General features: G+C 45.1%; 2 protein-coding genes across 3 annotated transcripts; both read left to right on the forward strand.

Moving 5' to 3' along the window:
• The first annotated feature begins 21,029 nt into the window (after positions 1-21,029).
• On the forward strand, positions 21,030-25,161 carry LOC139396190 (actin, non-muscle 6.2). The gene is made up of 6 exons (XM_071143321.1): positions 21,030-21,064; positions 21,541-21,667; positions 23,192-23,431; positions 23,692-24,130; positions 24,632-24,813; positions 25,018-25,161. The coding sequence occupies exons 2-6, from the start codon at positions 21,542-21,544 to the stop codon at positions 25,159-25,161; spliced, it is 1,131 nt and encodes a 376-aa protein (XP_070999422.1). The 5' UTR covers positions 21,030-21,064; position 21,541.
• Positions 25,162-33,385: 8,224 nt separating this feature from the next.
• LOC139396191 (actin, non-muscle 6.2) lies at positions 33,386-37,609 on the forward strand. 2 transcript variants are annotated; one of them, XM_071143324.1, is made up of 6 exons: positions 33,386-33,463; positions 33,941-34,067; positions 35,414-35,653; positions 35,910-36,348; positions 36,848-37,029; positions 37,232-37,609. In XM_071143324.1, exons 2-6 carry the CDS (start codon positions 33,942-33,944, stop codon positions 37,373-37,375), a joined length of 1,131 nt encoding a protein of 376 aa, XP_070999425.1. In that variant the 5' UTR covers positions 33,386-33,463; position 33,941; the 3' UTR covers positions 37,376-37,609. The 2 variants fall into 2 exon arrangements, with proteins under 2 accessions (XP_070999425.1, XP_070999423.1); XM_071143322.1 differs by lacking the exons at positions 33,386-33,463; positions 33,941-34,067 and having other exon boundaries at positions 35,417-35,653.
• The last annotated feature ends 34,480 nt before the right edge of the window (positions 37,610-72,089 follow it).

Consider the following 72,089-nt stretch of genomic DNA (forward strand, 5'->3'; position numbering starts at 1 on the left):
TACTAACCCCAGACCACTCTCCACTGACAGTCTACTCCTAACCTCAGACCACTCTCCCCTGACAGTCTCCTACTAACCCCAGACCACTCTCCCCTGACAGTCTACTGCTAACCCATTACCACTCTCCCCTGACAGTCTGCTACTAACCCCAGACCACTCTCCCCTGACAGTCTGCTACTAACCTCAGACCACTCTCCCCTGACAGTCTGCTACTAACCTCAGACCACTCTCCCCTGACAGTCTACTACTAACCCCAGACCACTCTCCCCTGACAGTCTGCTACTAACCCCAGACCCCTCTCCCCTAACAGTCTACTGCTAACCCCAGACCACTCTCCCCTGACAGTCTGCTACTAACCCCAGACCACTCTCCCCTGACAGTCTGCTACTAACCCCAGACCACTCTCCCCTGACAGTCTGCTACTAACCCCAGACCACTCTCCCCTGACAGTCTACTGCTAACCTCAGACCACTCTCCCCTGACAGTCTGCTACTAACACCAGACCACTCTCCCCTGACAGTCTGCTACTAACCCCAGACCACTCTCCCCTGACAGTCTACTGCTAACCCCAGACCACTCTCCCCTGACAGTCTACTGCTAACCCCAGACCACTCTCCCCTGACAGTCTACTACTAACCCATTACAACTCTCCCCTGACAGTCTACTGCTAACCCCAGACCACTCTCCCCTGACAGTCTACTACTAACCTCAGACCACTCTCGCCTGACAGTCTACTGCTAACCCCAGACCACTCTCCCCTGACAGTCTGCTACTAACCCCAGACCACTCTCCCCTGACAGTCTGCTACTAACCTCAGACCACTCTCCCCTGACAGTCTACTACTAGCCTCAGACCACTCTCCCCTGACAGTCTACTGCTAACCCCAGACCGCTCTCCCCTGACAGTCTACTACTAACCCCAGACCACTCTCCCCTGACAGTCTGCTACTAACCCCAGACCACTCTCCCCTGACAGTCTGCTACTAACCTCAGACCACTCTCCCCTGACAGTCTGCTACTAACCCCAGACCACTCTCCCCTGACAGTCTACTACTAACCTCAGACCACTCTCCCCTGACAGTCTACTACTAACCCCAGACCACTCTCCCCTGAGAGTCTACTGCTAACCCATTACCACTCTCCCCTGACAGTCTGCTACTAACCCCAGACCACTCTCCCCTGACAGTCTGCTACTAACCTCAGACCACTCTCCCCTGACAGTCTGCTACTAACCTCAGACCACTCTCCCCTGACAGTCTGCTACTAACCTCAGACCACTCTCCCCTGACAGTCTACTACTAACCCCAGACCACTCTCCCCTGACAGTCTGCTACTAACACCAGACCACTCTCCCCTGACAGTCTGCTACTAACCCCAGACCACTCTCCCCTGACAGTCTACTGCTAACCCCAGACCACTCTCCCCTGACAGTCTGCTACTAACCTCAGACCACTCTCCCCTGACAGTCTGCTACTAACACCAGACCACTCTCCCCTGACAGTCTGCTACTAACCCCAGACCACTCTCCCCTGACAGTCTACTACTAACCTCAGACCACTCTCCCCTGACAGTCTGCTACTAACCCCAGACCACTCTCCCCTGAGAGTCTACTACTAACCTCAGACCACTCTCCCCTGACAGTCTACTACTAACCCCAGACCACTCTCCCCTGACAGTCTACTGCTAACCCATTACCACTCTCCCCTGACAGTCTGCTACTAACCCCAGACCACTCTCCCCTGAAAGTCTGCTACTAACCCCAGACCACTCTCCCCTGACAGTCTGCTACTAACCCCAGACCACTCTCCCCTGACAGTCTGCTACTAACCTCAGACCACTCTCCCCTGACAGTCTGCTACTAACACCAGACCACTCTCCCCTGACAGTCTGCTACTAACCCCAGACCACTCTCCCCTGACAGTCTGCTACTAACCTCAGACCACTCTCCCCTGACAGTCTGCTACTAACCTCAGACCACTCTCCCCTGACAGTCTGCTACTAACCTCAGACCACTCTCCCCTGACAGTCTACTGCTAACCCCAGACCACTCTCCCCTGACAGTCTGCTACTAACCTCAGACCGCTCTCCCCTGACAGTCTGCTACTAACCTCAGACCACTCTCCCCTGACAGTCTGCTACTAACCCCAGACCACTCTCCCCTGACAGTCTGCTACTAACCCCAGACCACTCTCCCCTGACAGTCTACTACTAACCTCAGACCACTCTCCCCTGACAGTCTGCTACTAACCTCAGACCACTCTCCCCTGACAGTCTACTACTAACCTCAGACCACTCTCCCCTGACAGTCTACTACTAACCCCAGACCACTCTCCCCTGACAGTCTGCTGCTAACCCATTACCACTCTCCCCTGACAGTCTGATGCCTAACCAGAAACCCAGAAGACAGAGAAATGACCTGTGACCTTCTCCAGGGCACACAGTACAATCATGACCTGTGACCTTCTCCAGGGCACACATTATGATGAACCTACCTAAGAGCATTATCAACCTCATTCACTAATGTTTCCGGTGCCAAAACGAGTATCTCATTCACTAATGTTTCTGGTGTCATAACGAGTCTCTTATTCACTAATGTTTCTGGTGTCATAACGAGTCTCTCATTCACTAAGGTTTCTGGTGTCATAATGAGTATCTCATTCACTAAGGTTTCTGGTGTCATAATGAGTCTCTCATTCACTAATGTTTCTGGTGTCATAACGAGTCTCTCATTCACTAAGGTTTCTGGTGTCATAATGAGTATCTCATTCACTAAGGTTTCTGGTGTCATAATGAGTATCTCATTCACTAAGGTTTCTGGTGTCATAATGAGTCTCTCATTCACTAATGTTTCTGTTGTCATAACGAGTCTCTCATTCACTAAGGTTTCTGGTGTCATAATGAGTATCTCATTCACTAAGGTTTCTGGTGTCATAATGAGTCTCTCATTCACTAATGTTTCTGGTGTCATAACGAGTCTCTCATTCACTAAGGTTTCTGGTGTCATAATGAGTATCTCATTCACTAAGGTTTCTGGTGTCATAATGAGTATCTCATTCACTAAGGTTTCTGGTGTCATAATGAGTCTCTCATTCACTAATGTTTCTGTTGTCATAACGAGTCTCTCATTCACTAAGGTTTCTGGTGTCATAATGAGTATCTCATTCACTAAGGTTTCTGGTGTCATAATGAGTCTCTCATTCACTAATGTTTCTGGTGCCATAATGAGTATCTCATTCACTAATGTTTCTGGTGTCATAATGAGTCTCTCATTCACTAATGTTTCTGGTGTCATAATGAGTCTCTCATTCACTAAGGTTTCTGGTGCCATAAGGAGTATCTCATTCACTAATGTTTCTGGTGTCATAATGAGTCTCTCATTCACTAATGTTTCTGGTGCCATAATGAGTATCTCATTCACTAATGTTTCTGGTGTTATAACGAGTATCTCATTCACTAAGGTTTCTGGTGTCATAATGAGTATCTCATTCAAAGAAGTGGTGGAAACATGAAATACTGTGTCTGTCAAATGATTGGCACCCTTTATAAAAGGTAAATAATACACAATTCTGAGATACACTACCGTTCAAAAGTTTGGGGTCACTTAGAAATGTCCTTGGATTTTTTTGTACATTAAAATAACATCAAATTGATACAGAGTAGACATTGTTAATGTTGTGAACGACTATTGTAGCTGGAAACGGCTGATTTTTTATGGAATATCTACATAGGCATACAGAGGCCCATTATCAGCAACCATCACTCCTGGCACGTTGTGTTAGCAAATCCAAGTTTATAATTTTAAAATACTAATTGATCATTAGAAAACCCTTTTGCAATTATGTTAGCACAGCTGAAAACTGTTGTTCTCATTAAAGAAGCAATAAAACGGGCCTTCTTTAGACTAGTTGAGTAACTGGAGCATCAGCATTTGTGGGTTTGATTACAAGCTCAAAATGGCCAGAAACAAAGACATTTCTTCTGAAACTTGTCAGTCTATTTTGTTCTGAGAAATGAAGGCTATTCCATGCGAGAAATTGCCAAGAAACTGAAGATCTCGTACAACTCCCTTCACAGAACAGCATAAAATGGCCCTAACCAGAACGGAAAGGGGAGTGGGAGGCCCCGGTGCACAACTGAGCAAGAGGACAAGTACTTTAGAATGTCTAGTTTGAGAAACAGATGCCTCACAAGTCCTCAACTGGCAGCTTCATTAAATAGTACCCGTAAAACACCAGTCTCAACGTCAACAGTGAAGAGGCGACTCCGGGATGCTGGCCTTCTAGGCAGAGTTGCAAAGAAAAAGCCATATCTCAGACTGGCCAAGAAAAATAAAAGATTAAGATGGGCAAAAGAACAGACACTGGACAGATGAACTCTGCCTAGAAGGAACCATTTCAGATTTCAGTATAACTTTTGCATGACTGATGCCTTGAGTGAGAGGTCTAATGCTTTAATATTTATTTTCCTTTATTTTTTTATTTTTCCAAGTCAGTTAAGAACAAATTCTTATTTTCAATGACGGCCTAGGAACAGTGGGTTAACTGCCTTGTTCAGGGGCAGAACAACAGATTTCTACCTTGTCAGCTCAGGGATTCGATCTTGCAACCTTTCGGTTACTAGTCCAACACTCTAACCACTAGGCTACCTGCCACCCCAATTATATAAATAGGCTATTTTAATTTTGTCTGGCTTGCCATTCCAAATAAAATGTCATATTTTTTGTTTAAATCATTTTAAAAGCAGGTTGCTAGGTGTAGGCAAAATCATAAGCAAATAGGTAAACTGTGATATGACTAAAGAGTTAATCAGGGTGATTTTTCCATAAATAAACTGGTATTTTCCTGTCCATGGTAGCCAATAGATCTTATCTATTTTTGCTAACTTTCTATTAAAACTTATTGGAGTGAGATCATTTATTTCAGGATATGTATACCGAGTATGTACACATCCCAGTCAGACCATTTAATTGGTAAACTACACGGTATTGTAAAAGTTGCATTTTTTTGTGATCCAATATGGATCATAATTTGGTTTTAATCCAGAGAGGTTAGAAAAAGTAGCTAGATCCTCTATGAGGCTGTGGATGGATTCTAATTATATAAGTATCTAGATCCTCTATGAGGCTGTGGAGGGATTCTAATTCTATAAGTATCTAGATCCTCTATGAGGCTGTGGATGGATTCTAATTCTATAAGTATCTAGATCCTCTATGAGGCTGTGGAGGGATTCTAATTCTATAAGTATCTAGATCCTCTATGAGGCTGTGGATGGATTCTAATTATATAAGTATCTAGATCCTCTATGAGGCTGTGGATGGATTCTAATTCTATAAGTATCTAGATCCTCTATGAGGCTGTGGAGGGATTCTAATTCTATAAGTATCTAGATCCTCTATGAGGCTGTGGATGGATTCTAATTATATAAGTATCTAGATCCTCTATGAGGCTGTGGAGGGATTCTAATTCTATAAGTATCTAGATCCTCTATGAGGCTGTGGAGGGATTCTAATTCTATAAGTATCTAGATCCTCTATGAGGCTGTGGAGGGATTCTAATTCTATAAGTATCTAGATCCTCTATGAGGCTGTGGAGGGATTCTAATTCTATAAGTATCTAGATCCTCTATGAGGCTGTGGAGGGATTCTAATTCTATAAGTATCTAGATCCTCTATGAGGCTGTGGAGGGATTCTAATTCTATAAGCATCTAGATCCTCTATGAGGCTGTGGAGGGATTCTAATTATATAAGTATCTAGATCCTCTATGAGGCTGTGGAGGGATTCTAATTCTATAAGCATCTAGATCCTCTATGAGGCTGTGGAGGGATTCTAATTATATAAGTATCTAGATCCTCTATGAGGCTGTGGAGGGATTCTAATTCTATACGCATCTAGATCCTCTATGAGGCTGTGGAGGGATTCTAATTGTGATTTTAAAAGAAAACATGAATCATCAGCCGACAATGAGACCTTTGTTTTTAAACCACGGATTTCTAATCCCTTAATATTATTGTTTGATCTAATTTTAACAGCTAACATTTCGATGGCAATAATAAATAGATATGCTGACAGTGGACAACCTTGTTTTACTCCTTTTGACAGATTAAAACTTTCTGAGAGTTATACATTATTTACTATTTTACACCTAGGGTTACTATACATAACCTTAACCCATTTTATAAGAGATCCTCCAAAATTGAAATATTCCAGGCATTTATATATAAACGTACTTCATCAAAAGCCTTTTCAAAATCAGCTATGAAAACCAGGCCTGGTCTCCCCGATACTTCATAGTATTCTATTGTTTCCAGTACTTGTCTTTAATTATCGCTAATGTATCGTCCATGTAAAAAACCTGTCTGATTAGGATGAATAATATCTGACAAAACCTTTTTAATTCTATGAGCCCAGCATTTTGCTAGAATTTTTTCATCACAACACTGAAGTGTATGAGGCCTCCAATTTTAAAATGGACTGGATCTTTATATATACCACTTTTGACTCTATTGACCTAAATTGTACTGAATTGCATGGACTCTAAAGGCACATTTAAAAGGGTCCCATACAATAAGGGGATCTGCTGTACCTATGTTATGTTAGAAAAAGTCTGTTATAAATTCTTCTGTCCCAGTTAAAAACAAGTTATCATCCAGTAGGCTGTGATTAAATTGGAAATTCTGTAAGAGTAATATATAGCCAATTATGTGATGGTCCGACCGCATTCTGTCCCCTATCAGCACTTTAAACATTTGGTGCCAGAGAGAATGACATAAGAAAGTAGTCAAGACGACTAGCTTGATTAAGCCTCCGCCATGTATATCTCACTAGGTCAGGGTATTTAAGTCTCCATATATCCACTAATTCCAATATATCCATGACATTCATGATTTCCTTAAGTGCCTGAGGGTGATAGTTTGTAGTGTGATTTCCTTTCCGGTCCATAGAGGTATTTAAAACTGTATTAAAATCTCCCACCATAATAATAGTCTAGTGTCGCTTGTAGACTTGATACATTCTAATATATATTTTCAAAGAGGTTTGGATCATCATTATTTGGATCGTAGAGGTTAATAAGACATATCTGTTTATGGTCCAATAACAGATTTAAAATCATTCATATACAGTGGGGCAAAAAAGTATTTAGTCAGCCACCAATTGTGCAAATTCTCCCACTTAAAAAAAAGAGAGAGGCCTGTAATTTTCATCATAGGTACACTTCAACTATGACAGACAAAATGAAAAAACAAATCCAGAAAATCACATTGTAGGATTTTTAATGATTTTCTTTGCAAATTATGGTGGAAAATAAGTATTTGGTCACCTACAAACAAGCAAGATTTCTGGATCTCACAGACCTGTAACTTCTTCTTTAAGAGGCTCCTCTGTCCTCCACCCGTTACTTGTATTAATGGCACCTGTTTGAACTTGTTATCAGTATAAAAGACACCTGTCCACAACCTCAAACAGTCACACTCCAAACTCCACTATGGCCAAGACCAAAGAGTTGTCAAAGGACACCAGAAACAAAATTGTAGACCTGCACCAGGCTGGGAAGACTGAATCTGCAATAGGTAAGCAGCTTGGTTTGAAGAAATCAACTGTGGGAGCAATTATTAGGAAATGGAAGACATACAAGACCACTGATAATCTCCCTTGATCTGGGGCTCCAAGCAAGATCTCACCCCGTGGGGTCAAAATGATCACAAGAGCGGTGAGCAAAAATTCCAGAACCGGCCTCCCGGGTGGCGCAGTGGTTAAGGGGGCTGTACTGCAGCGCTAGCTGTGCCATCAGAGACTCTGGGTTCGCGCCCAGGCTCTGTCGTAACCGGCCGCGACCGGGAGGTCCATGGGGCGACGCACAATTGGCCTAGCGTCGTCCGGGTTAGGGAGGGCTTGGTCGGTAGGGATGTCCTTGTCTCATCGCTCACCAGCGACTCCTGTGGCGGGCCGGGCGCAGTGCGCGCTAACCAAGGTTGCCAGGTACACAGTGTTTCCTCCGGCACATTGGTGCGGCTGGCTTCCGGGTTGGATGCGCGCTGTGTTAAGAAGCAGTTGGGTTGTGTATCGGAGGACGCATGACTTTCAACCTTCGTCTCTTCCGAGCCCGTACGGGAGTTGTAGCGATGAGACAAGATAGTAGCTACTACAACAATTGGACACCACGAAATTGGGTAAAAATAAAATAAAAATATTCCAGAACCACTTGGGGGGACCTAGTGAATGACCTGCAGAGAGCTGGGACCAAAGTAACAAAGCCTGCCATCAGTAACACAGGGACTCAAATCCTGCATGAAACGTGGCTGGGTCTTTCAGCATGACAATGATCCCAAACACACCGCCCGGGCAATGAAGGAGTGGCTTCGTAAGAAGCATTTCAAGGTCCCGGAGTGGCCTAGCCAGTCTCCAGATCTCAACCCCATAGAAAATCTTTGGAGGGAGTTGAAAGTCTGTGTTGCCCAGCAACAGCCCCAAAACATCACTGCATGGAGGAATGGGCCAAAATACCAGCAACAGTGTGTGAAAACCTTGTGAAGACTTACAGAAAACGTTTGACCTCTGTCATTGCCAACAAAGGGTATATAATAAAGTATTGAGATAAACTTTTGTTATTGACCAAATACTTATTTTCCACCATAATTTGCAAATAAATTCATTAAAAATCCTACAATGTGATTTTCTGGATTTCTTTTTTTTCTCTTTTTGTCTGTCATAGTTGAAGTTTACCTATGATGAAAATTACAGGCCTCTCTCATCTTTTTAAGTGGGAGAACTTGCACAATTGGTGGCTGACTAAATACTTTTCACTGTACCTTGCGGATCTGTTTGGACAATTTGCACATTTGGATCAAAGTGACTGTTAATTATCATCCCTTTTGAATTTCTTTGCCCATGGGAGAAATATATTTTGCCCCCCCCAGTCCATTTTCCACAAACCAAAACTTCATCTAAAATTGTTGAATGTGTTTCCTGTAAATAATAGATATTATATTCCTTTTCTTTTAGCCAGGTAAATACTGGTTGTCTTTTCTCATTATCTGCTTATTATTATTTTTACAATTAAAACTGGCTGTACTTATTTCACCAATTACCATAATGAGACACAAGGTTCAATTATATTTATCATAATATATGTTTGTGAAGGTACCATTAAAAAGTAACCCCTGAATGTCTCATAATGATGAGAGACCCCTGGAGGACTGAATGTCTCATAATTATGAGAGACCCCTGTAGTACTGAATGTCTCATAATGATGAGAGACCCCTGGAGGACTGAATGTCTCATAATGATGAGAGACCCCTGTAGGACTGAATGACTCATAATGATGAGAGACCCCTGTAGGACTGAATGTCTCATAATGATGAGAGACCCCTGGAGGACTGAATGTCTCATAATGATGAGAGACCCCTGGAGGACTGAATGTCTCATAATGATGAGAGACCCCTGTAGGACTGAATGTCTCATAATGATGAGAGACCCCTGTAGGACTGAATGTCTCATAATGATGAGAGACCCCTGTAGGACTGAATGTCTCATAATTATGAGAGACCCCTGTAGGACTGAATGTCTCATAATGATGAGAGACCCCTGTAGGACTGAATGTATCATAATGATGAGAGACCCCTGTAGGACTGAATGTCTCATAATGATGAGAGACCCCTGGAGGACTGAATGTATCATAATGATGAGAGACCCCTGTAGGACTGAATGACTCATAATGATGAGAGACCCCTGTAGGACTGAATGTCTCATAATGATGAGAGACCCCTGGAGGACTGAATGACTCATAATGATGAGAGACCCCTGTAGGACTGAATGTCTCATAATGATGAGAGACCCCTGTAGGACTGAATGTCTCATAATGATGAGAGACCCCTGTAGGACTGAATGTCTCATAATGATGAGAGACCCATGTAGGACTGAATGTCTCATAATGATGAGAGACCCCTGGAGGACTGAATGTCTCATAATGATGAGAGACCCCTGTAGGACTGAATGTCTCATAATGATGGGAGACCCCTGGAGGACTGAATGTCTCATAATGATGAGAGACCCCTGTAGGACTGAATGTCTCATAATGATGAGAGACCCCTGGAGGAATGAATGTCTCATAATGATGAGAGACCCCTGGAGGACTGAATGTCTCATAATGATGAGAGACCCCTGGAGGACTGAATGTCTCATAATGATTAGTGACTGAATGTCTCATAATGATAAGAGACCCCTGTAGGACTGAATGTCTCATAATGATGAGAGACCCCTGTAGGACTGAATGTCTCATAATGATGAGAGACCCCTGTAGGACTGAATGTCTCATAATGATGAGAGACCCCTGGAGGACTGAATGTCTCATAATGATGAGAGACCCCTGGAGGACTGAATGTCTCATAATGATTAGTGACCCCTGTAGGACTGAATGTCTCATAATGATGAGAGACCCCTGTAGGACTGAATGTCTCATAATGATGAGAGACCCCTGGAGGACTGAATGTCTCATAATGATGGGAGACCCCTGTAGGACTGAATGTCTCATAATGATTAATGACCCATGTAGGACTGAATGTCTCATAATGATGGGAGACCCCTGTAGGACTGAATGTCTCATAATGATGAGAGACCCATGTAGGACTGAATGTCTCATAATGATGAGAGACCCATGTAGGACTGAATGTCTCATAATGATGAGAGACCCCTGTAGGACTGAATGTCTCATAATGATGAGAGACCCCTGGAGGACTGCATGTCTCATAATGATGAGAGACCCCTGGAGGACTGAATGACTCATAATGATGAGAGACCCCTGGAGGACTGAATGTCTCATAATGATGAGAGACCCCTGTAGGACTAAATGTCTCATAATGATGAGAGACCCCTGTAGGACTGAATGTCTCATAATGATGAGAGACCCCTGGAGGACTGAATGTCTCATAATGATGGGAGACCCCTGTAGGACTGAATGTCTCATAATGATGAGAGACCCCTGTAGGACTGAATGTCTCATAATGATGAGAGACCCCTGGAGGACTGACTGACTCATAATGATGAGAGACCCCTGTAGGACTGAATGTCTCATAATGATTAGTGACCCATGTAGGACTGAATGTCTCATAATGATGAGAGACCCCTGTAGGACTGAATGTCTCATAATGATGAGAGACCCCTGGAGGACTGAATGTCTCATAATGATTAGTGACCCCTGTAGGACTGAATGACTCATAATGATGAGAGACCCCTGTAGGACTGAATGTCTCATAATGATGAGAGACCCCTGGAGGACTGAATGTCTCATAATGATTAATGACCCATGTAGGACTGAATGTCTCATAATGATTAATGACCCATGTAGGACTGAATGTCTCATAATGATGAGAGACCCCTGGAGGACTGAATGTCTCATAATGATGAGAGACCCCTGTAGGACTGAATGTCTCATAATGATTAGTGACCCATGTAGGACTGAATGTCTCATAATGATGAGAGACCCCTGGAGGACTGAATGTCTCATAATGATGGGAGACCCCTGTAGGACTGAATGACTCATAATGATGAGAGACCCCTGGAGGACTGAATGACTCATAATGATGGGAGTCCCCTGGAGGACTGAATGACTCATAATGATGAGAGACCCCTGTAGGACTGAATGTCTCATAATGATGAGAGACCCCTGTAGGACTGAATGTCTCATAATGATGAGAGACCCCTGGAGGACTGAATGTCTCATAATGATGGGAGACCCCTGGAGGACTGAATGTCTCATAATGATTAGTGACCCCTGTAGGACTGAATGTCTCATAATGATGAGAGACCCCTGTAGGACTGAATGTCTCATAATGATGAGAGACCCCTGTAGGACTGAATGTCTCATAATGATGAGAGACCCCTGTAGGACTGAATGTCTCATAATGATTAGTGACCTCTGTAGGACTGAATGTCTCATAATGATGAGAGACCCCTGGAGGACTGAATGTCTCATAATGATGAGAGACCCCTGGAGGACTGAATGTCTCATAATGATGAGAGACCCCTGTAGGACTGAATGTCTCATAATGATGAGAGACCCCTGGAGGACTGAATGTCTCATAATGATTAGTGACCCCTGTAGGACTGAATGTCTCATAATGATGAGAGACCCCTGGAGGACTGAATGTCTCATAATGATTAGTGACCCATGTAGGACTGAATGTCTCATAATGATGAGAGACCCCTGTAGGACTGAATGTCTCATATTTATGAGAGACCCCTGTAGGACTGAATGTCTCATAATGATGAGAGACCCCTGTAGGACTGAATGTCTCATAATGATGAGTGACCCATGTAGGACTGACTGACTCATAATGATGAGAGACCCCTGTAGGACTGAATGTCTCATAATGATGAGAGACCCCTGGAGGACTGACTGACTCATAATGATGAGAGACCCCTGTAGGACTGAATGTCTCATAATGATGGGAGACCCCTGTAGGACTGAATGTCTCATAATGATGAGAGACCCATGTAGGACTGAATGTCTCATAATGATGAGAGACCCATGTAGGACTGAATGTCTCATAATGATGAGAGACCCCTGTAGGACTGAATGTCTCATAATGATGAGAGACCCCTGGAGGACTGAATGTCTCATAATGATGAGAGACCCCTGGAGGACTGAATGACTCATGATGATGAGAGACCCCTGGAGGACTGAATGTCTCATAATGATGAGAGACCCCTGTAGGACTGAATGTCTCATAATGATGAGAGACGCCTGTAGGACTGAATGTCTCATAATGATGAGAGACCCCTGGAGGACTGAATGTCTCATAATGATGGGAGACCCGTGTAGGACTGAATGTCTCATAATGATGAGAGACCCCTGTAGGACTGAATGTCTCATAATGATTAATGACCCCTGTAGGACTGAATGTCTCATAATGATGAGAGACCCCTGGAGGACTGACTGACTCATAATGATGAGAGACCCCTGTAGGACTGAATGTCTCATAATGATTAGTGACCCATGTAGGACTGAATGTCTCATAATGATGAGAGACCCCTGTAGGACTGAATGTCTCATAATGATGAGAGACCCCTGGAGGACTGAATGTCTCATAATGATTAGTGACCCCTGTAGGACTGAATGACTCATAATGATGAGAGACCCCTGTAGGACTGAATGTCTCATAATGATGAGAGACCCCTGTAGGACTGAATGTCTCATAATGATGAGAGACCCCTGTAGGACTGAATGTCTCATAATGATGAGAGACCCCTGTAGGACTGAATGTCTCATAATTATGAGAGACCCCTGTAGGACTGAATGTCTCATAATGATGAGAGACCCCTGTAGGACTGAATGTCTCATAATGATGAGAGACCCCTGTAGGACTGAATGTCTCATAATGATGAGTGACCCATGTAGGACTGAATGACTCATAATGATGAGAGACCCCTGGAGGACTGAATGTCTCATAATGATGAGAGACCCCTGTAGGACTGAATGTCTCATAATGATGAGAGACCCCTGGAGGACTGACTGACTCATAATGATGAGAGACCCCTGTAGGACTGAATGTCTCATAATGATGGGAGACCCCTGTAGGACTGAATGTCTCATAATGATGAGAGACCCATGTGGGACTGAATGTCTCATAATGATGAGAGACCCATGTAGGACTGAATGTCTCATAATGATGAGAGACCCCTGTAGGACTGAATGTCTCATAATGATGAGAGACCCCTGGAGGACTGAATGTCTCATAATGATGAGAGACCCCTGGAGGACTGAATGACTCATAATGATGAGAGACCCCTGGAGGACTGAATGTCTCATAATGATGAGAGACCCCTGTAGGACTGAATGTCTCATAATGATGAGAGACCCCTGTAGGACTGAATGTCTCATAATGATGAGAGACCCCTGGAGGACTGAATGTCTCATAATGATGAGAGACCCCTGGAGGACTGACTGACTCATAATGATGAGAGACCCCTGTAGGACTGAATGTCTCATAATGATTAGTGACCCATGTAGGACTGAATGTCTCATAATGATGAGAGACCCCTGTAGGACTGAATGTCTCATAATGATGAGAGACCCCTGGAGGACTGAATGTCTCATAATGATTAGTGACCCCTGTAGGACTGAATGACTCATAATGATGAGAGACCCCTGTAGGACTGAATGTCTCATAATGATGAGAGACCCCTGGAGGACTGAATGTCTCATAATGATGGGAGACCCCTGTAGGACTGAATGTCTCATAATGATGAATGACCCCTGTAGGACTGAATGTCTCATAATGATGAGAGACCCCTGGAGGACTGAATGTCTCATAATGATGAGAGACCCCTGTAGGACTGAATGTCTCATAATGATTAGTGACCCATGTAGGACTGAATGTCTCATAATGATGAGAGACCCCTGGAGGACTGAATGTCTCATAATGATGGGAGACCCCTGTAGGACTGAATGACTCATAATGATGAGAGACCCCTGGATGACTGAATGACTCATAATGATGGGAGACCCCTGGAGGACTGAATGACTCATAATGATGAGAGACCCCTGTAGGACTGAATGTCTCATAATGATGAGAGACCCCTGTAGGACTGAATGTCTCATAATGATGAGAGACCCCTGTAGGACTGAATGTCTCATAATGATGAGAGACCCCTGTAGGACTGAATGTCTCATAATGATGAGAGACCCCTGGAGGACTGAATGTCTCATAATGATGGGAGACCCCTGGAGGACTGAATGTCTCATAATGATTAGTGACCCCTGTAGGACTGAATGTCTCATAATGATGAGAGACCCCTGTAGGACTGAATGTCTCATAATGATGAGAGACCCCTGTAGGACTGAATGTCTCATAATGATGAGAGACCCCTGGAGGACTGAATGTCTCATAATGATGAGAGACACCTGGAGGACTGAATGTCTCATAATGATGAGAGACCCCTGGAGGACTGAATGTCTCATAATGATGAGAGACCCCTGTAGGACTGAATGTCTCATAATGATGAGAGACCCCTGGAGGACTGAATGTCTCATAATGATGAGAGACCCCTGGAGGACTGAATGTCTCATAATGATTAGTGACCCCTGTAGGACTGAATGTCTCATAATGATGAGAGACCCCTGTAGGACTGAATGTCTCATAATGATGAGAGACCCCTGTAGGACTGAATGTCTCATAATGATGAGAGACCCCTGGAGGACTGAATGTCTCATAATGATGAGAGACCCATGTAGGACTGACTGACTCATAATGATGAGAGACCCCTGTAGGACTGAATGTCTCATAATGATTAGTGACCCATGTAGGACTGAATGTCTCATAATGATGAGAGACCCCTGTAGGACTGAATGTCTCATAATGATGAGAGACCCCTGGAGGACTGAATGTCTCATAATGATGAGAGACCCCTGTAGGACTGAATGTCTCATAATGATGAGAGACCCCTGTAGGACTGAATGTCTCATAATGATGAGAGACCCCTGGAGGACTGACTGACTCATAATGATGAGAGACCCCTGTAGGACTGAATGTCTCATAATGATGGGAGACCCCTGTAGGACTGAATGTCTCATAATGATGAGAGACCCATGTGGGACTGAATGTCTCATAATGATGGGAGACCCATGTAGGACTGAATGTCTCATAATGATGAGAGACCCCTGTAGGACTGAATGTCTCATAATGATGAGAGACCCCTGGAGGACTGAATGTCTCATAATGATGAGAGACCCCTGGAGGACTGAATGACTCATAATGATGAGAGACCCCTGGAGGACTGAATGTCTCATAATGATGAGAGACCCCTGTAGGACTGAATGTCTCATAATGATGAGAGACCCCTGTAGGACTGAATGTCTCATAATGATGAGAGACCCCTGGAGGACTGAATGTCTCATAATGATGAGAGCCCCCTGGAGGACTGACTGACTCATAATGATGAGAGACCCCTGTAGGACTGAATGTCTCATAATGATTAGTGACCCATGTAGGACTGAATGTCTCATAATGATGAGAGACCCCTGTAGGACTGAATGTCTCATAATGATGAGAGACCCCTGGAGGACTGAATGTCTCATAATGATTAGTGACCCCTGTAGGACTGAATGACTCATAATGATGAGAGACCCCTGTAGGACTGAATGTCTCATAATGATGAGAGACCCCTGGAGGACTGAATGTCTCATAATGATGGGAGACCCCTGTAGGACTGAATGTCTCATACTGATGAATGACCCCTGTAGGACTGAATGTCTCATAATGATGAGAGACCCCTGGAGGACTGAATGTCTCATAATGATGAGAGACCCCTGTAGGACTGAATGTCTCATAATGATTAGTGACCCATGTAGGACTGAATGTCTCATAATGATGAGAGACCCCTGGAGGACTGAATGTCTCATAATGATGGGAGACCCCTGTAGGACTGAATGACTCATAATGATGAGAGACCCCTGGATGACTGAATGACTCATAATGATGGGAGACCCCTGGAGGACTGAATGACTCATAATGATGAGAGACCCCTGTAGGACTGAATGTCTCATAATGATGAGAGACCCCTGTAGGACTGAATGTCTCATAATGATGAGAGACCCCTGTAGGACTGAATGTCTCATAATGATGAGAGACCCCTGTAGGACTGAATGTCTCATAATGATGAGAGACCCCTGGAGGACTGAATGTCTCATAATGATGGGAGACCCCTGGAGGACTGAATGTCTCATAATGATTAGTGACCCCTGTAGGACTGAATGTCTCATAATGATGAGAGACCCCTGTAGGACTGAATGTCTCATAATGATGAGAGACCCCTGTAGGACTGAATGTCTCATAATGATGAGAGACCCCTGGAGGACTGAATGTCTCATAATGATGAGAGACACCTGGAGGACTGAATGTCTCATAATGATGAGAGACCCCTGGAGGACTGAATGTCTCATAATGATGAGAGACCCCTGTAGGACTGAATGTCTCATAATGATGAGAGACCCCTGGAGGACTGAATGTCTCATAATGATGAGAGACCCCTGGAGGACTGAATGTCTCATAATGATTAGTGACCCCTGTAGGACTGAATGTCTCATAATGATGAGAGACCCCTGGAGGACTGAATGTCTCATAATGATTAGTGACCCCTGTAGGACTGAATGTCTCATAATGATGAGAGACCCCTGTAGGACTGAATGTCTCATAATGATGAGAGACCCCTGTAGGACTGAATGTCTCATAATGATGAGAGACCCCTGGAGGACTGAATGTCTCATAATGATGAGAGACCCATGTAGGACTGACTGACTCATAATGATGAGAGACCCCTGTAGGACTGAATGTCTCATAATGATTAGTGACCCATGTAGGACTGAATGTCTCATAATGATGAGAGACCCCTGTAGGACTGAATGTCTCATAATGATGAGAGACCCCTGGAGGACTGAATGTCTCATAATGATGAGAGACCCCTGTAGGACTGAATGTCTCATAATGATGAGAGACCCCTGTAGGACTGAATGTCTCATAATGATGGGGGACCCCTGTAGGACTGAATGTCTCATAATGATGGGAGACCCCTGGAGGACTGAATGACTCATAATGATGAGAGACCCCTGGAGGATTGAATGTCTCATAATGAGAGACATTGCAGATATTGAGGTCGAAGGAATTGTCCGTAGAGCTCCGAGACAGGATTGTGTCAAGGCACAGATCTGGAGAAGGGTACCAAAAAATGTCTGCAGCATTGAAGGTCCCCAAGAACACAGTGACCTCTATCATTCTTAAATGGAAGAAGTTAAGAACCACCAAGACTCTTCCTAGAGCTGGCCGCCTGGCCAAACTGACCAATCGGGGGAGAAGGGCCTTGGTCAGGGAGGTGACCAAGAACTCGATGGTCACTCTGAGAGAGCTCCAGAGTTCCTCTGTGGAGATGGGAGAATCAGGCCATAATGATAGTCGCCAGACAGAAGGCACTCCTCAGTAAAAGGTACATGACAGCCCTCCTGGAGTTTGTCAAAAGGCACCTAAAGGACTCTCAGACCATGAGAAAGAACATTCTCTGGTCTGATGAAACCAAGATTGAACTCTTTGGCCTGAATGCCAAACGTCACGTCTGGAGCAAACCTGGCACCATCCGTACGGTGAAGCATGGTGCTTGCAGCATCATGCTGTGGGGATGTTTTTCAGTGGCAGGGACTGGGAGACTAGGCAGGATCGAGGGAAATATTAATGGAGCTAAATACAGAGAGATCCTTGATGAAAACCTACTCCAGAGCGCTCCGGACCTCAGACTTAGTAGGAGATATGTTAGTAGGAGATATGTTAGTAGGAGATATGTTAGAGGAGATATGTTAGTAGGAGGAGATATGTTAGTAGGAGATATGTTAGGAGGAGATATGTTAGTAGGAGATATGTTAGTAGGAGATATGTTAGAGGAGATATGTTAGTAGGAGGAGATATGTTAGTAGGAGATATGTTAGGAGGAGATATGTTAGTAGGAGATATGTTAGGAGGAGATATTTTAGTAGGAGATATGTTAGTAGGAGATATGTATCTTTAAAATGACTTATTTAAAGCGCCCAGCACGTCATCCTCGTTAACAGTTTAAAAAAATGTCAGAGAATGAGATTGGGAAGCGACAGCAGAGAAGTCCTGTAAGGCAATACAAACCAGACTAGATGCCAAAACCGTGACGGCCGGGATGGAGAAATTGTACAATGATTGCTCTGCAAGTAGGCCTACAAAGCGTCAGCTCTCAAACACCATACGTGGAGCAACAGATTGTTGGATGTCTATGAACAAGCTGTAATACATCACTGCAGAAACACATTTCATTGATGAGCTCTTGGGAAATGAAGTCCCATGTGGTCACTGACCACAGAACATGGAGGAGAGGCACACAGCAGAAAACCTAAAACGGCATTAACTACCATTGTTGCTGAGTTGGTGGGGGACAGCGGTAAGATGAGCGCTGTCTGGTAGGGTTTCCACTAGATAGCACAGCCACAAAGTCAAAATTGTCTAATTGTCTGTAAAAATGATAGAAATAGGCGGGGTTTATGACTTTGTGGCTGTGGTAACTACAGTGACGACCATCTGGTAGGTAGCCAGGTCTGTGGTAGATTGAACTGCATTGCCCCTTAGTGGTCATACACAGGAAAATATCTGCATTTTAGAAAAGGAAGTTAAAATGGGTAACCTCAATTATTGCATGGATATGACACAGATATATAGATCCATTTTTTCTGATGACAGACTGACTATAACTGTGAAAGTGTCTCCAGCAAGACCAGTAGAGTACGTACACAGACATTAATCCTCTTTACTACTAAACAGATTCTTCTGTCACAAAAACTTTCCATTTATGTGACAAATAACCCCTTGGATAAAGAGTTTCCGATTCTTCCCCTTAGGTTAAAGGTTATATGTTAATTGTACCAGAATAAATATCTCCTGTTTCTACTACACAGCTCCTGTGGGATATGTAGACCTATGTTTAATATGTTCTAATTAAGCAATAAAGCCTGAGGAGGTGTGTTATATGGCCAGTATACTGTACAACAGCTAACAATGCAGAGTGCCTGGACACAGCCCTTAGCCGCGGTATATTGGCCATACAGTATATCACTAACCTCTGAGGTGCCTTACTGCTATTATAACTATACCAACGTTATTAGAGGAGTAAAAATACATGTGTTGTCATACCCGTGGTATACGGTCTGATATACCATGGCTGTCAGCCAATCAGCATTCAGGGCTCGAACCACCCAGTAAATACTTAATATAAGGAAATGGTTTCAGATATCAGTGATCCATCCGTTTGCTCATTAGTAATGAACCATAAAGCATTCTTTCGTCAGAATATAGCATGAAATGTGCTTTGTGGACTCCACCAGACAGAGGTTGCTCTCCGGTTTTGTGATGAAACAAAGGTGTTGTTGAATTTATTCAGCCACTGTGTCTTCTTATTGTCTCGACCTTACGCCCATATATCACGGTCGCAAGGCATATGAGCTAACATGTTATAGAGCAAACAACGCAATTATCACAACACATAGGTTTAACTTCCCCAGTGATTTTACCTACACACCACTACTGCCTGTTAGCCAATTAAAGCCCCACAGACAAGTACAGGCCTCTCACACATTGAGTTTTTTTTTACAAGAATTGCCTTCTGCTAGCCTGTATTTCGGGAGCAATTATACCTGATTTTTACCCAAAGGCAGCCCAATTCTGATATTTTGCCCAATTATTGGTATTTTGACCAATCAGATCAGAATTAGGCTGCCTGTGTATACTAGGTGCTTTGAGGTTGCATTGTAAAGTACTGAATAACTAAACACATGTCACGTATTTGACATGGTCTAATATGTATTTGATTAATGTCTACAGACTATGAAGGGCAGCATAGCCCACCTATGCCTGTCTCTCGTCAAACTTTCGATGCAACACTCTGGTCCAGGGTGCGCAGATCTGATGCATGACACGCAGCTGATCTTTCAAAATAATAGTTTGGGAAACATTTATTTAACAAAACAAAACAATCAAGCCATGATCATAAATTACGAAGGGATCGAGCACATAGAGGTATTACATTTGATCGCGCACTATCGGCTACTTTTGTCTCACTACAATATGAGCGCCCCAGACCTCTTTTCCCCAGACCTCTACTTTGTTGTCTTTTCCACAAGGTGGGTTGACTTGGTATTGGGTTAGACTGCTAACACATTCAACGACGTTGCTTACATTTCCAAATTATACAGAATTTAAATGACCCAAAACCTTTCGGCTAACCCAACATGTACCTGTTACCTTCCAATCTCTTTAATGTCTTCTACCATGTGAATGACAACTGTCGGTCACTTCCACCGTAAAACACCTCCCAATCCAATCCGGTGTCTTTTTTTGAAAACAATGCCCATATTTGGTGTGAGCAGGTGAACGCGAAGGCGGAGGATGAGGCACGGTTGGGGAGAAAAGGAGGTATATAGTCAGTCTCCTGCTGAAATGTGGATGCTACACTTCATTGAAGACATAATCATTCCCGGATTCTTGAAGAGAAAGCATCCTAACTGACAGGTAAGCAAACGCCACTATCCCGACGTTTGAGAAAGCCAATCTGAAATGTCGAGTTGTATCGCTAAATGTGTTCTAACTATGGATAAATCACTTGATTTGAAATACAGCTTTGCTTGGATTTGTCTGTGAATACGTGTTTGAGCTGTTGGGATCGGAGCCATATATTGAGAAATTAATGACTGATTGGAATTCTTTGCTTTGTTCCAAATGATTGATTCAATGATTCAATTCCACTGTTTTTACAAGGTCTGCTAGTAGACTAGTGCTCTTTAAATCGGTGGTTAAACATGTTAACTAATTGTTACGAATTACAGCTGACTGTGTCTACTCTTACTAATGAGGACCTCTAATTTGTCTCATTTATACTGTAGTAATTGGTGGTCTGTATTGATGATATACCCTGCACCAGAAAATGGTATGACTTTGTTCTTGATTTTTAGGCCTTGCTTCATTAATCCTCAATTGTTTTTTTCCAGAATGGCTGAAGATGATATTGCTGCACTGGTGGTTGACAATGGTTCAGGCATGTGCAAGGCTGGCTTTGCAGGAGATGATGCTCCCCGTGCTGTCTTCCCCTCCATTGTTGGAAGACCCAGACATCAGGTTGGAACCATACTGGCCTCTTGGATATCGGATTCACTTAATATAGGCTATACTTTTATACACAAACTATATGTGGACACTGCTTCAAATTAGTGGTTTTGGCTGTTTCATCCACATGTCAGAAGGGCCTTACTGAAAAGCTCTGACTTTAAATGTAGCACTGTCCTAGAATGACACCTTTCCAAGTCAGTTTGTCAAATTCCTGCCCTGCTAGAGCTGCCCTGGTCAACTGTAAGTGCTGTTATTGAAGTGGAAACATCTAGGAGCAACAATATCTCAGCTGTGAAGTGGTAGGCCACAAAGCTCACAGACTGGGACTGCTGAAGCATGTAAAAATTGTCTGACCTTGGTTGCAACACTCCCTACCGAGTTTCAAACTGCCCCTGGAAGCAACGTCAGCACAAGAACTGTTCATCTGGAGCTTAATGAAATGAGTTTCTGTGGCCAAGCAGCTGCACACAAGCCTAAGATCACTATGCGCATCGCCAAGCGTTGGCTGGAGTGGTGTAAAGCTCACTGCCATTAGACTCTGGAGCAGTGGAAACGCGTTCTCTTGAGTGCTGACTCGTGCTTCACCATCTTGCAGTCCGACAGATGACTCTGGGTTTGGCGGATGCCAGGAGAACGATACCTGCCCGACTGTGTAGTGTCAACTAAAGTTTGGTGGAGGAATAATGGTCTGGGGCTGTTTTTCCACGTTTCAGGCTAGGCCACATAATTCCATTAATGGGACATCTTAACGCTACAGCATACAATGACAGTCTGGATGATTCTGTGCTCTTGTCTTTGTGGCAACAGTTTGTGTGAAGACCATTTCCTGTTTCAGCATGCCAATACTCCTGTGCACAAAGCGAGGTCCCATACAGAAATGGTCTGTGGATCGTATGGAAGAGCTTGACTGGCCTGCACAGAGCCCGGACCTCAACCCCATCGAACACTTTTGTGATGAAGTGGAACACTGACTGCGAGTCAGGCCTATTTGCTCAACATCAGTGCCTGACTTCACTAATGCTCTTGTGGCTGAATGGAAGCAATTCCCCACAGCGTTGTTCAAACATCTAGTGAAAAGTGTTCTCAGATGAGTGGCGGCTATTATAGCAGCAAAGGAGGGGACCAACTCTGTATTAATACCCCTGATTTTGGAATTTAGAGGTTTGAGCATGTGTCCACTCTACTTTTGGTAACTTTCTCTATATTTGACTTTGGGATAGTTTGAAGAGGCTATACAGAACTCTTCCTTCTGGGGGTGCTCTTGAGCCAAGAGGTCCACTAAATAGCCAAATATTGGCCAGAAATGGCCTCATTAAAAAGAAAGGGACACCCCTCCCCAAACCCACTAACAAAAGCATAATGTATTGGTAGCCTAAAACTAAAGATTGGGATTTCATGAGTTAAGAAATTGATTGCGCTGTGTCTGTGAAACATACAGGCAACTCAAGCCAACATTTGAAAACAACTTCTGTAGTGTAACTTGAGTTTGTGTAGTGCAGGGACAAAGTGTAACGGTAGTGTCTCTTTCCCCAGGGTGTGATGGTGGGCATGGGACAGAAGGACAGCTACGTGGGAGATGAGGCCCAGAGCAAGAGGGGCATCCTGACTCTGAAGTACCCCATCGAGCACGGCATTGTTACCAACTGGGACGACATGGAGAAGATCTGGCATCACACCTTCTACAATGAGCTGCGTGTGGCCCCCGAAGAGCATCCCGTCCTGCTCACAGAAGCCCCACTCAACCCCAAAGCCAACAGGGAGAAGATGACCCAGGTAAGTGGTGGCATTAGTGTTTTTTTACAAATAAACACTGTGGCAGTAGTAAATAAACCCAGCCATTTTATTTACATAGACTCCTCATCCACTAGCAGAATGTAGAGCAGTTTCACATCAGGGTTACTCTGTTCACCTTGCCTGAGGGTAGGTATTGATTAGTGGTGGGCCTCACAAATACTGCTAAGAATATGTGTTTAAAACCCCCTTTTTATAAAGTCTCTCACAGTCCTAATTCCCACCTTCTATTCTTCTCCCAGATCATGTTTGAGACCTTCAACAGCCCAGCCATGTATGTAGGTATCCAGGCCGTGCTTTCTTTGTACGCATCTGGTCGCACCACAGGAATCGTGATGGATTCCGGGGATGGCGTTAGCCACACGGTGCCCATCTACGAGGGCTACGCTCTTCCCCACGCCATCCTGCGTCTGGACCTGGCCGGACGCGACCTCACGGACTACCTGATGAAGATCCTGACTGAGCGTGGCTACAGCTTCACCACCACGGCCGAGAGGGAGATTGTGCGCGACATCAAGGAGAAGCTGGCCTACGTGGCGCTTGACTTTGAGCAGGAGATGAAGACCTCTGCCTCCAGTTCCTCTCTGGAGAAGAGCTACGAGCTGCCTGATGGACAGGTCATCACTATCGGCAACGAGCGCTTCCGGTGCCCTGAGACCATGTTCCAGCCGTCCTTCATTGGTGAGATGTTTTTCAGTATCTTTTGAAGGGGAACTTCAGCTAAAAATGTCTTTGTTAAAAGCCATTTGTCTATGGTTGGCGACTATAGTAATTCTAGTCCTGAAATCGTCGTTTCTATCCACTACTAAATTGGAGGCTCTGAAAATGATGTTTCCTCTTGGGAGAGGTCACACAAGATGCCCCCTCAGTTACGTATTGATATGATTATTCATAAGCACTAAACACCCAACTTTCTGGCTTGTTTTAAATGTATTTATTATAAATCAGCGGACAAAGGTTCCATTTGTCCAGTGGAGTGGCTCTTTAATACATGTACAAATGTTCTTGTCTAGACGATGTTACTCAGCTTAGTGACAGTCATTCACCACTATACAATCCTCTGGAGCTCTGAGGTTCTTGCCAGTTGCGTGTTCACTGACCTCATTAAAAGAGCCGTACTTGTAGGCCTGTTAATTTCTGTTCCTAGGGCTGCCATTGACATGTACATGCTTGCTTTTGTAGGCATGGAAAGCACTGGAGTGCACGAGACCACCTACAACTCTATCATGAAGTGTGATGTGGACATCAGGAAAGACCTGTATGCCAACACTGTTCTCTCAGGTGGCACCACTATGTTCCCTGGCATCGCTGATAGAATGCAGAAGGAGATCAGTGGCTTGGCACCTCCTACTATGAAGATTAAGGTGGGCATTCACGTGTGATTCTGTGACTTTTAGCCCATGGGCATTCAGTGTGGCATCTCTCGACTAGCCTTATTTTATTTTCTCTGTCTTTGTGGCTTCCCAAATACTTTCATCAGAAATCTGATTTATGACTGTATTCTGCACTAAAACAACTTTAGATCTCCCTGTTTTACTAATGAATATGTTCAAATCTCTTGTTGCCAGATCATCGCCCCTCCCGAGCGTAAATACTCTGTGTGGATTGGCGGTTCCATCCTGGCCTCTCTCTCAACCTTCCAACAGATGTGGATTTCCAAGCAGGAATACGAGGAATCCGGCCCGTCTATCGTCCACCGCAAATGTTTCTAAAGCCTTGACTCTTAACCTCCGTGTTACTCCTTTCAGGGAGTCTGTTATTTCAGATGGCTCTCCTGTCCAGAAGCCAACACCTTGCCCCTGTTCCCTAAGCATTTGTGTGGCTCTAAAATGATCAGATGAGTAGACGTGACTTCCACCTATCCTAACTGGTAGAGAGAAAGCCATATTGTTTCAGTTCTACATGGTGTCCTGGGGGGGAGTGACAGGGTGGTTTCTGGGTAGGCTCAGTGTTAGGGTTGTGACATTCTGCCTTGTGTTGTATTTCTTACTATTAGTCTTGTATGTAACATCTGCTACTGGGCCACTGAATAAACATTCACTGTAATGTGATACTTACTCTGTGTCGTCTATTTGCAACATTAAGTCTTGTCATATGTTCAGAATGCGTTTGTCACTTTTAATTTACTGATCATTTCAGGGAATAATCTGATTTGGAAACACACTTAATGTATTTGTCATTGGCTGGAACCCACTGCAGGTTAAATCAAATAATTTTCTCAATGTTAAATTCTCTTGGTGAACCTCACGTCTATGGCTTCATCTCTCAGATCTTTGGGATGTGCTGGCCAGCTGACATTCTGTCATCTGTATAGATGAAGGCAAGGTGAAGAAGCCACTTCTATAATGTACACTGAAAGCCCACTGTCTTTGACAGGAGTACATGCTAATGAACGGAAGTAGCTGTTCTAATCGCATCAGTGATGACGAGGACAGCTAATTTTATATCAGGGTGGTCTTGTCATGAAAAGCTTTGCAGGTGTGTGTTCTATACCAGTGCTAAAACACCTGACAGTATTTAAATCCCAGACTGAAGCAGGTGAGTTTACCAAAGAGCTCGCTAGACCCGACGCCTGTTTTGGCATAGGTAACGCTGGGCAACTGGGTCAGGTTCACTGATTATTTTCAGTATTTATCTAGACCTGGGGCACCAGATGGGTGTAATTTAATGATCCTATTGAACAGCGCTAGGGTTAGTCCTGGAAGTAGCACCAGACTCCAGGCCAGCAGTTGGAGATCCCTGATTTACATATGTGCACTAGATGGCAGTGCTGTCTTCACATGCCCTACACTAGGGGAGCAGGTGCTACTTTCACATTCTGTCACATGACCTACACTGGTAGTGAAGACGGTGCTGACTGAGCATGGGAGAACCTCAGTGGTTTAATCTAAATCCTTAGGGATCTTAGGTTTTTCTTTGGTGGCTGCATGTACCTAGAACTGATACTGTATAGCCCTCATATTATCTGGACTGGAAGCCAGTTCCACTGCTTTATTTTTCATTGTTCCCCTCTAATCAGGTATTGATTTAGACGTGGGATACCAGGTAGGTGCCATTAATGATTACGTAGAACAGAAAACCAGCAGTAGTCCAGACCTCCAGTGTACGAGCTGTACTCCAGACCTCCAGTGTATTTCTCCTTCTCCCAAATCCAGTCAGCTGATGTTCTGAAAGAGCTGCAAAATCTGGACCTACAAATCAGCCGGGCTAGACAATCTGGACCCTTTCTAAAATTATCTGCCAAAATTGTTGCCACCCCTATTACTAGCCTGTTCATCCTCTTTCGTGTCGTCTGAGATTCCTAAAGATTGGAAAGCAGCTGCGGTCATCCCCCTCTTCAAAGGGGGGGGACACTCTTGACTCAAACTGCTACAGACATATCTATCCTACACTGCCTTTCTAAGATCTTCGAAAGCCAAGACAACAGATTACCGACCATTTTAAATCTCACCATACCCTCTCTGCTATGCAATCTGGTTTCAGAGCTGGTCATGGGTGCACCTCAGCCACGCTCAAGGTCCTAAACGATATCTTAACCGCCATCGATAAGAAACATTACTGTGCAGCCGTATTCAATGATCTGGCCAGGGCTTTCAACTCTGTCAATCACCACATCCTCATCGGCAGACTCGACAAGCCTTGGTTTCTCAAATGATTGCCTCGCCTGGTTCACCAACTACTTCTCCGATAGAGTTAAGTGTGTCAAATCGGAGGGTCTGCTGTCCGGACCTCTGGCAGTCTCTATGGGGGTGCCACAGGGTTCAATTCTTGGACCGACTCTCTTCTCTGTATACATCAATGATGTCGCTCTTGCTGCTGGTGAGTCTCTGATCCACCTCTACGCAGATGACACCATTCTGTATACTTCTGGCCCTTCTTTGGACACTGTTAACAACCCTCCAGGCAAGCTTCAATGCCATACAACTCTCCTTCTGTGGCCTCCAATTGCTCTTAAATACAAGGAAAACTAAATGCATGCTCTTCAACCGATCGCTGCCTGCACCTGCCCGCCTGACCAACATCACTACTCTGGACGGCTCTGACTTAGAATACGTGGACAACTACAAATACCTAGGTGTCTGGTTAGACTGTAAACTCTCCTTCCAGACCCACATCAAACATCTCCAATCCAAAGTTAAATCTAGAATTGGCTTCCTATCTCGCAACAAAGCATCCTTCACTCATGCTGCCCAACATACCCTTGTAAAACTGACCATCCTACCAATCCTCGACTTCGGCGATGTCATTTACAAAATAGCCTCCAATACCCTACTCAACTAATTGGATGCAGTTTAACACACTGCCATCCGTTTTTGTCACCAAAGCCCTATACACTACCCACCATTACGACCTGTACGCTCTCGTTGGCTGGCCCTCGCTTCATACTCGTCGCCAAACCCACTGGCTCCATGTCATCTACAAGACCCTGCTAGGTAAAGTCCCCCCTTATCTCAGCTCGCTGGTCACCATTGCATCTCCCACCTGTAGCACACGCTCCAGCAGGTATATCTCTCTGGTCACCCCCAAAACCAATTCTTTCTTTGGCCGCCTCTCCTTCCAGTTCTCTGCTGCCAATGACTGGAACGAACTACAAAAATCTCTGAAACTGGAAGCACTTATCTCCCTTACTAGCTTTAAGCACCAGCTGTCAGAGCAGCTCACAGATTACTGCACCTGTACATGGCCCACCTATAATTTAGCCCAAACAACCACCTCTTTCCCTACTGTATTTATTTATTTATTTTGCTCCTTTGCACATTCTTCCACTGCAAATCTACCATTCCAGTGTTTTACTTGCTATATTGTATTTACTTCGCCACCATGGCCTTTTTTTTGCCTTTACCTCCCTTATCTCACCTCATTTGCTCACACTTGTTTCTACTGTATTATTGACTGTATGTTTGTTTTACTCCATGTGTAACTCTGTGTCGTTGTATGTGTCAAACTGCTTTGCTTTTTCTTGGCCAGGTCGCAATCGTAAATGAGAACTTGTTCTCAACTTGCCTACCTGGTTAAATAAAGGTGAAATAAAAAATAATAATAAATGAGCAGTACTCCAGATCTCCAGTGTATGAGCAGTACTCCAGATCTCCAGTGTATGAGCAGTACTCCAGACCTCCAGTGTATGAGCAGTACTCCAGACCTCCAGTGTATGAGCAGTACTCCAGACCTCCAGTGTATGAGCAGTACTCCAGATCTCCAGTGTATGAGCAGTACTCCAGACCTCCAGTGTATGAGCAGTACTCCAGACCTCCAGTGTATGAGCAGTACTCCAGACCTCCAGATCTCCAGTGTATGAGCAGTACTCCAGACCTCCAGATCTCCAGTGTATGAGCAGTTCTCCAGAGTATGCCCCTGCTGTATAGAATCATAGGTTAAATCGGGTGTCAAACTCATTCCACGGAGGGTCGAGTGTCTGTGGGTTTTTGTTTTTTCCAATAAGACCTAGACAACCAGGTGAGGGGAGTTCCTTACTAATTAGTGACAGTTTCACACCCAACTAGCTGTTTACTGTTTTCCATCCTTTTGAGGAAAATCCATGAGGCTTTGGCCCCTTGTGGGGTATGAGATCGTTGATCAATAACAACATCTTCTCTGAAAAGGAGGTAAAGGATGAGTGAATTATCTATTGGATTCGACATTTGCATAACAGCTCCAATTATGTGCTGATGTCATTGAATATTTAATTTAAACTTATTTATTCCCCAAACAATGATAGAATCATCCATAAATATCACCTGTGAATTAATAAAACAAAGCAATGGACAAATGTCATATCTGCTCTCAAATGCATTACTCCTCCTGGATCTATGTAGGAATATTATTGATGACCAGTACCTCATTCATAGTTTCATGTACACTATACCTGCTGTCTAAAATGCTTTCATGTTAGTAGGAGGAGATATGTTAGTAGGAGATATGTTAGTGGAGATATGTTAGTAGGAGATATGTTAGTAGGAGATATGTTAGTAGGAGATATGTTAGTGGAGATATGTTAGTAGGAGATATGTTAGTGGAGATATGTTAGTAGGAGATATGTTAGTGGAGATATGTTAGTAGGAGATATGTTAGTGGAGATATGTTAGTGGAGATATGTTAGTAGGAGATATGTTAGTAGGAGATATGTTAGTGGAGATATGTTAGTAGGAGATATGTTAGTGGAGATATGTTAGTAGGAGATATGTTAGTAGGAGATATGTTAGGAGGAGATATGTTAGTAGGAGATATGTTAGTAGGAGATATGTTAGTAGGAGATATGTTAGTGGAGATATGTTAGTAGGAGATATGTTAGTGGAGATATGTTAGTAGGAGATATGTTAGTGGAGATATGTTAGTAGGAGATATGTTAGTAGGAGATATGTTAGGAGGAGATATGTTAGTAGGAGATATGTTAGTGGAGATATGTTAGTAGGAGATATGTTAGTAGGAGATATGTTAGTGGAGATATGTTAGTAGGAGATATGTTAGTGGAGATATGTTAGTAGGAGATATGTTAGTAGGAGATATGTTAGTAGGAGATATGTTAGTGGAGATATGTTAGTAGGAGATATGTTAGTAGGAGATATGTTAGTGGAGATATGTTAGTAGGAGATATGTTAGTGGAGATATGTTAGTAGGAGATATGTTAGTAGGAGATATGTTAGTAGGAGATATGTTAGTGGAGATATGTTAGTAGGAGATATGTTAGTAGGAGATATGTTAGTGGAGATATGTTAGTAGGAGGAGAAATGTTAGTAGGAGATATGTTAGTAGGAGATATGTTAGGAGGAGATATGTTAGTAGGAGATATGTTAGTGGAGATATGTTAGTGGGAGATATGTTAGAAGGAGATATGTTAGTAGGAGGAGATATGTTAGTAGGAGATATGTTAGGAGGAGATATGTTAGTAGGAGATATGTTAGGAGGAGATATGTTAGGAGGAGATATGTTAGGAGGAGATATGTTAGTAGGAGGAGATATGTTAGTAGGAGATATGTTAGTAAGAGATATGTATCTTTAAAATGACTTATTTAAAGCGCCCAGCACGTCATCCTCGTTAACAGTTTAAAAAATGTCAGAGAGTGAGATAGGGAAGCGACAGCAGAGAAGTCCTGTAAGGCAATACAAACCAGACTAGATGCCAAAACCGTGACGGCCGGGATGGAGAAATTGTACAATGATTGCTCAGCAAGTAGGCCTACAAAGCGCCAGCTCTCACACACCATACGTGGAGCAACAGATTGTTGGATGTCTATGAACATGCTGTAATACATCACTGCAGAAACCCATCACATTGATGAGCCCTTGGGAAATGAAGTCCCATGTAGGGACTGACCACAGAACATGGAGGAGAGGCACACAGCAGAAAACCTAAAACAGCATTAACTACCATTGTTGCTGAGTTGGTGGGGGACAGCGGTAAGATGAGCGCTGTGTGGTAGGGTTTCCACTAGAAAGCACAGCCACAAAATCTAAATTGTCTATCATAAAAATTATAGAAATCGGCGGGGTTTAGGACTTTGTGGCTGTGGTAACTACAGTGACGACTTTCTGGTAGGTAGCCAGGTCTGTGGTAGATTGAACAGCATTGCCCCTTAGTTGAGCAGTTTACTACCGCTGTTAGCAGCGTGTATTCATAGATAGCAAGGGAAGTCAGGCTTTCCCAAAACATTGACCAATAAAACAATACATAAACGTCCTTCAGTTCGCAAGAGGCTGAACGAATCTCACCGGAGAAAACATCCGATCGAGCGAAACAGCATTTTTTAAACTGTTAACGAGGATGACGTGCTGGGCGCTTTAAATAAGTCATTTTAAAGATACATATCTCCTACTAACATATCTCCTCCTACTAACATATCTCCTATCTGATGCTGTCTGGTCAACATTATTGCCGCCCGTAGCATTGAATGCAAGGGAAGCCAGCAAGCATTTGGCCTCCCTTGATCATTAATAATAATAATAATAATAGCCAATCGGAGTTGAGCTAAACTGAGCGAGCTCAACTGTGAATGGTCCTGGCACACCCCAAAAAAAGTGTAAATGGAATCCAGTATGGATTTCCCATCAAAAGTCAAACATAATTGACAGAGACATGAATTGTATCTTGTTGTGCTGTTTTCCTCCGTTTGCTAGCTAGCTAGCTAAAATTGTCCCTTTCCTAAATTACCCATGGATGGAGATAGGGATTTGGACTTGTGGTTTTACTTAATTCTCCGTACTGGCCAATGATTATAATGGCGATTTTGATCCAACCATTAATTCATACATTGTGCCCCTGGCCTGAGAGGATGGAAGTGCAATATGTAGCTAATGTTCTGTAGTAGGCTAATGTTAACTAGCGGCACATCGTTGCCCATGAAAGGAAGTTAGGCTTGCGAGCAAGAATTTTAGCCAGGTAGCCTAGGAAAACAAAAACTAAGTGTGTACTGTATGACAGAGTCATAGACTGTTTCGTCAACATGAAAGAGAGGAGGATGGCATTGGAATTTCAAATCAACATGTTTTTTTCTACGTGCACAAATGCGCGCGCACACACACACACACACACGGAGTGAGAGAGAAATCAGAACCATGGACAGCCACATCACATTTAGCTTACATTGATTGGACTAAATTGTTTTTGGTATATTTTAGTTGTCACTGTATTAGACTAAGCATAGGTGATTAGATGATGTTGAAATGGTGCTGGAATAGTGAAGGCAGCTTCTGTTTTCTTTGCAACTTGTGGCAACTCTGTGGTTCTAAATCAACAGTTGTTTAGTAGTCTGAAAATGTCAGAAACATTAACTTGACCATGCTGTAGATCATGTAACTGTTTGTTACATTCAATATGCTTTGAGGACTTCACCAGACAGAGGTTGCTCTCCGGTTTTGTGATGAAACAAAGGTGTTGTTGAATTTATTCAGCCACTGTGTCTTCTTATTGTCTCGACCTTAGGCCCATATATCACGGTCGCAAGGCATATGAGCTAACATGTTATAGAGCAAACAACTCAATTATCACAGCACATAGGTTTAACTTCCCCAGTGATTTTACCTACACACCACTACTGCCTGTTAGCCAATTAAAGCCCCACAGACAAGTACAGGCCTCTCACACATTGAGTTTTTTTTTTTACAAGAATTGCCTTCTGCTAGCCTGTATTTCGGGAGCAATTATACCTGATTTTTACCAAAAGGCAGCCCAATTCTGATATTTTGCCCAATTCTTGGTATTTTGACCAATCAGATCAGAATTAGGCTTTCTGTGTATACTAGGTGCTTTGAGGTTGCATTGTAAAGTACTGAATAACTAAACACAGGTCACGTATTTGACATGGTCTAATATGTATTTGATTAATGTCTACAGACTATGAAGGGCAGCATAGCCCACCTATGCCTGTCTCTCGTCAAACTTTCGATGCAACACTCTGGTCCAGGGTGCGCAGATCTGATGCATGACACGCAGCTGATCTTTCAAAATAATAGTTTGGGAAACATTTATTTAACAAAACAAAACAATCAAGCCATGATCATAAATTACGAAGGGATCGAGCACATAGAGGTATTACATTTGATCGCGCACTATCGGCTACTTTTGTCTCACTACAATATGAGCGCCCCAGACCTCTTTTCCCCAGACCTCTACTTTGTTGTCTTTTCCACAATGTGGATTGACTTGGTATTGGGTTAGCCTGCTAACACATTCAACGACGTTGCTTACATTTCCAAATTATACAGAATTTAAATGACCCAAAACCTTTCGGCTAACCCAACATGTACCTGTTACCTTCCAATCTCTTTAATGTCTTCTACCATGTGAATGACAACTGTCGGTCACTTCCACCGTAAAACACCTCCCAATCCAATCCAGTGTCTTTTTTTGAAAACAATGCCCATATTTGGTGTGAGCAGGTGAACGCGAAGGCGGAGGATGAGGCACGGTTGGGGAGAAAAGGAGGTATATAGTCTCCTGCTGAAATGTGGATGCTACACTTCATTGAAGACATAATCATTCCCGGATTCTTGAAGAGAAAGCATCCTAACTGACAGGTAAGTAAACGCCACTATCCCGACGTTTGAGAAAGCCAATCTGAAATGTCGAGTTGTATCGCTAAATGTGTTCTAGCAAAGGTTAAAATCACTTGATTTGAAATACAGCTTTGCTTGGATTTGTCTGTGAATACGTGTTTGAGCTGTTGGGATTGGAGCCATATATTGAGAAAGAATAAATGACTGATTGGAATTATTTGCTTTGTTCCAAATTATTGTATTTGGTTAAATGCCACTGTTTTTACAAGGTCTGCTAGTAGACTAGTTCTCTTTAAATCGGTGGTTAAACATGTTAACTAATTGTTACGAATTACAGCTGACTATGTCTACTCTTACTAATGGGGACCTCTAATTTGTCTCATTTATACTGTAGTAATTGGTGGTCTGTATTGACGATATACCCTGCACCAGAAAATGGTATGGCTTTGTTCTTGCTTTTAGGCCTTGCTTCATTAATCCTCATTTGTTTTTTTCCAGAATGGCTGAAGATGATATTGCTGCACTGGTGGTTGACAATGGTTCAGGCATGTGCAAGGCTGGCTTTGCAGGAGATGATGCTCCTCGTGCTGTCTTCCCCTCCATTGTTGGAAGACCCAGACATCAGGTTGGAACCATACTGGCCTCTTGGATATCGGATTCACTTAATATAGGCTATACCTTTTATACACAAACTATATGTGGACACTCCTTCAAATTAGTGGATTTGGCTGTTTCATCCACATGTTGTCAGTAGAAGGGCCTTACTGAAAAGCTCTGCCTTTCAATGTGGCACTGTCCTAGAATGCCACATTTCCAACAAGTCAGTTTGTCAAATTCCTGCCCTGCTAGAGCTGTCCTGGTCAACTGTAAGTGCTGTTATTGAAGTGGGAACATCTAGGAGCAACAATAGCTCAGCTGTGAAGTGGTAGGCCACAAAGCTCACAGAATGGGACTACTGAAGCATGTAAAATGTTCTGACCTTGGTGTCAACACTCCCTACCGAGTTTCAAACTGCCCCTGGAAGCAGTTTGACGGAGGCCAGGAGAACGATACCTGCCCGACTGTAGTGTCAACTACAAAGTTTGGTGGAGGAATAATGGTCTGGGGCAGTTTTTCCATGTTTCAGGCTAGGCCTCTTAATTCCATTTAATGGGAAATCTTAACGCTACAGCGTACAATGACATTCTGGATGATTCTGTGCTCCTGTCTTTGTGGTAACAGTTTGGGTGAAGACCATTTCCTGTTTCAGCATGACAATACTCCTGTGCACAAAGCGAGGTCTATACAGAAATGGTCTGTGGATCGAATGGAAGAACTTGACTGGCCTGCACAGAGCCCGGACCTCAACCCCATTGAACACTTTTGTGATGAAGTGGAACACCGACTGCGAGTCAGGCCTCGTTGCTCAACATCAGTGCCTGACTTCACTAATGCTCTTGTGGCTGAATGGAAGCAATTCCCCACAGCGTTGTTCAAACATCTAGTGGAACGCCTTCTCAGATGAGTGGAGGCTATTATAGCAGCCAAGGAGGGGACCAACTCCATATTAATACCCATGATAATACCCATGATTTTGGAATTTGTTTGATTGATTTGTTTGAAGATGTTTGATTGTGTGTTCTCTTACTTTGGTAATGTTCTCTATATTTGACTTTGGGATAGTTTGAAGAGGCTAAACAGACCTCTTCCTTCTGGGGGTGCTCTTGAGCCAAGAGGTCCACTAAATGGACAAATATTGGCCAGAAATGGCCTCATTAAAAAGGGACACCCCTCCCCAAACCCACTAACAAAAGCATAATGTATTGGTAGCCTAAAACTAAAGATTGGGATTTCATGAGTTCAGAAATTGATTGCGCTGTGTATGTGAAACATACAGGCAACTCAAGCCAACATTTGAAAACAACTTCTGTAGTGTAACTTGAGTTTGTGTAGTGCAGGGACAAAGTGTAACGGTAGTGTCTCTTTCCCCAGGGTGTGATGGTGGGCATGGGACAGAAGGATAGCTACGTGGGAGATGAGGCCCAGAGCAAGAGGGGCATCCTGACTCTGAAGTACCCCATCGAGCACGGCATTGTTACCAACTGGGACGACATGGAGAAGATCTGGCATCACACCTTCTACAATGAGCTGCGTGTGGCCCCCGAAGAGCATCCCGTCCTGCTCACAGAGGCTCCACTCAACCCCAAAGCCAACAGGGAGAAGATGACCCAGGTAAGTGGGGGCATTAGTGTGTTTTACAAATAAACACTGTGGCAGTAGTAAATAAACCCAGAAATTGGTTTTACATAGACTCATCCGCTAGCAGAATGTAGAGCAGTTTCACATCAGGGTTACTCTGTTCACCTTGCCTGAGGGTAGGTATTGATTAGTGGTGGGCCTCACAAATACTGCTAAGAATATGTGTTTAAAACCCCCTTTTTATAAAGTCTCTCACAGTCCTAATTCCCACCTTCTATTCTTCTCCCAGATCATGTTTGAGACCTTCAACAGCCCAGCCATGTATGTAGGTATCCAGGCCGTGCTTTCTTTGTACGCATCTGGTCGCACCACAGGAATCGTGATGGATTCCGGGGATGGCGTTAGCCACACGGTGCCCATCTACGAGGGCTACGCTCTTCCCCACGCCATCCTGCGTCTGGACCTGGCTGGACGCGACCTCACGGACTACCTGATGAAGATCCTGACTGAGCGTGGCTACAGCTTCACCACCACGGCCGAGAGGGAGATTGTGCGCGACATCAAGGAGAAGCTGGCCTACGTGGCGCTGGACTTTGAGCAGGAGATGAAGACCTCTGCCTCCAGTTCCTCTCTGGAGAAGAGCTACGAGCTGCCTGATGGACAGGTCATCACTATCGGCAACGAGCGCTTCCGGTGCCCTGAGACCATGTTCCAGCCGTCCTTCATTGGTGATGTTTTTCAGTATCTTTTGAAGGGGAACTTCAGCTAAAAATGTCTTTGTTAAAAGCCATTTGTCTATGGTTGGCGACTATAGTAATTCTAGTCCTACAATCGTCATTTTTATCCACTACTAAATTGGAGGCTCTGAAAATGATGTTTCCTCTTGGTAGAGGTCACACAAGATGCCCCCTCAGTTACGTATTGATATGATTATTCATAAGCACTAAACACCCAACTTTCTGGCTTGTTTTAAATGTATTTTTTATAAATCAGCGGACAAAGGTTCCATTTGGCCACTGGAGTGGCTCTTTAATACATGTACAAATGTTCTTGTCTAGACGATGTTACTCAGCTTAGTGACAGTCATTCACCACTATACAATCCTCTGGAGCTCTGAGGTTCTTGCCAGTTGTGTGTTCACTGACCTCATTAAAAGAGCCGTACTTGTAGGCCTGTTAATTTCTGTTCCTAGGGCTGCCATTGAGATGTACATGCTTGCTTTTGTAGGCATGGAAAGCACTGGAGTGCACGAGACCACCTACAACTCTATCATGAAGTGTGATGTGGACATCAGGAAAGACCTGTATGCCAACACTGTTCTCTCAGGTGGCACCACTATGTTCCCTGGCATCGCTGATAGAATGCAGAAGGAGATCAGTGGCTTGGCACCTCCTACTATGAAGATTAAGGTGGGCATTCACGTGTGATTGTGACTTTTAGCCCATGGGCATTCAGTGTGGCATCTCTCGACTAGCCCTGTTTTATTTTCTTGCTCTTTTTGGCTTCCCAAATACTTTCATCAGAAAACTAATTTATGACTGTATTCTGCACTAAAACAACTTTAGATCTCCCTGTTTTACTAATGAATATGTTCAAATCTCTTGTTGCCAGATCATCGCCCCTCCCGAGCGTAAATACTCTGTGTGGATTGGCGGTTCCATCCTGGCCTCTCTCTCCACCTTCCAACAGATGTGGATTTCCAAGCAGGAATACGAGGAATCTGGCCCGTCTATCGTCCACCGCAAATGTTTCTAAAGCCTTGACTCTTAACCTCCGTGTTACTCCTTTCAGGGAGTCTGTTATTTCAGATGGCTCTCCTGTCCAGAAGCCAACACCTTGCCCCTGTCCCCTGGCTCTAAAATGATCAGATGAGTAGACGTGACTTCCACCTATCCTAACTGGTAGAGATAAAGCCATATTGTTTCAGTTCTACATGGTGTCCTGGGGGGGAGTGACAGGGTGGTTTCTGGGTAGGCTCAGTGTTAGGGTTGTGACATTCTGCCTTGTGTTGTATTTCTTACTATTAGTCTTGTATGTAACATCTGCTACTGGGCCACTGAATAAACATTCACTGTAATGTGATACTTACTCTGTGTCGTCTATTTGCAACATTAAGTCTTGTCATATGTTCAGAATGCGTTTGTCACTTTTAATTTACTGATCATTTCAGGGAATGATGTGATTTGTAAACACACTTAATGTATATTGGCTGGAACCCACTGCAGGTTAAATCAAATGGTTTTCTCATTGTTAAATTCTTGGTGAACCTCACGTTTGTCTTCATCTCTCAGATCTTTGGGATGTGCTGATGTGCTGGCCAGCTGACATCCACTTCTATAATGTACACTGAAAGCCCACTGTCTTTGACAGGAGTACATGCTAATGAACAGAAGTAGCTGTTCTAATCACATCAGTGATGACGTGAACATGAGAGGACAGCTAATTTTATATCAGGGGTCTTGTAATTAAGCTTTGCAGGTGTGTGTTCTACACCAGTGCTAAAACACCTGATGGCAGTATTTAAATCCCAGACTGAAGCAGGTGAGTTAACCAAAGAGCTCGCTAGACCCGACGCCTGTTTTGGCATTGGTAACGCTGGTCAACTGGGTGGGATTATTTTCAGTATTTATCTAGACCTGGGGCGCCAGATGGGTGTAATTTAATGATCCTATCGACCAGCGCTAGGGTTAGTCCTGGAAGTAGCACCAGACTCCTGGCCTGCTGTTGGAGATCCCTGATTTACATGACATGTCCACTAGATGGCAGTGCTGTCTTGACATTGTCACATGCCCTACACTGGTAGGCGAGCAGGTGCTGCTTTCACATTCTGTCACATGACCTATGCAGGTAGTGAAGACGGTGCTGACTGAGCATGGAAGAACCTCAGTGGTTTAATCTAAACCCTTAGGGATCTTAGTCTAATATGTTTTTTTTTTGGTGGCTGCATGTACGTAGAAGTGATACTGTGTAGCCCTCATATTCATATCTGGACTGGAAGCCAGTTCCACTGCTTTATTCTTCATTGTTCCCCTCTAATCAGGTATTGATTTAGACCTGGGATACCAGGTGGGTGCCATTAATGATTAGGTAGAACAGAACCAGCAGTAGTCCAGACCTCCAGTGTATGAGCAGTACTCCAGACCTCCAGAGTATGAGCAGTACTCCAGACCTCCAGAGTATGAGCAGTACTCCAGACCTCCAGAGTATGAGCAGTACTCCAGACCTCCAGAGTATGAGCAGTACTCCAGACCTCCAGAGTATGAGCAGTACTCCAGACCTCCAGAGTATGAGCAGTACTCCAGACCTCCAGAGTATGAGCAGTACTCCAGACCTCCAGAGTATGAGCAGTACTCCAGACCTCCAGAGTATGAGCAGTACTCCAGACCTCCAGAGTATGAGCAGTACTCCAGACCTCCAGAGTATGAGCAGTACTCCAGACCTCCAGAGTATGAGCAGTACTCCAGACCTCCAGAGTATGAGCAGTACTCCAGACCTCCAGAGTATGAGCAGTACTCCAGACCTCCAGAGTATGAGCAGTACTCCAGACCTCCAGAGTATGAGCAGTACTCCAGACCTCCAGAGTATGAGCAGTACTCCAGACCTCCAGAGTATGAGCAGTACTCTAGACCTCCAGAGTATGAGCAGTACTCCAGACCTCCAGAGTATGAGCAGTACTCCAGACCTCCAGAGTATGAGCAGTACTCCAGATCTCCAGTGTATGAGCAGTACTCTAGACTTCCAGATCTCCAGTGTATGAGCAGTACTCTAGACTTCCAGATCTCCAGTGTATGAGCAGTACTCTAGACTTCCAGATCTCCAGTGTATGAGCAGTACTCCAGAACTCCAGTGTATGAGCAGTACTCCAGACCTCCAGTGTATTAGCAGTTCTCCAGAGTATGCCCCTGCTGTATAAAATCATAGGTTAAATCGGGTGTCCAACTCATTCCACGGAGGGTCGAGGGTCGAGTGTCTGTGGGTTTTTGTTTTTTCCTTTCAATTAAGACCTAGACAACCAGGTGAGGGGAGTTTCTTACTAATTAGTGACCTTAATTAATCAATCAAGTACAAGGGAGGAGCAAAAACCCACAGACATTCAGCCTTCTATGGAATGAGTTTGACACGTGTGTGAAATCAATTTGGTCCACTGTAGTCTTTTGAAAGGGGCGGGAATTGAATGAACAACCAATCCATAGACAGTTTCACACCCAACTAGCTGTTTATTGTTTTCCATCCTTTTGAGGAAAATCCATGAGGCTTTGGCCCCTTGTGGGGTATGAGATCGTTGAGACAATTTGGTGAGTTCATTGATCAATAACAACATTTTCTCTGAAAAGGAGGTAAAGGATGAGTGAATTATCTATTGGATTTTACGTTTGGATAACAGCTCCAATTATGTGCTGATGTCATTGAATATTTAATTTAAACTTATTTATTCCCCAAACAATGATAGAATCATCCATAAATATCACCTGTGAATTAATAAAACAAAGCAATGGACAAATGGGATATCTGCTCTCAAATGCATTACTCCTCCTGGATCTATGTAGGAATATTATTGATGACCAGTACCTCATTCATAGTTCCATGTACACTATACCTGCTGTCTAAAATGCTTTTAAAGGGAATTCAGTATAACAATATCCCTTGGTTTGTCAATCAACACAGAGATCAACTCAAGTGAAGAGTGTCATTTGGGGCAGACCACAGGCATGTTACATTCCTACAGTAATACATATCATAACTGCTGATCAATTATGATTCATAGTAACTTTGCTGTCTGTCGAGTTTGCAGGTATAAAAAGTACTTGTTACTGCTGTCTGATCCTGGATCAGTGTCTGAAAGCAGAATTAAGCTGGAGTTTGGGAATGACATGTTTGTTTTATTTGCTGCCCTGAGTACCCCACTGTGTGAGTGCATCCGTGTGTGTGTTTGAGCATGCATACGTGTGAGTGTGTGTGCGTGCATGTGTATATGTGTGTAAGTGTGTGTGTGTGTGGTACTATAACGTTGTATGGTTGACTTCTGGAATGCTCTAATGCACTGTGAGGTGTGTGACCAGAGTGCTGGCAGATGAAGGTCTCAATGAGCTAATGAGGACAGTGTCTTTCTTCTCTCCTTAACCCCCCTCTCTTCATCACGCTCTCCTGCTGAGTTACCCAACCACTGTGATTGGAAGCCTGTGTGCATTACACATTTAATCTTATATTCATTATTTGTCTTGATCTCTCTCTCTCTCTCTCTCTTGATCTGTCTCACTCTCAATTCAATTCACTTCAATTCTCTCTCTCTCTCTCAGGTAAATGACACCTTGAATGTGAGACCCAGAATATTCATAGGGAGAATCTCAATTGCATTTCCTCATGCCCCACCCACCCACCTATTCAAAACCCATTGGATGAGAAGGTCAGAAGGGAGGGACCTCTGAACTTATCATCCAATGTTCTGACCTTCTCATCCAATGGGTTTTCAGAAGGAGGCGAGGAGGTAGGAAGCCAGGAATAAAGGAAATACAATAGAGATTCTATGCCTCCTCTCCTCTTCCATCTGTAAGCTTGTAGCCCCTCCAACTGCCACCCCTGTAGACCAGGCAGGACCAGAGGAGACATTGAGATGTGCTGTTACTTAGGGCCAGGATTCAATCTGGACCATGGAAGATCCACGTTGTAGCGCGGTTGACATTTAAAGGTCATTTTAGATTGAGACGCCATCTGCAGCGTTTACCTTGCATGTGATCTCCGCGACTGCACTAACATTGGGAGATGGGAATAAAAGGGCGTCTTTGTCTGGGATTCTCCCTCCTTAGCATGTCTGTGGTCTGTGACCCTATTAACCAAGGTGTTCATTCATTTACAGGACAGCCCTCCCACAAGCCTGTTAAAGGCTCACCCAGCCCAGCCTAGACCCACGCACAAATTCACTCACACTCACACTCACTCACACTCACACACTCACACACTCACACACTCACTCACTCACTCACTCACACTCACTCACTCACACACTCACACACTCACTCACTCTCACTCACTCACTCACTCACACACTCTCACTCACTCACTCACTCACTCACTCAGCCACCCACTCATGCTCTCTACCTGTTTAAATGACAGTCATTTAAATTAGCCTCCGTAAATGTCAGCTCTTTTAATGCCAAGTTGTAACAGCAAATTGTTTTGCGAGCTGTCATTTGTTTTTATCGTACGGCAACTTGTTAAAACCTTTTTTTTTCTGTCTAGCGTGTAAAAGCACAGACGTGCTCATAGTAATGTCTGGAATAGAATCAATGGAACGGTATGGAACACATCCAACACATGGGTTCCATGTGTCTGATACCATTCCATTCACTCCATTCCAGACATTATTATGAGCCGTCCTCCCCTCAGCAGCCCCCTGTGATGTAAAGACAAAAGCGGTCATGCAAACAGAGCAGGTTATTTCACTTACTTTCAGGGTCAAACGATTAACTCTGACATATGGCACAATACAACATACTCCTAGTTTGTTGTTGTAAAAACCTCTGGGATCTAAATACCTGGTTGTGAATGATTGTGGGAGCCCTGTGTAGATAGAGACAAACCTGGGTTCAAATAGTATTTGTTTTCTTCCAAATACTTTAGCTGCACTTGAATGAGCTTTCCTGACAACTCTGGGTCATTGGAATAGTGTCTGCAAACTGGCACTCCAGACAGGCTCAATTGAACGCTCACAGTATTTGAAAGTACCCCAATACTATATGAACCCAGGTCTGGATAGAATGGTGGTCTTTTAGGGCCCAGACAGGCCTTCGGGGGACAGCAGCAGCAGCACTCCTGTTATTGCCCTCCTCTCTGTTCACCGGCTCCGACAGACAGGAAAGGTCATCTGTGGCCTCAGCGGCTCCCTCCGCTCTGACAGAAGCCTGTCTCTTTCATGTAAGAAAAATGACCACATGAATTACACTGGCAGGTGTGTTGGCAGGTGTGTGTGTCATGTGTGTGTCTTGCTCCCCTGCATTCACAGAGGTTTATGTAGGACAGCTGCCATGTTACAGGGGCTGGACATAGCTGGCTCCCACTGCATTTCTCCTCCATGGCTTTAACTGTATTTCCACAACCAGACACTGTCAAATTAAATAAATACTCTGTGGTCCAGTGATACAGCGTATTACTCCTCCCATGCTGATTCCAAGGCTGGTGCTACTGTAGGGAGGTCACAGAGACATGGTGCTGTTTCTCCTGTAGGGAGGTCAGAGACATGGTGCTGTTTCTCCTGTAGGGAGGTCACAGAGACGTGATGCTGGTTCTCCTGTAGGGTCACAGAGACATGGTGCTGTTTCTCCTGTAGGGAGGTCATAGAGACATGGTGCTGTTTCTCCTGTAGGGTCACAGAGACATGGTGCTGTTTCTCCTGTAGGGAGGTCATAGAGACATGGTGCTGTTTCTCCTGTAGGGAGGTCACAGAGACATGGTGCTGTTTCTCCTGTAGGGAGGTCACAGAGACATGGTGCTGTTTCTCCTGTAGGGAGGTCACAGAGACATGGTGCTGTTTCTCCTGTAGGGAGGTCACAGAGAAATGGTGCTGTTTCTCCTGTAGGGAGGTCACAGAGACATGGTGCTGGTTCTCCTATATGCAATTCACAGAGACATGGTGCTAGTTCTCCTATATGCAGTTCACAGAGACATGTTGCTGGTTCTCCTGTAGGGAGGTCATAGAGACATGGTGCTGGTTCTCCTATATGGAGTTCACAGAGAAATGGTGCTGGTTCTCTGGTAGGGAGGCTACAGAGAAATGGTGCTGGTTCTCCTGTAGGGAGGTCACAGAGACATGGTGCTGGTTCTCCTGCTTTTAAAATGTTCCGTTTTGGTGGTCAAAGACCTGTAGCACCTACCAGAGGGTAGGGTCTGAATGAGGTAATTGGCTGGATGGGAGGGGTTGTTGATGTGTGCTTGGTGTACAGAGAGCTCATAGAGGGAAGGTTTCAGCCAGTGATCTTTGAGGCTTTCGACACAACCCTCTCTAGTCTGATCTTTGAGGCTTTCGACACAACCCTCTCTAGTCTGATCTTTGAGGCTTTCGACACAACCCTCTCTAGTCTGATATTTAAGGCTTTTGACACAACCCTCTCTAGAATTGTTAAGAATCTGTCAGGGTTATTGGTTGGTCAGTGATTATGACGGGCTCAGAGGGGGTCTTTCTTATTCTGTAGTCTGTCTGTCTCTGTGGTTTATGAGACGTGGAGCATGAGGTCGTTGTCCTTGCACCACATCACCGCCCGAGCCACTTCACGGCGGTACTGTGTTAGCAGGCCTCTAGCAGGCCTCTGGTCAGAAGAGTAGCATGCAGCGGGACAGCAGGGGAAAACATCCCAAACATGAGGATCGTACCTGTCCTTTATAGTTTGTAGAGCCTTGATCTACTGTGAATGGGAATGTTACTACTGCCATCTGAATGATGCTTCTACTGCCATCTGAATGATGCTTCTACTGCCATCTGAATATTGTTACTACTGCCATCTGAATGATGTTACTACTGCCATCTGAATGATGCTTCTACTGCCATCTGAATGATGCTTCTACTGCCATCTGAATGATGCTTCTACTGCCATCTGAATATTGTTACTACTGCCGTCTGAATGATGCTTCTACTGCCATCTGAATGATGCTTCTACTGCCATCTGAATGATGCTACTACTGCCATCTGAATGATGTTACTACTGCCATCTGAATGATGCTTCTACTGCCATCTGAATGATGCTACTACTGCCATCTGAATGATGTTTCTACTGCCGTCTGAATGATGTTACTACTGCCATCTGAATGATGCTTCTACAGCCATCTGAATGTTGTTATTACTGCCATCTGAATGATGCTTCTACTGCCATCTGAATGTTGTTATTACTGCCATCTGAATGATGCTTCTACTGACGTCTGAATGTTGTTACTACTGCCATCTGAATGTTGTTACTACTGCCATCTGAATGATGTTACTACTGCCATCTGAATGATGTTACTACTGCCGTCTGAATGATGTTACTACTGCTGTCTGAATGATACTTCTACTGCCATCTGAATGATGTTACTACTGCCATCTGAATGATGCTTCTACTGCCGTCTGAATGATACTTCTACTGCCATCTGAATGATGTTACTACTGCCATCTGAATGATGTTTCTACTGCCGTCTGAATGATGTTACTACTGCCATCTGAATGATACATCTACTGCCATCTGAATGATGCTACTACTGACGTCTGAATGTTGTTACTACTGCCATCTGAATGTTGTTACTACTGCCATCTGAATGATGTTACTACTGCCATCTGAATGATGTTACTACTGCCGTCTGAATGATGTTACTACTGCCGTCTGAATGATGCTTCTACTGCCATCTGAATGATGTTACTACTGCCATCTGAATGATACATCTACTGCCATCTGAATGATGCTACTACTGCCATCTGAATGATGCTTCTACTGCCATCTGAATATTGTTACTACTGACGTCTGAATGATGTTACTACTGCCATCTGAATGATGTTACTACTGCCATCTGAATGATGTTACTACTGCCGTCTGAATGATGTTACTACTGCCGTCTGAATGATGTTACTACTGCCGTCTGAATGATGTTACTACTGCCGTCTGAATGATGTTACTACTGCCGTCTGAATGATGTTACTACTGCCATCTGAATGATGTTACTACTGCCATCTGAATGATGTTACTACTGCCGTCTGAATGATGTTACTACTGTCGTCTGAATGATACTTCTACTGCCATCTGAATATTGTTACTACTGCCATCTGAATGATACTTCTACTGGCATCTGAATATTGTTACTACTGCCATCTGAATGATACTTCTACTGCCATCTGAATGATACTTCTACTGCCATCTGAATATTGTTACTACTGCCATCTGAATGATGTTACTACTGCCATCTGAATGATGTTACTACTGCCATCTGAATGATGTTACTACTGCCATCTGAATGATGTTACTACTGCCGTCTGAATGATGTTACTACTGTCGTCTGAATGATACTTCTACTGCCATCTGAATATTGTTACTACTGCCATCTGAATGATACTTCTACTGCCATCTGAATATTGTTACTACTGCCATCTGAATGATACTTCTACTGCCATCTGAATGATACTTCTACTGCCATCTGAATGATACTTCTACTGCCATCTGAATATTGTTACTACTGCCATCTGAATGATACTTCTACTGCCATCTGAATATTGTTACTACTGCCATCTGAATGATACTTCTACTGCCATCTGAATGATACTTCTACTGCCATCTGAATGATACTTCTACTGCCATCTGAATGATACTTCTACTGCCATCTGAATGATACTTCTACTGCCATCTGAATGATACTTCTACTGCCATCTGAATATTGTTACTACTGCCATCTGAATGATACTTCTACTGCCATCTGAATATTGTTACTACTGCCATCTGAATGATGTTACTACTGCTGTCTGAATGATGTTACTACTGCCACCCAAACCAAGTCTTTAATATGGGGGCTGTGTATCACATCCCAGGTCCCCTAGACAACCCCTATCGTGAGCTCTAGCCCCTGTCTGGCTGTCTGTCTGTGTAGAAGTAGATACAAGTGTTCCTTGTTTCCCACACACCCATTGAGCCTAACTTCTCTGACAAACTGATGTCAATGTGTTTACAGAAGAGAAGTAGATGTACCAATCAGGCCCTTCTGTAGGTCTCTTCTAGTCATTTTCCCACTCTTGTCTTTTAGATTGTTTACAGAAGGAAGTGCTTGGCATTCTCTAATCTGGCATTGAGAGACCATGACTTGGCTTGGGTTTGTTAGCAGAGCATCATTCACGGTCCCAGTGCCTGTTTCACTCTAATTCATGCACTACTGAGATCCATTCTTCCCCCAATAAAATACATTTAGTTGATTGTTCAGTCTGTTTTTGATTACATCCTAGTTGGTGAGCAGAACAGGACAACAGTCCAGCAGCCATCGCCTGAGGATTGGACAATGGGGCCGATGCTACATTGTCCAGATTTCAAGCCAGTACAGTAACTGTTGTGGTTTTCACTCAGTTGAACAATTATCATTGCGTTCTTCTGTTGTTTGCCCAGCTGTAATGCAGGGTGCAGAGAGAAAGAGGATATTGATGTCTTTGAAGTGCAAACAGAAGGTGACACTTGACCTCAGAGAGGGAGGTGGCATGGTGTGAATAGTGCAGAATCTCCTGTGTAACTATTCCAATTGGTCGGTGCTGAAGTGCTAAGCCTATCGGGAGCCTTTGTGCCGTATAAGGCTTGTGTTCCCCTGAGCATCCCCCACCTGTCAACTTGTTTTAAGAAATGCAAGTGTTGTGTGTGTGTGTGTGTGTACAGTGCTTACAGAGATAGTGTGATGGTAGTCTTGGATGTTAGCAGGAGCTGAAAGTGCAGTATGTCTGAGAGTATTGTTCTAGGAAGGGGGAGGGGCAGTATGTCTGAGAGTATTGTTCTAGGAAGGGGGAGGGGCAGTATGGCTGAGAGTATTGTTCTAAGAAGGGGGAGGGGCAGTATGTCTGAGAGTATTGTTCTAGGAAGGGGGGGGGCAGGTGGGCAGTATGTCTGAGAGTATTGTTCTAGGAAGGGGGAGGGGCAGTATGGCTGAGAGTATTGTTCTAAGAAGGGGGAGGGGCAGTATGTCTGAGAGTATTGTTCTAGGAAGGGGGGGGGGCAGGTGGGCAGTATGTCTGAGAGTATTGTTCTAGGAAGGGGGAGGGGCAGGTGGACAGATTCAGAACACCCAATAATACTTTCACTTCACCACTTACAGTAGTGATCCAAGAAAATAATGTGTGTGTGTGTGTGTGCGTGTGTGCTTACGTGCATGCACATTCACGTGTGTGTGCTTTCGTGTGTGTGTGTTTTCCAAGGGGGCCACCTGATCATATAACATCAAAGTCTGAAGAGCCGTCTGCCTCCTGTAGTCATTAAGCCCCTACGAGAGGCAGTAAATCAGCCCTGGGTCTGCAGCAGCTGCTCTGATCACCTATTAAAACTTCCAGAATGTGTGTGAGGACAGAGTGCTGTCTTGTAAGCCGATACCATTGGACAGACCACTGATAAAGGCCATCTTAAACCCAGTACTCCGGCTCTGTGGTTTGGATACCAAAGGAAGTGGGAATCCGGGGGGTAGCGAGGAGGGGGGAAGTGGAGATGGAGAGGCGCTATCATTATGGACAACTGCCCCAGGCAGTTTAAGACATATGAAGCTGTGGGTGTATTTATGAACGTTAAGCCACTAGACTCTCTGAGCCAAAGCCTTATCCCCCAGGTGTTTGGTGTGTTTACATTTCAATGCATTCAACGTCGTGGTAGTGGACTTTCAAGGTGAATGCCTGCAAGATCGTCAACCAGGAAGACTGAGATATAAGTTTCTCTCACATATGACTGATCGTGTTACTCTGATAGGGAAAGAGAAGAGGACATATTGGCCATATAAAAGAGGTATTCTGTGATTGTCACGGTTGTCGTAAGAACGGGACCAAGGCGCAGCGGATGTTGAGTTCCACATATTTATTTCAGAGAGAAACTTAAGCAAAAACAATAAATGAACAACAAAACGTGACTACTTGATGCACAAACACAAAACAATATCACAGGTGGTAAAAATATCTACTTAAATATGATCCCCAATTAGAGACACCAGCTACCTCTTTATTACCAGCTGCCTCTAATTGGGAACCATACAAAACACCAACATAGAAAATATAAACTAGAACACAGAAATGTTACACCAGAATACCCCCTAGTCACGCCCTGACCTACTACACCACAGAGAAACAAGGGCTCTCTATGGTCAGGTCGTGACAGTGATAGGGAACGAAAAGAGGACATGTTAGCCAAAACACTGCAGATAATACTTGGACTCTCCCTGAATTGACATGAATTGATCCTGTATGTGAACGGACAAAGGGATCAATGACAAATTAAAGAGAACGTTAAGAAAACACTGGCCTGGTTTTGTGTCCTAGGTGATCTTGACCACAGCCTTGTTTCTGCCGTTGATCTGATCAGACCAGAGGAACGTAAACAGTATTAAAATGAATACCAGTCATGAGTTGACGGGAGCAGTCAGACCAGAGAAAATACTCCCCACTCAGGAGGGTCTCCATGGAGACCAAACAGGGCATTAAGTGAATTCTCTGTGTGGATCAGACAGCTGAATTAGACAATTGAAGTTACATTCTCTCTCTTTCTCTCTCTAAAACCCTTCTCCCCTTCTCTATTTATCACCTCTGTCTCTTTGTCCCGCTCTACTCCTCTGAATTGGGTGTTAGGGCTAGAATAGAAATCCCTCCCATAACCTTTTTTTCTACACTCAAACTACAATCCCCTTGACTGTACAATTACATACATTGCAAATGGCTAGCTAGTTAGCGGTGCGTGCTACTAGAGTTTCAATCAGTGACGTCATGCGCTCTGAGACCTTGAAGTAGTTGTTTCCCTTTAACTGTAAGGATTGTGGCTTGTGTGGAGAGATGGGTAACGATGCTTGGTGGGTGTGTTCAGAGGGTCCCTGGATGGAGCCCAGGTCGGGGCGAGGGACAGGATTAACACTGTTACATGACCATGGCTTTACCTTCTGCACCAGGTGCAGTTTGTGCTTTGAGTTTCACCATCACTATAACCCTGTGGATTTGTTTTAAGGAAATGAAAGATGTCTCCAAAATGTCTGATCAAAGAAGTGCTTTGTGGCCCAGGGGCTTTTACTGTGATGACATGTCAGGGTGTCAGTCATAGTGGATGACTCAGTGTTCTGTCAGTATATTATATAATGCTGAATATAAATGGAGAGTCACACAGTGGAGGATACACACACACACACACACACACACACACACACACACACAGTGGAGGATACACACACACACACACACACACAGTGGAGGATACACACACACACACACACACACACACACACACAGTGGAGGATACACACACACACACACACACACACACACAGTGGAGGATATACACACACACACACAGTGGAGGATATACACACACACACACAGTGGAGGATATACACACACACACGCACACAGTGGAGGACGTGTTTAGGGGCCTTGGCAGCCGGCGCTGGAGGCTTGGCAGCTGGGCAGACTCTTTTATACCCTGGAATGACTGGCAGTTTGACCCACACATTCACACAACTCAGACAGAGGGGTTTGAAAGGAGAGAGCCAATAGATATCCTCTGTGTGTGAGTGAGTGTGTGTATTCAGGGTATTGGGTAGCCTGACTGTGCTAGTCTCTACTTTGTCTCTGTCCCTGCATGAACAGGTGTGTGTGTGTGTGTGTGTGTGTGTGTGTGTGTGTGTGTGTGTGTGTGTGTGTGTGTGTGTGTGTGTGTGTGTGTGTGTGTGTGTATTCAGGGTATTGGGTAGCCTGACTGCGCTCGTCTCTTCTTTGTCTCTGGCCCTGCATGAACGTGTGTATTCAGGGTATTGGGTAGCCTGACTGTGCTCGTCTCTTCTTTGTCTCTGTCCCTGCATGAACAGGTGTGGGGGTGTGTGTGTGTGTGTGTGTGTGTGTGTGTGTGTGTGTATTCAGGGTATTGGGTAGCCTGACTGTGCTAGTCTCTTCTTTGTCTCTGGCCCTGCATGAACAGGTGTGTGCAATAGGACACTAGCATGCCTCAGATCCTCCTCTCTCGCCTGGCTGACTCATCTCATCTGTTTCTCAGTGCTATTTCCCACAATTCAACCCATGTTTGTTGCTGTAGAGCAAATACTCAGAGAGAGAGAGAGAGAGAGAGAGAGAGAGAGAATCAAGGAAACTGTGTTTTTCTAGCTACCTCCACAGCTGAGGTCATGGATTTAATATCAGACTACAACAATTAATGAACAGCATTGTTGAGTATTGTTGCCGCCTTTGTTCTGAAGTGTCCCCCCTGCTACTATTTACTGTGCTGTTACCATGGCAGCGTTAAGTGGTGATTGTCTTTTTGGCATCAGTCAACTGTCTCCTAGCATTCTCTGGATGGCATCGTAGTGGAATTTGACTGTATCTCAATTATTATACACGTTTGACCTGGTGCATACTTAGAAATGGGCCTGTTGTAGACAGACAGGGTGTCTGAAGTTTGCTCTCACAAGGTCGACTCAGCGGAAGTGAAAATATTGGCTGAACGCCCAAACTGTGGCTGCCAGGTGTTTTCCTCCCCTGCAGCCGGTCTCTGGGAGCAAACGCTTTTGCTGAGAAAGGATGCACCTTCTATCTTTGTGTAACTCCTAGCAATAGTATAAATATGCTGAGGGGGAAATACCTTGTCAGAGCTTCTGACTAAACATGAAGTGCTGTTTGTCTGTAATCTCTCCGCTGGCGTGAATAAACATAAATTCATTTAAGCTTGACTTCAAATCAAAGATTATTTGTCACGTGCCCCGAATACAACAGATGTAGACCTTCAGTGAAATGCTTACTTACAGACTCTAACCAATAGTGAAAAAAAGGTACTAGGTGAACAATAGGTAAGTAAAGAAATAAAAACAACAGTAAAAAAAAGACAGTGAAAAATAACAGTAGCGAGGCTATATACAGTAGTGAGGCTATATACAGTAGTGAGGCTATATACAGTAGTGAGGCTATAACAGTAGTGAGGCTATATACAGTAGTGAGGCTATATACAGTAGTGAGGCTATATACAGTAGTGAGGCTATATACAGTAGTGAGGCTACATACAGTAGTGAGGCTATATACAGTAGTGAGGCTATATACAGTAGTGAGGCTATATACAGTAGTGAGGCTATATACAGTAGTGAGGCTATAACAGTAGTGAGGCTATATACAGTAGTGAGGCTATATACAGTAGTGAGGCTATATACAGTAGTGAGGCTATAACAGTAGTGAGGCTATATACAGTAGTGAGGCTACAGTGCCTTGCGAAAGTATTCGGCCCCCTTGAACTTTGCGACCTTTTGCCACATTTCAGGCTTCAAACATAAAGATATAAAACTGTATTTTTTTGTGAAGAATCAACAACAAGTGGGACACAATCATGAAGTGGAATGACATTTATTGGATATTTCAAACTTTTTTAACATATCAAAAAATGAAAAATTGGGCGTGCAAGGACCCCAAAGTGGTAATTTAAATCAGTTCTACCTAATTTCTATCAACATGTTAAATGTGCACCCAGAGGGAAAACAATTCTAGATCACCTGTACTCCACACAGAGAGATGTGTACAAAGCTCTCCCTCGCCCTCCTACAACAACATCACTAAAGTAGTAAAGTGTAAATGGCGCAGGCGTTTATTTGCTTCAATTACTGAACACAACAGACACTTATTAAAGACAGGCTTCTATTTAAGACAGGCTTCTATATCATTAACCCTCTAGAGTAAATTTCCACAGTGCTGTGGAATTAAATTAGCATAATACAATATTCCTCTTAGAAATATGTCTGTATAAACTAGAGATATTAGCTTTTTTTGCATGGGCTGCATCTCAATCACAGCATCCTCTGATATCGGCCTTTCGCAGCTCCAGTGAAAGGTGGCAGAGCAACAGCACTGTTTGTCAGACCGTGAGATATCCCGAAAATTGGTTTCCTCACGAAAATGTCTGTAGCGTCCTCTATGGAAAGGCGAGACTCTCACGAACACATGGTTTTGCCCTACGACCCCCACATGCGACACGGAACTCGTCTGAACTCCAATACCAATTTCTGTCTGTAGCATCCGAACAATTTGGGCTACACACTAATATGACCCCTCTATGGAAAGGTGAGTCTCTCAGGAACACGGACATATTGTTTTGCTCTAGGACACCCTCATGTTTCATAAGGTTGTTCTGCTCTAGGACACCCTCATGCTTCATAAGGTTGTTCTGCTCTAGGACACCCTCATGCTTCATAAGGTTGTTCTGCTCTAGGACACCCTCATGCTTCATAAGGTTGTTCTGCTCTAGGACACCCTCATGCTTCATAAGGTTGTTCTGCTCTAGGACACCCTCATGCTTCATAAGGTTCGCCCGGTACCTGTTAAATGCACAAAGCTTTTGCTCATTTGCATAGTATTTTTCTTTATTTGATTTAATTCCAGCATTCACTTCCAGAATTTATATCAATTTCTTCATTTTCTGCACTAATGTGTTATCATTTACACACTCGTTTCTTTTGTCTTAATATCTCTTTCCTTGACAGAATATTTTTTCTCCCCTTACACGGAACCCAAACCGGCTGCGCGCGTGCGCCATCGTGCATAAAATAATTGTATCTCTCTACACCAAACGCGATCACGACACGCAGGTTAAAATATCAAAACAAACTCTGGACCAATTACATTAATTTGGGGACAGGTCGAAAAGCATGAAACATTTATGGCAATTTAGCTTGCACTTGCTAGCTAATTTGTCCTCGGATATAAACATTAGGTTGTTATTTTACCTGAAATGCACAAGGTCCTCTACTCCGACAATTAATCAACACATAAAAACGGTCAACCGAATCATTTCTTGTCATCTCTCCTCCTTCCAGGCTTTTTCATTGTTTAACTTATATGGTGATTGACATCTAAACTTTCATAGTATTACCACGACAACTGGCAACAGTTTGTCTTTCAATCACCCACGTGGGTATAACCAATGAGGAGATGGCACGTGGGTACTTGCAGGACTTGCAGCACGATCTTTGTCAGAAATAGGAATGACTTCTATTTTAGCCCTTGGCAACGCAGACGCTCGTCTCACGTGACGCGAGCGGTGTAGTCAGGTTATGAGACTGCATTTTCGGCAGTTCTTACTTTCACCACTAGAGGCCATTTTCTAAAGGTCTCTACTCCCGAAGTTGTTGACTGTTTTTGTGTTTGCCAGTACATCTGGACCCAGTGTGATTTGGCTCTCGCTCCCAAGGGCATATGATGGAACTGCTGCCAGGTGCCAGGGGTTCCTGATGCAGGAGGGAGGGTCATGAGGAGAGAATTAGTCTCTTCCTGATTGATTCTCCTGCGTTGGGCCTTCCCTGGTTGGCCTATCATGACCCCACTATTTCGTGGCAACAGAGGGCTCTCAAGGGATGGTCACGTAAGTGCTTAGGGAGGTGTCTAGGTGTTTCCATTGGTGCTACTACGGTGGAGAGTCCAGGCCAGGTCCGCGACTGTTTGCTCTATTTGGTCCACACGTCCCCCTCCTCTGGTCACCCTGGCATCGGTAGGACGGTGCGCTGTCTTAGTGGGAAGTACTGGTGGCCAACTTTAGCTAAGGACGGGAGGGTTTATGTTTCTTCCTGCTCGGTGTGTGCCCAGTGCAAGGCACCTAGACACCTGCCCAGAGGGAAATTACAACCCCTACCCGTTCTACAACAGCCGTGGATCTTCCTCCGTCACAAGGCAACACCACGATCCTGGTCGTTGTGGATCGGTTTTCTTAGTCCTGCCGTCTCCTTCCTTTGCACGGTCTCCCTACGACTCTACAGACTGTGGAGGCCCTGTTCACCCACGTCTTCCGGCACTACGGGGTGCCTGAGGATATAGTTTCTGATCGGGGTCCCCAGTTCACGTCTAGGGTCTGGAGGGCGTTTATGGAACGTCTGGGGGTCTCGGTCAGCCTCACATCAGGTTTTCACCCCGAGAGTAACGGGCAGGTGGAGAGAGTTAACCAGGATGTGGGTAGGTTTCTGCGGTCCTATTGCCAGGACCGGCCGGGGGAGTGGGCGGCTTTCATCCCTTGGGCAGAGATGGCCCAAAACTCCCTTCGCCACTCCTCCACTAACCAATCATTTGGTCCTGGCACCACCTGCGGTGGATGAATGGTTTCAGCGGTCGGAGGAGACATGGGACGCTGCACATGTGCGCCTGCAACGGGCCAGCGGCAGAAGGCGAGCGCCGACCGGGTCTGGCTCTCGACCCGAAACCTGCCCCTTCGCCTGCCCTGCCGGAAGCTGGGTCCGCAGTTTGTGGGGCCATTTAAAGTCCTAAGGAGACTGAACGAGGTATGTTATAGGTTACAGCTCCCCCTGATTACCGTATTAACCCCTCATTTCATGTGTCTCTCCTCAGGCCGGTGATGGCTGGTCCACTCCAGGAGTCTGAGGTGCGGGAGGTTCCTCCGCCCCCTTCAGTACCTCGTGGAGTGGGAGGGGTAGAGTCCGGAGGAGAGATGCTGGGTGCCGGTGGAGGACATCCTAGACCCTTCGTTACTGCTGGAATTTCATCCTCTCCACCCGGATCGTCCTGCACCTCGTCCTCCGGGTCGTCCCCGAGGCCGGTGTCGGCGTGCTGCAGCAGCGCGTCAAGGGGGGGTACTGTCACGACTTCCACCGAAGTTGGTGCCTCTCCTAGTTCGGGCGGCGTTCGGCGGTCGATGTCACCGGTTTTCTAGCCGCCACCGATCTACGTTTTATTGTCCATTTGTTTTGTCTTTATTGTACACACCTGGTTTCCATGACATTATTAGTTATTCCCAATTTAAGCCTCTGGTTCCCACCTGGTTTCCATGACATTATTAGTTATTCCCTGTTTAAGCCTCTGGTTCCCACATGGTTTTGTGCATGTTTGTTCTGTGTTTAGCTGTCGCTACTATTTTGTAAACTGGATTGTTTTCACTGCGTGGAATTTATTTTGTTGTCGTCTTGAGTAAAAGTCCGTTATTACTCATCCTCGGTGTCCTGCGCCTGACTCCGTCCCACTTGCTGCACATCAACCTTTTACAGTATGAGAGTTATTGTTACACACACACACACACACAACCCAAGAGCACAAACACATGCATGCAAGGTGTCGCACACACACACACACACTCACTCACACATGCGAGCACTCCCTCACATAAATATGTAAACATGCTTACACACAAACAGGCCCCTACAATATTCCCATGCCCCCCCAGACACGAGCCATTGTATTGTGATTAATGAGGTGTCTCCTGTCCCTGTTGCTACTCAGGGTGATGGTGGCCTTTCTCTCAGTTTTCCTCCTCTCCTCCTGACCCAGCAACCAGCTGTGTGTATTTGCTTGTGTGTGTGTGTGTGTGTGTGCGCGTGTGTGTTAAGGGGGGGTGGTGTGTGTGTGTGTGTGTGTGTGTTAAAGGGGGAGGGCGTAGTGTGTGTGTGAGGCAGTGTGCTGTGTGTGTCTGTACGTGTGCTGTGTGTGTCTGTACGTGTGCTGTGTGCGCATGTGTGTGTGATGAGGAGGAGGAAAAGGGCGGTTGAATACACGGAGGGGGAGATAACTCCCACACGAGGAGACTATTCATAGTGTAGTATGGTCTGCATGTCCCTGACCCACTCTGTTACTGTAATAACTTGACTGTCCGACTCTGTTGACTCAGTGTGGAGACAGTGGCCTTGTTCCATTATCTTCAAGATCAGGGCTCTCCAAACCTAATCTAGCACACCTGTGTGTATGTGTGTTAAAGGGGGGGGGGGGGGGGGTGTAGTGTGTGTGTGTGTGTGTGTGTGTGTGTGTGTGTGTGCGTGTGAGGCAGTGCGCTGTGCTGCGGTAACAGTACCAGCCGTGCCAGCACACGCAGCAGTTATCGGGAGAGCTGGGAGCTTCATGAGAGCACTGTGTGGTTTACAGCAGCCCACTCACTCTTAGCTGAACAGCTGTTTGTAGCGAGCTGCACCAGAGTGCTGGACAACACTGTCAATAGAGGAGGAATGCTGTGTAAACAGCCATGGGTTTCAGGAAGCTAGCTGTGTTGGCTGTGAATGAGGGGTAAACTACACTACAAGCCGGGGAGAGGAGAGGGAGAGGTGAGAGTAGGGTAGAGGGGAGAGGAGGGTAGAGGTCAAGGGAGGGGAGGGCAGAGGGGAGGGGAGAGGAGGGTAGAGGAGATGGAGCAGGGGAGAGGGGGAGGAGGGAGAGAGAGAGAGAGGGAGGGGAGGTTGAGAGGGAGGGAGAGAGGGGAGAAGGAGGAGGAGGAGAGAGGGGAGGGGGAGGAGAAGGAGGGGGAGAGCGAAGGAGAAGGAGCGGGGAGGTTGAAAGGGGAGAGGGGAGGAGAAGGAGAGGGGAGGGGAGGGGGGAGAGCTATGCCCAACTATAGGAAACAAGAAAACATGGGACAGAAACATTTAAAAAATGTTGTGCAAAAGAAAACAAAAATGAGTGATTCTCTTTGGAACTGCTCAGATAGTACCACTATTAATTAATTGTGTTTCATTCCATTTCTTACTTTTTTTCTCAGTTTCTTTCCTATTGAACAGTACTTAGGAGTAGGCACTTACCCCTCTCATCTTTCTTGATTTCTCAGTTCAGGAAGGTTTTGCTGGGGACCTTAAAACCTCTAGGAATAAATACACAATGAGCAATGATAGCTTGGCTATACGCATGGAGTACCAGTACCAAGTCAATGATAGCTTGGCTATATGCATGGAGTACCAGTACCAAGTCAATGATAGCTTGGCTATATACATGGAGTACCAGTACCAAGTCAATGATAGCTTGGCTATATACATGGAGTACCAGTACCAAGTCAATGATAGCTTGGCTATATACATGGAGTACCAGTACCAAGTCAATGATAGCTTGGCTATATGCATGGAGTACCAGTACCAAGTCAATGATAGCTTGGCTATATACATGGAGTACCAGTACCAAGTCAATGATAGCTTGGCTATATACATGGAGTACCAGTACCAAGTCAATGATAGCTTGGCTATACGCATGGAGTACCAGTACCAAGTCAATGATAGCTTGGCTATATACATGGAGTACCAGTACCAAGTCAATGATAGCTTGGCTATATACATGGGGTACCAGTACCAAGTCAATGATAGCTTGGCTATATACATGGAGTACCAGTACCAAGTCAATGATAGCTTGGCTATATACATGGAGTACCAGTACCAAGTCAATGATAGCTTGGCTATATACATGGGGTACCAGTACCAAGTCAATGATAGCTTGGCTATATACATGGAGTACCAGTACCAAGTCAATGATAGCTTGGCTATATACATGGAGTACCAGTACCAAGTCAATGATAGCTTGGCTATATACATGGGGTACCAGTACCAAGTCAATGATAGCTTGGCTATATGCATGGAGTACCAGTACCAAGTCAATGATAGCTTGGCTATATACATGGGGTACCAGTACCAAGTCAATGATAGCTTGGCTATATACATGGGGTACCAGTACCAAGTCAATGATAGCTTGGCTATATACATGGAGTACCAGTACCAAGTCAATGATAGCTTGGCTATATACATGGAGTACCAGTACCAAGTCAATGATAGCTTGGCTATATGCATGGAGTACCAGTACCAAGTCAATGATAGCTTGGCTATATACATGGAGTACCAGTACCAAGTCAATGATAGCTTGGCTATATACATGGAGTACCAGTACCAAGTCAATGATAGCTTGGCTATATGCATGGGGTACCAGTACCAAGTCAATGATAGCTTGGCTATATACATGGAGTACCAGTACCAAGTCAATGATAGCTTGGCTATATGCATGGGGTACCAGTACCAAGTCAATGATAGCTTGGCTATAGGCATGGGGTACCAGTACCAAGTCAATGATAGCTTGGCTATAGGCATGGGGCACCTGTACTGACGTGAAGGGGTACGAGGTAATTGAGGTAGATATGTACATAAAGGTAGGGGTAAAGTGACTAGGCAACAGGATAGATAATAGACAGTAGCAGCAGCGTGTGTGTCAGAATGTGAATGTGTGGGTAGAGTCCAGTGTGTGTGTGTGTGTATGTGTTGGAGTATCAGTGTGGGTATGTGTGAGTGTGTGGGTAGAGTCCAGTGTGTATGAGTGTGTGGGTAGAGTCCAGTGTGTGTGTGTGTGTATCAGTGTAAGTATGTGTGAGTGTGTGGGTAGAGTCCAGTGTGTATGAGTGTGTGGGTAGAGTCCAGTGTGTGTGTGTGTGTGTGGGTAGAGTCCAGTGTGTGTGAGTGTGTGGGTAGAGTCCAGTGTGTATGAGTATGTGTTGGAGTATCAGTGTAAGTATGTGTGAGTGTGTGGGTAGTCCAGTGTGTATGAGTGTGTGGGTAGAGTCCAGTGTGTATGAGTGTGTGGGTAGAGTCCAGTGTGTATGAGTGTGTGGGTAGAGTCCAGTGTGTATGAGTGTGTGGGTAGAGTCCAGTGTGTGTGTTGGAGTATCAGTGTAAGTATGTGTGAGTGTGTGGGTAGTCCAGTGTGTGTGAGTGTGTGGGTAGAGTCCAGTGTGTATGAGTGTGTGGGTAGAGTCCAGTGTGTATGAGTGTGTGGGTAGAGTCCAGTGTGTATGAGTGTGTGGGTAGAGTCCAGTGTGTATGAGTGTGTGGGTAGAGTCCAGTGTGTGTGTGTGTGTGTGGGTAGAGTCCAGTGTGTGTGAGTGTGTGGGTAGAGTCCAGTGTGTATGAGTATGTGTTGGAGTATCAGTGTAAGTATGTGTGAGTGTGTGGGTAGTCCAGTGTGTATGAGTGTGTGGGTAGAGTCCAGTGTGTATGAGTGTGTGGGTAGAGTCCAGTGTGTATGAGTGTGTGGGTAGAGTCCAGTGTGTATGAGTGTGTGGGTAGAGTCCAGTGTGTGTGTTGGAGTATCAGTGTAAGTATGTGTGAGTGTGTGGGTAGTCCAGTGTGTGTGAGTGTGTGGGTAGAGTCCAGTGTGTGTGAGTGTGTGGGTAGAGTCCAGTGTGTATGAGTGTGTGGGTAGAGTCCAGTGTGTATGAGTGTGTGGGTAGAGTCCAGTGTGTATGAGTGTGTGGGTAGAGTCCAGTGTGTATGAGTGTGTGGGTAGAGTCCAGTGTGTATGAGTGTGTGGGTAGAGTCCAGTGTGTATGAGTGTGTGGGTAGAGTCCAGTGTGTATGAGTGTGTGGGTAGAGTCCAGTGTGTATGAGTGTGTGGGTAGAGTCCAGTGTGTATGAGTGTGTGGGTAGAGTCCAGTGTGTATGAGTGTGTGGGTAGAGTCCAGTGTGTATGAGTGTGTGGGTAGAGTCCAGTGTGTATGAGTGTGTGGGTAGAGTCCAGTGTGTATGAGTGTGTGGGTAGAGTCCAGTGTGTATGAGTGTGTGGGTAGAGTCCAGTGTGTATGAGTGTGTGGGTAGAGTCCAGTGTGTATGAGTGTGTGGGTAGAGTCCAGTGTGTATGAGTGTGTGGGTAGAGTCCAGTGTGTATGAGTGTGTGGGTAGAGTCCAGTGTGTATGAGTGTGTGGGTAGAGTCCAGTGTGTGTGAGTGTGTGGGTAGAGTCCAGTGTGTGTGAGTGTGTGGGTAGAGTCCAGTGTGTATGAGTGTGTGGGTAGAGTCCAGTGTGTATGAGTGTGTGGGTAGAGTCCAGTGTGTATGAGTGTGTGGGTAGAGTCCAGTGTGTGTGAGTGTGTGGGTAGAGTCCAGTGTGTATGAGTGTGTGGGTAGAGTCCAGTGTGTGTGAGTGTGTGGGTAGAGTCCAGTGTGTGTGAGTGTGTGGGTAGAGTCCAGTGTGTATGAGTGTGTGGGTAGAGTCCAGTGTGTGTGAGTGTGTGGGTAGAGTCCAGTGTGTGTGAGTGTGTGGGTAGAGTCCAGTGTGTGTGAGTGTGTGGGTAGAGTCCAGTGTGTATGAGTGTGTGGGTAGAGTCCAGTGTGTATGAGTGTGTGGGTAGAGTCCAGTGTGTGTGAGTGTGTGGGTAGAGTCCAGTGTGTGTGAGTGTGTGGGTAGAGTCCAGTGTGTGTGAGTGTGTGGGTAGAGTCCAGTGTGTGTGAGTGTGTGGGTAGAGTCCAGTGTGTGTGAGTGTGTGGGTAGAGTCCAGTGTGTGTGAGTGTGTGGGTAGAGTCCAGTGTGTGTGAGTGTGTGGGTAGAGTCCAGTGTGTGTGAGTGTGTGGGTAGAGTCCAGTGTGTGTGAGTGTGTGGGTAGAGTCCAGTGTGTGTGAGTGTGTGGGTAGAGTCCAGTGTGTGTGAGTGTTTGGGTAGAGTCCAGTGTGTGTGAGTGTGTGGGTAGAGTCCAGTGTGTGTGAGTGTGTGGGTAGAGTCCAGTGTGTGTGAGTGTGTGGGTAGAGTCCAGTGTGTGTGAGTGTGTGGGTAGAGTCCAGTGTGTGTGAGTGTGTGGGTAGAGTCCAGTGTGTATGAGTGTGTGGGTAGAGTCCAGTGTGTAAGAGTGTGTGGGTAGAGTCCAGTGTGTGTGAGTGTGTGGGTAGAGTCCAGTGTGTATGAGTGTGTGGGTAGAGTCCAGTGTGTATGAGTGTGTGGGTAGAGTCCAGTGTGTATGAGTGTGTGGGTAGAGTCCAGTGTGTGTGAGTGTGTGGGTAGAGTCCAGTGTGTGTGAGTGTGTGGGTAGAGTCCAGTGTGTGTGAGTGTGTGGGTAGAGTCCAGTGTGTGTGAGTGTGTGGGTAGAGTCCAGTGTGTATGAGTGTGTGGGTAGAGTCCAGTGTGTATGAGTGTGTGGGTAGAGTCCAGTGTGTATGAGTGTGTGGGTAGAGTCCAGTGTGTATGAGTGTGTGGGTAGAGTCCAGTGTGTATGAGTGTGTGGGTAGAGTCCAGTGTGTATGAGTGTGTGGGTAGAGTCCAGTGTGTATGAGTGTGTGGGTAGAGTCCAGTGTGTATGAGTGTGTGGGTAGAGTCCAGTGTGTATGAGTGTGTGGGTAGAGTCCAGTGTGTATGAGTGTGTGGGTAGAGTCCAGTGTGTATGAGTGTGTGGGTAGAGTCCAGTGTGTATGAGTGTGTGGGTAGAGTCCAGTGTGTATGAGTGTGTGGGTAGAGTCCAGTGTGTGTGAGTGTGTGGGTAGAGTCCAGTGTGTATGAGTGTGTGGGTAGAGTCCAGTGTGTATGAGTGTGTGGGTAGAGTCCAGTGTGTGTGAGTGTGTGGGTAGAGTCCAGTGTGTGTGAGTGTGTGGGTAGAGTCCAGTGTGTGTGAGTGTGTGGGTAGAGTCCAGTGTGTATGAGTGTGTGGGTAGAGTCCAGTGTGTATGAGTGTGTGGGTAGAGTCCAGTGTGTATGAGTGTGTGGGTAGAGTCCAGTGTGTATGAGTGTGTGGGTAGAGTCCAGTGTGTATGAGTGTGTGGGTAGAGTCCAGTGTGTATGAGTGTGTGGGTAGAGTCCAGTGTGTGTGAGTGTGTGGGTAGAGTCCAGTGTGTGTGAGTGTGTGGGTAGAGTCCAGTGTGTATGAGTGTGTGGGTAGAGTCCAGTGTGTGGGTAGAGTCCAGTGTGTGGGTAGAGTCCAGTGTGTATGAGTGTGTGGGTAGAGTCCAGTGTGTGTGTGTGTGTGGGTAGAGTCCAGTGTGTATGAGTGTGTGGGTAGAGTCCAGTGTGTGGGTAGAGTCCAGTGTGTATGAGTGTGTGGGTAGAGTCCAGTGTGTGTGAGTGTGTGGGTAGAGTCCAGTGTGTGTGAGTGTGTGGGTAGAGTCCAGTGTGTATGAGTGTGTGGGTAGAGTCCAGTGTGTGTGAGTGTGTGGGTAGAGTCCAGTGTGTGTGAGTGTGTGGGTAGAGTCCAGTGTGTGTGAGTGTGTGGGTAGAGTCCAGTGTGTATGAGTGTGTGGGTAGAGTCCAGTGTGTATGAGTGTGTGGGTAGAGTCCAGTGTGTGTGAGTGTGTGGGTAGAGTCCAGTGTGTGTGAGTGTGTGGGTAGAGTCCAGTGTGTGTGAGTGTGTGGGTAGAGTCCAGTGTGTGTGAGTGTGTGGGTAGAGTCCAGTGTGTGTGAGTGTGTGGGTAGAGTCCAGTGTGTGTGAGTGTGTGGGTAGAGTCCAGTGTGTGTGAGTGTGTGGGTAGAGTCCAGTGTGTGTGAGTGTGTGGGTAGAGTCCAGTGTGTGTGAGTGTTTGGGTAGAGTCCAGTGTGTGTGAGTGTGTGGGTAGAGTCCAGTGTGTGTGAGTGTGTGGGTAGAGTCCAGTGTGTGTGAGTGTGTGGGTAGAGTCCAGTGTGTGTGAGTGTGTGGGTAGAGTCCAGTGTGTGTGAGTGTGTGGGTAGAGTCCAGTGTGTATGAGTGTGTGGGTAGAGTCCAGTGTGTGGGTAGAGTCCAGTGTGTGGGTAGAGTCCAGTGTGTATGAGTGTGTGGGTAGAGTCCAGTGTGTGTGTGTGTGTGGGTAGAGTCCAGTGTGTATGAGTGTGTGGGTAGAGTCCAGTGTGTGGGTAGAGTCCAGTGTGTGGGTAGAGTCCAGTGTGTATGAGTGTGTGGGTAGAGTCCAGTGTGTGTGAGTGTGTGGGTAGAGTCCAGTGTGTGTGAGTGTGTGGGTAGAGTCCAGTGTGTATGAGTGTGTGGGTAGAGTCCAGTGTGTGTGAGTGTGTGGGTAGAGTCCAGTGTGTATGAGTGTGTGGGTAGAGTCCAGTGTGTATGAGTGTGTGGGTAGAGTCCAGTGTGTATGAGTGTGTGGGTAGAGTCCAGTGTGTATGAGTGTGTGGGTAGAGTCCAGTGTGTATGAGTGTGTGGGTAGAGTCCAGTGTGTGTGAGTGTGTGGGTAGAGTCCAGTGTGTATGAGTGTGTGGGTAGAGTCCAGTGTGTGGGTAGAGTCCAGTGTGTGGGTAGAGTCCAGTGTGTGTGAGTGTGTGGGTAGAGTCCAGTGTGTGTGTGTGTGTGGGTAGAGTCCAGTGTGTATGAGTGTGTGGGTAGAGTCCAGTGTGTGGGTAGAGTCCAGTGTGTGGGTAGAGTCCAGTGTGTATGAGTGTGTGGGTAGAGTCCAGTGTGTGGGTAGAGTCCAGTGTGTGGGTAGAGTCCAGTGTGTATGAGTGTGTGGGTAGAGTCCAGTGTGTGGGTAGAGTCCAGTATGTGTGAGTGTGTGGGTAGAGTCCAGTGTGTGGGTAGAGTCCAGTGTGTGGGTAGAGTCCAGTGTGTGGGTAGAGTCCAGTGTGTGGGTAGAGTCCAGTGTGTATGAGTGTGTGGGTAGAGTCCAGTGTGTGGGTAGAGTCCAGTGTGTGGGTAGAGTCCAGTGTGTGGGTAGAGTCCAGTGTGTGGGTAGAGTCCAGTGTGTGGGTAGAGTCCAGTGTGTGGGTAGAGTCCAGTGTGTGGGCATAGAGTCAAAAAGAGTTAGTGCAAAAAGGGTCATTACAGATAGTCCAGGTAGCTATTTAGTTAACTATTTAGCAGTCTTATGGCTTGGGGGTAGAAGCTCCCCAGGAGCCTTTTGGTCCCAGAATTAGCGTTCCGGTATCATTTGCCGTGCAGTAGCAGAGCGAACTGTCATGACTTTTGTGGTTGGACTCATTGACAATTTTTAAGGCCTTCCTATAACACGGCCTGGTATGGAGGTCCTGGATGCCAGGAAATTCTGCCCCAGTGATATACTGGGGCGTACACACTACCCTCTGTAGCGCCTTGATGTCGGATGCTGAGCAGTAGTCATACCAAGCAGTGATGCAGGCAGTCAAGACGCTCTTAATGGTGCAGCTGTATAACATTTTGAGGATCTGAGGTCCCGTGCCAAATCTTTTCAGCCTCCAGAGGGAGAAGAGGCGTGGTCATTCCCTCTTCACGACTGTGTTGGAGTGTTTGGACAATGATAGTTCCTAAGCGATGTGGACACTGAGGAACTTGAAGCTGTCAACCCGCTCCACTACAGCTCCGTCAATGTGAATGGGGGCGTGCTCGGGCCGCCTTTTTCTGTAGTCCACGATCAGCTCCTTTGTCTTGCCCACGTTGAGCGAGAGGTTGTTGTCCTGGCACCACACTGCCAGGTCTCTGACCTACTCCCTATAGGCTGTCTCGTCGTCATTGGTGATCAGGCCCACCACCTTGTGTCATTGGCAAACTTGATGATGGTGTTGGAGTCGTGCGCGGCCATGCATTAAAAACGCGCAACACGTTTAAGTATCTATGAACAACCCTAGTCTAATAGGTTGTAGAAGGGTTGCCGTTAATTGCTCCAGTCTCACTGGCCTTGCCGGTTCAGAAGGAAACCTGTAACAGCCCTAACAGCCACAGGCCCCTCGTCCTTATTTACGAGGTGTGGCTGCTTTTCCAGCTGTCCCACCACTTACACACGGGACAGTACGAGAGGGGGACTCAGGGTGTTTTATGACAGCCCATAACTTTGGGCCGTTGTTGGTTCCCTCAGGGCCAGGGGCCACTGACAGATTTTGTGCAGGTGACAGCATTGGAGGTTTGGAGGCCACTAGGGCTCATTCCGGCAAGTTTCCCCGGCACCATTTTGTAACCTGTCGCCGACAGAGCGGAAGAGGGTGATCAAACACAGACCCTGAGAGGTGATAGAGGGCTATTAGGCAGGCAGATCCCCTTTGTGACTTCCAACAGGAGAGCTACACCCTTGAAATGGCGCTGTGAGCCACCTCGTAAAGAACAGCCTTGTAATTTCCCATGATAGCCTCACAACTCTGACTAGCAGTCGTCCTCTATTATTAAAGTCTCGTAGCAGAGCGAAGCTACACAGCACAGCACCCACTGTGGGCCACTTATGGCAAACACAGCCAGGAGGAAAGAGTCCTCCCTCGACATGAGGAGCCTCCCTGGCAGACATCAGAGGCTTCATGATCTCTCACCAACATCCAACAGCTAGTCGATGTCAGTAAGGGACAGACTCTTACAGTGTGCTCTTCTTCTCTCTGTGCTATTTGCTTGGTTGAAGACCATTTCCTCTAGTGTAGCATTAAGCACATGTTGTCTCCAATGCTTCCCACAGTTATATCAAGTTGCCTGGATGTCCTTTGGGTGGTGGACCATTCTTGATACGCGTGTGAAAAACCCAGCAGCGTTTTCAGTTCTGGACACAAACCGGTGTACCTGGCACCTACAACCATACCCTGTTCAAAAACACAAATATTTTGTCTTGCTCATTCACCCTCTGAATGGCACATAGTGCACTGCATCTCAGTGCTAGAGGCGTCACTACAGATCCTGGTTTGATTCCAGGCTGTATCACAACTGGCCGAGTACCATAGGGCGGCGCACAATTGGCCCAGCGTTGTCCGGGTTAGGGTTCGGCCGGGGTAGGCCGTCATTGTAAATAAGAATTTGTTCTTAACTGACTTGCCTAATTAAATAAACAAAGACAATCCATGTCTCAATAGTCTCAAGGCTTAAACATCCTTCTTTAACCCGTCTCCTCCCCTTCATCTACACTGACTGAAGTGGATTTAAGAGACATCAATAAGGGATCATAGACTGACCAGGTAAAAGCTATGTCATGTTTTGAACACTCAGTGTATATATTTTATAGTTCATCTGTGGTTATTTTTTTTATCTAAGACAGTCACAATTACTGAAATAATCTGTTAATTTGTCATGTTGCTGGTATACAAATCAAATCACATTTATTTATATAGCCCTTCGTACATCAGCTGATATCTCAAAGTGCTGTACAGAAACCCAGCCTAAAACCCCAAACAGCAAGCAATGTAGGTGTAGAAGCACAGTGGCTAGGAAAAACTCCCTAGAAAGGCCAAAACCTAGGAAGAAACCTAGAGAGGAACCAGGCTATGAGGGGTGGTCAGTCCTCTTCTGGCTGTGCCGGGTAGAGATTATAACAGAACATGGCAAAGATGTTCAAATGTTCATAAATGGCCAGCATGGTCAAATAATAATAATCACAGTAGTTGCCGAGGGTGCAGCAAGTCACCACCTCAGGAGTAAATGTCAGTCGGCTTTTCATAGCCAATCATTAAAAGTATCTCTAACGCTACTGCTGTCTCTAGAGAGTTGAAAACAGCGGGTCTGGGACAGGTAGCACGTCCGGTGAACAGGTCAGTGTTCTATAGCCGCAGGCAGAACAGTTGAAACTTGAGCAGCAGCACAGCCAGGTGGACTGGGGACAGCAAGGAGTCATCATGCCAGGTAGTCCTGAGGCATGGCCCTAGGGCTCAGGTCCTCCGAGAGAGAGAGTTAGAGAGAGCATACTTAAATTCACACAAGACACCGGATAAGACAGGAGAAATACTCCAGATTTAACAGACTGACCCTAGCCCCCCGACACATAAACTACTGCAGCATAAATACTGGAGACTGAGACAGGAGGGGTCAGGAGACACTGCGGCCCCATCCGATGATACCCCCGGACAGGGCCAAGCAGACAGGTCATGACCCCACCCACTTTGCCAAAGCACAGCCCCCACACCACTAGAGGGATATCTTCAACCACCAACTTACCATCCTGAGACAAGGCCGAGTATAGCCCACAAAGATCTCCGCTACGGCACAACACAAGGGGGGGCGCCAACCCAAACAGGAAGACCACGTAAGTCACTCAAACCACTCAAGTGACGCACCCCTTCTAGGGACGGCATGGACTAGCACCAGTAAGCCAGTGACTCAGCCCCTGTAAAAGGGTTAGAAGCAGAGAATCCCAGTGGAAAGAGGGGAACCGGCCACGCAGAGATAGCAAGGGCGGTTCGTTGCTCCAGAGCCTTTCCGTTCACCTTCACACTCCTGGGCCAGACTACACTCAATCATATGACCTCCTGAAGAGATGAGTCTTCAATAAAGACTTAAAGATTGAGACCGAGTCTGCGTCTCTCACATGGGTAGGCAGACCATTCCATAAAATTCTAGGGAGAATTAGGAGGCCTGCGTCTTGTGACCGCAGAGTACGTGTAAGTATGTACGGCAGGACCAATTCGGAAAGATAGGTAGGAGCAAGCCCATGTAATGCTTTGTAGGTTAGCAGTAAAACCTTGAAATCAGCCCTTACCTTAACAGGAAGCCAGCGTAGGGAGGCTAGCACTGGAGTAATATGATCAAATGTTTTGGTTCTAGTCAGCATTCTAGCAGCCGTGTTTAGCACTAACTGAAGTTTATTTAGTGCTTTATCCAGGTTGCCGGAAAGTATAGCATTGCAGTAGTCTATCCTAGAAGTAACAAAAGCATGGATACATTTTTCTGCATCATTTTTGGACAGAAAGTTTCTGATTTTTGCAATGTTACGTAGATGGAAAAAAGCTGTCCTTGAAACAGTCTTGACATGTTCGTCAAAAAAGAGATCAGGGTCCAGAGTAACGCAGAGGTCCTTCACAGTTTTATTTGAGACGACTGTACAACCACCAAGATTAATTGTCAGATTCAACAGAAGATCTCTTTGTTTCTTGGGACCTAGAACAAGCATCTCTGTTTTGTCCGAGTTTAAAAGTAGAAAGTTTGCAGCCATTCACTTCCTTATGTTTGAAACACAGGCTTCTAGCGAGGGCAATTTTTGTTTCATTGAAATGTACAGCTGTGTGTCATCCGCATAGCAGTGAAACTTCATCATGTTTCATTGAAATGTACAGCTGTGTGTGATCCACATAGCAGTGAAAGTTAACATTATGTTTTCGAATGACATCCCCAAGAGGTAAAATATATAGTGAAAACAATAGTGGTCCTAAAACGGAACCTTGAGGAACACCGAAATGTACAGTTGATTTCTCAGGGGACAAACCATCCACAGAGACAAACTGATATCTTTCCGACAGATAAGATCTAAAGCAGGCCAGAACTTGTCCGTGTAGACCAATTTGGGTTTCCAATCTCTCCAAAAGAATGGTGGTGATCGATGATATCAAAAGCAGCACTAAGGTCTAGGAGCACGAGGACAGATGCAGAGCCTCGGTCTGACGCCATTAAAAGGTAATTTACCACCTTAACAAGTGCAGTCTCAGTGCTATGATGGGGTCTAAAACCAGACTGAAGCATTTCATATACATTGTTTGTCTTCAGGAAGGCAGTGAGATGCTGCGCATCAGCTTTATTTTTTTTAATTAAGAGGAATGGAAGATTCGGTTACAGGCCGATAGTTTTTTAAATATTTTCTGTGTCAAGGTTTGGCTTTTTCAAGAGAGGCTTTACTACCGTCACTTTTAGTGAGTTTGGTACACATCTTTCAGTAACACTATAGACTATCACCACTACCACTACTACAACCACTAAAGCTATAGACTACCACTAATACCACTATTAACACCATAGACTACCACTACTACCACTGCTAACACTGTAGACTACCACTACTAACGCTATAGACTATCTCTACTACCACTACTAACACTGTAGACTACCACTACTACCACAACTATCACTACTAACATTATAGACTACCACTACTAAGACTACTAACACTACTAACGCTATAGACTACCACTTCTACCACTACTACCACTACAAGCACTATAGACTACCACCACTAATGCTATAGACTACCACTACTACCACTACTTACGCTATAGACTACCACTACTACCACTACTCCCACTACTAATGCTATAGACTACCACTACTACCATTACTTATGCTATAGACTACCACAACTCCCACTACTAATGCTATAGACTACCACTACTACCACTACTTACGTTATAGACTACCACTACTACCACTACTCCCACTACTAATGCTATAGACTACCACTATAGACTACCACTTCTACCACTACAAGCACTATAGACTACCACTACTAATGCTATAGACTACCACTACTACCACTACTTACGCTATAGACTACCACTACTACCACTACTCCCACTACTAATGCTGTAGACTACCACTACCACTAACACTGTAGACTACCACTACTAATGCTATAGACTACCACTACTAATGCTATAGACTACCACTACTACCACTACTAATGCTATAGACTACCACTACTACCACTACTAACACTACTAATGCTATAGACTACCACTACTACCACTACTAATGCTATAGACTACCACTACTAATGCTATAGACTACCACTACTAACACTACTAATGCTATAGACTACCACTACTACCAATACTAATGCTATAGACTACCACTACTACCACCACTAACACTGTAGACTACCACTACTACCATTACTAATGCTATAGACTACCACCACTAATGCTATAGACTACCACTACCACTAACACTGTAGACTACCACTACTACCACTACTAATGCTATAGACTACCACTACTAATGCTATAGACTACCACTACTACCACTACTAATGCTATAGACTACCACTACTAACGCTTTTGACGACGACTCATTTTTAAACACTGCCTAGAACTGGAATTGAACCCCCAATGTTCGGAGCCGTAGTCAGTGGTCCCCAACCCTTTTCGGTTACTGTTCCACCAACTGAATTCTGCTCTGTCCAGAGTACCCCTGTCGTACCCCCTTGTGCATTTTAGCAGTAGGCCTATGGTTTCATGAGTCCTCTCAAGTACTTGCTCTGGATAGGCCAAGTTCCCCCATGGGCTCCACTGTGGTAACCACTGTACTAGATGTTAACAAGCACATGCATTGCCCTAGTGGACAAGTAATTGGCATGTAAATACATAGACTTGCCTTCTCATAACTTCACCCCCCCCCCCCCCCCCCCCCCCCCCAATCCCCAGCTGGTCAGTGGTCAGACAGGGTCAGGCAGGGGTCGAGACATTTATGGGGTGTGGATATTTGTGCAGTGTAGCATTCATCCTGTTGACACCTAGCAACACTCCCTGAGACGAGTCTGCATACAGAGTGAGAAGAGAGGGTAGGAGAAGAGAGGAGGGGGGGGGGGAGAGTGGAGGAAGAGGTAGGAGAAAAGATTGGCCTTCAAATGCATTCCCACTTTAAATACTTCCTTAAAATGTATTTGAAAGTAATTGAAATACAATAAATAGTATTTCAACCCAGGTCTAGTGTCAATAGAGTGTCAACAGAGTGCTACATCATTGCATAAGCATGTGAACATCATATGTTGCGAGGAGAGACAGTAATCCCACGTAATGCTGTGGAAAGCTCAGCTAGCATAGCCGATACAGAATCTGTACAAGCCACTGGTAATGAGCAACAGAGAGATGGATTAGGGGTGTCATGGCTGGATCTAGGCCAAGGCAGGAGAAACAAGTGTAATGTGATATGTGTAGTTTAACAGAGGGTCCACCACATTTCACCTATTTGTCTGCCTCTTCAGTCCCGCGGGCATTGCCTGGTGCCATACATGGCTGTTGCGAATGCCACACCACTGTGCCAGGCACATCGATCTGCAGGTTGAACATGGTGAGATTGTAGACTCCTAAATTGATAGTGGAGTTTATTTAGCCGATTTTACAGCAAACTAGCCACTTCACATGCAGATATAGACTTTGGTATTATTGTGTGTAGCTACGTTTGCTAGCTAGCTATCTAGCCAGCCCATAGAGAGAGCATTCCATTGTGGGTTTTGTACTTAACTTGAGCCGTAACAGATTTCCACAACGATTTTCACATGTTGCTACCAACTTTATTATAAAGACAAAATGAAAAGAAAACACAAAAAATATTGTTCTCACATATTAGTGTTATTTAACACTGTAAATTATAAGAATTTGTGGTTTGGGGTGGATTTTTTGTTACTCAAGCAAATGGTTTTAATCCCCAAAAATAAGCATATATTTGTACACATTTCTTGAAAAAATGTATATGTTTCTGTAAGTTTTTCACGTGTTGAACAGTTGTTATCAATATCTGTCACGACTTCCGCCGTAGTCGGCTCCTCTCCTTGTTCGGGCGGCGTTCGGCGGTCGACGTCACCGGCTTTCTAGCCACCGCCGCTCCGTTTTTCATGTATCCATTTGTTTTGTCTTATTCCCTGCACACCTGGTTTTCATTCCCCAATCAATCTACATGCATGTATTCCTCTGTTCCCCGTCATGTATTTGTGTAAGATTGTTTGTGTTACGTGTGTATTGTTGATGTGCCAGACTGGCTTGTTTTTTTCAGTGTTATTTTTCACGAAGATGTTTATTGTTAAACATAATTCTTGTGACTGTTTTGCGCGTTTTGCACTTTTGCCTAAATAAAGTGTGCGTGCGCCTGTTCACAAATCTCACAAATCTGACTTCGCTACCATTACGCACACATCTGACAATATCATCTATAGCAACCTGTCAGGAAAACTTTTTGTTATTCATTCAAAGTGTTTTGTTTCTGTGATACTTAGTCTGAGAAATTGGCGAGGGAGCTCATCTGACATACCGGTGCGGTGTACGATGGCCACCAATATGGGTGATATAGGCACCATTGTGTTTTGTCTCGGTAACTAGTTGCTTGACAAAGTCTCAAAAAAGTGTTTTGTAATGGAAGCTTTTGACCGCTTGTGGACAAAATGGATCACTGTTTGTGCTTTTAGGGTTGTATAACAAAATGTACTGCAGGCTACTAAGATTTATATTCAAACACATGTTGTCATGAAGTTACCCAAGCCTGTAATGAACTCAAAGGTCTTTGTTTTGAATTTATATCTTCGGAGCACAGAGAGTTGACTTGAGGCGCCTCTCCCACCCCTTTGGTGATTACCCTCCACCCCCACGGTGATTCGGCCAGCCCCTACAGTGATGACGCAGAGCGAGCCCTGGCCTGGACATGGGACAGTGGCCACGGTTAGCACACAAAGGGCTGCTCACACTAAAAGAAGACAATGTTTGTGTTCACTGGGGGCCACTGGTGGAGATTGTGATGACTGATGTCTCATTAACCCCGTCTGAGCCAGGGGGGAGGAGGTTTGGGGGAGGGGAGGGGTGGGATGGGGAAAGGTATGGGCCAGGGGGGAGTGGAGGAGTTGGGGGGAGGGAAATGTGGTGCTGGACCCCCAGGCCCCTCAGAGAGAAAGGTCAGTGACCCATATTGTGCCCACCCTCCGGTAATGACAGCGAAGTTATCTCACTTGAGTCTGGTGACGGAGATTGT

This window comes from Oncorhynchus clarkii, unplaced genomic scaffold, assembly GCF_045791955.1.
Source record: "Oncorhynchus clarkii lewisi isolate Uvic-CL-2024 unplaced genomic scaffold, UVic_Ocla_1.0 unplaced_contig_8066_pilon_pilon, whole genome shotgun sequence".
Lineage (NCBI taxonomy): Eukaryota > Metazoa > Chordata > Actinopteri > Salmoniformes > Salmonidae > Oncorhynchus > Oncorhynchus clarkii.

What these genes read in the sequence shown, in the direction of transcription:
- LOC139396190 (XM_071143321.1), top strand. Translation starts at nt 21,542, where the DNA reads ATGGCTGAAGATGATATTGCTGCACTGGTGGTTGACAATGGTTCAGGC. An exon ending in ACAGGGAGAAGATGACCCAG is followed by an intron (nt 23,432 to 23,691) that starts GTAAGTGGTGGC and finishes TTCTTCTCCCAG; the next exon opens with ATCATGTTTGAGACCTTCAA. An exon ending in CTCCTACTATGAAGATTAAG is followed by an intron (nt 24,814 to 25,017) that starts GTGGGCATTCAC and finishes TCTTGTTGCCAG; the next exon opens with ATCATCGCCCCTCCCGAGCG.
- LOC139396191 (XM_071143324.1), top strand. Translation starts at nt 33,942, where the DNA reads ATGGCTGAAGATGATATTGCTGCACTGGTGGTTGACAATGGTTCAGGC. An exon ending in TTGGAAGACCCAGACATCAG is followed by an intron (nt 34,068 to 35,413) that starts GTTGGAACCATA and finishes CTCTTTCCCCAG; the next exon opens with GGTGTGATGGTGGGCATGGG. An exon ending in CTCCTACTATGAAGATTAAG is followed by an intron (nt 37,030 to 37,231) that starts GTGGGCATTCAC and finishes TCTTGTTGCCAG; the next exon opens with ATCATCGCCCCTCCCGAGCG.